We start from the raw sequence: 72,089 nt of genomic DNA, 5'->3' as shown, positions 1-72,089 counted from the left end.
CCTTCTTGTCTTAAAGTAATGATGGATTGTCATTTCTCTTTGCTTATTTGAGCTGTTCTTGCCATAATATGGACTTGGTATTTTACCAAATATGCCTATATTCTGTATACCACCCCTACCTTGTCATAACACAAGTGATTGGCTCAAATTCATTAAGAAGTAAAGAAATTCCACAAATTAACTTTTAAGAAGGCACACCTGTTATTTGAAATGCATTCCAGGTGACAACCTCATGACGCTGGTTGAGAGAATGCCAAGAGTGTGCAAAGCAGTCATCAAGATCAAAGGATGGCTACTTTGAAGCATCTCAAATATAAAATATATTTTGATTTGTTTAACACTTTTTTGGTTGCTACATGATTCCATATGTGTTATTTCATAGTTTTGATGTTTTCACTATTGTCCTACAATAAAATTGTACAAATAAAGAAAAACCCTTCAATGAGTAGGTGTGTCCAAACTTTTGACTGTTACTGTACATGTAGGTATGCAAAATCAGATCAGAAGACAACACCTTTCATACACAAGCAATCTTTCAGATGCCATACAGTGATATGTCTTGTGCACAGAGCATCAGACCATAGCCTCACGTCATTGTCAACTTCTCAGATCATGGATCGTTAAGATACCTGGTCACCATAGTCAGTCAGTGATGAGAAATTGCCAGCGTTCATGACATCAAACATAGCCAAAATGTACACTAACACAACTACAAAGCAAATTAAGTTCAGGGTAACTGTCAGAGTGGAGATTAAAAGCCTGACATTCCATGGCTGCCTTCCAGACAAAAGGATACAAAGTGATATTAGTCTGCTTACGCAAACAAAGGTGAGGAGGTGTATTTGATTGTGCAACGCTTGAAAGTGTGTGTATGTGTGTGTTTGTCATGACAATGGATTGGATTCTTTGAATTGGCAACACTGCAAACCATGCAGGTACACTCTTCCGTGACTGACAGTTGACACAATCGCTACCTTCATGTCTGGCAGAGCTCACAGTTCTTTATGGTGAATAAAATGCAAATGTACAAACAACAAAATCTGCACCCGAGTTGGGGTCAAATATGCCAGCTAATACTACTTTGTCTAATAAAGTGAAGCTATGGATGACTGAAAATGACCTTTATGTTACGTTATGTTTCAAACCTGCCATTTCAATGTATGGCTCATACAGGCATAATAAACCATCTGCAGTCATCTCCCAGGGGAGAAAGGCAAAGAATCCTTACATTCTAATCTGGCATCATTTAGTGCACGGGATCTGCAGGCGTGTGTGTTCCTGTCATGTAGTGAAGGCGCGCTCTGAAGCAAAACAGATTATCTGGTTGCATGCACTTATTTCCGTAAAATTTCGATTAAACGCAGTCTCAAATAGCTGCCTGTCCCAACCTCCTAAGGATTTTACCCTTTTTTTCAATTTCTGCTTAAAATGACATACCCAAATCTAACTGCATGTAGCTCAGGACCTGAAGCAAGGATATGCATACTCTTTATACCATTTGAAAGGAAACACTTTGAACATTGTGGAAATGTCAAATGAATGTAGGAGAATAACACATTAGATCTGGTCGAAGATAATACAAACAAAAAAAACATGTATTTTCAATTCTTTATTTTTTTTTTATCATCTTTGAAATGCAAGAGAAATGCCATACTCTCAGATAGGAGTGTAGGTGTAATTTAGATTTTGGATGATGGTAGCAGTGTGTGTGCAGAGTTTCAGACTGATCCAGTGAAGCATTACATTATGCCAGCAGTTTGCCTAAAAGTGCCAAAAGGGTCAATTGATACATTTTCAAGTACATAACTATAGAGAAGATACAAAAATGCTGTGGTGATAAAAAAAAATGTACGTTTACACACATCCAGGAATGTCATACATGATGGATAATTATCTTCCCTAGAGAAAAAACACTAACCTTCACACATCTAGAGGGCTGGGCAGAGGTGGGTGTGGGGCCAGAGACAGCAGGAGTTCAAACTGTAGAACCCAGTTCCTACATTATAATATAAAAATAGATTTTATTAAACAAAACTATGCTACATTCTATCTCTGGGATGCTCAGGATGACAAATCAGAGCAAGATTACTGAATGTAAGGTACATTATTTACCTTCAGAGGTGAATGTATGAAACCAGTTGCCGTGATAAAAGTGTTTTGTTGTTGTGCACTCTCCTCAAACAATAGCATGGTATTTCTTCACTGTAATAGCTTCTGTAAATTGGACACTACAGTTAGATTAACAATAATTTAAGCCTTCTGCCCATATAAGACATGTCTATGTCCTGGAAAGTTGGCTGTTACCTACAACGTCGTTCTAGTCACATTAGTGCACATTAACAACAATCATCCCGGTTTAGGGACACCAATCCCGTAGTAGGGCAACGGCACACATTTCAGCAAGTAAACACCTGTTTCAAATCAAATCCAGGTCTAAACACATTTCTTAAGAGGTTATCATGAATTACTATGAATTGTTTACGAGATTTAATATTTGATTTGTTACATTAGATAATTCCATAAATAATCAGTTTTTATCCCAGGAAGAAACTGCTAGCCATTGGTTGCTAAACAGCTGAGAACTGCAAGCTAACTGGCATGGTAATGCACAAAAGCTGTGTGCATTAACTTAAGGAAAAAGACGCCTGGCTCAAATAGAAGCCGGTCTCTAATAAGCGCCTGTTGTGTTCAGTGGCTAGGGCAAATAAATGCCCGGGCAAATAATTGAACATTTATGGTAGTTATTTTGAAGAGAGTAAAAATACATTGAATACATTGATCAAATCCATGCATCATCAATTAGAAAATGTCCCGAAATTAGAAGTTAGATTTATTAGACCTTGGTAGTAGTTTCAGTTTTCTCTTTCAATGCATTTCTCTGGAAGTCAAGCAGAACATGATGTGTGCTAAAGATGGCATTGTAGCCAGACAAATACATTAGAAGATAATTGTCAACTTGATCAGAAACTCTGTGCTCACTACAAGAATATCATATATCGTGTCGCTGGTGTATTTTGTTTGAATTTTGGAATATTGCACGATAGGCTATAAGGTTTTTATCAGGAGCGCGTCCATCCATTTATAACTTTCACAAATCATGACAGAACACACATATAACTTGATGCACTCCAGAAATGTATACTGCAAATGTTCAGCCCCCCCATTTTTTCCACTACCACTCCCTCCTCTGATTGGAGTAAAACTTTAAAATGCAATCCACTTCAATCAGCGTAGATGAAGGTGAGAAGACAGGTTAAAAAAGTATTTGTAAGCCTTGAGACAATTGAGACATTGATTGTGTATGTGTGCCATTCAGAGGGTGAATAGGCAAGACAAAATATTTAAGGGCCTTTGAATGGGGTATGGGAGTAGATGCCAGGCACACTGGCTTGTGTTAAGAACTGCAATGCTGATGTGTTTTTCACGCTCAACAGTTTCCGGTGTGTATCAAGAATGGTCCACCACCCAAATCACATCCAGTCACCTGGACACAATTGTGGGATGCATTGGAGTCAACATGGGCCAGCATCTGTGGAAAGCTTTCAACACATTGTAGAGTCCATGCCCCAATGAATTGAGGCTGTTCTGAGGGCAAAAGGGGGTTGCAACTGTTATGGAAATTCTTACTCAGTGGGACATGTAGTCAAACTTAAACTAATCATTGTTAACTGGAGAGGTTCCAACCAACTCAATGCACCAAGTACACATCGATTAGGAGTTCCAATGGGGCAGTCCCGTTAGTTCTCATATACTTACACAGAAAGCAACATTTTCATCATTTAGCCTATTCGTTATTTGTTTGCTAACATTCATTTTTACCAATTGCTTTCAATCATGGGACCGACCAATGCTGGTTAAAAAAATATGGCAGACCAATACCTCACCAGGCTTCTTCTCTTCTCTGAGCCCTTGAAACTGAGATCGTTCTCAAGACATGGGTTTGGGAGTACTGCCAAATTGCAGATACTACAGTGAGGATTTCTCCCAGGTGTTGAATCAGTCACATGCATGAACACAGAAATTGGTTATTAGAAAAGCACAGCATGGAGGTGTGTTGGTTCTTTGTCCGGTGGAAAAACAAATGAAAGCCCCACTAAGTGCAAACCAGTTAGGATGGCATATCGCTGCAGAATGCTGTGGTAGCCATGCTGGTTAAGTGTGCCTTGAACTGTAAATAAATCACTGACAGTGTCACCAGCAAAGCAACCCCGGTGGGAACCACACATGCAGAGATCATCCGTTCACCTACTCTGCATCCCATAAAGACACAGCGGTTGGAACCAAAAATCTCTAATTTGGACTCATCAGACCAAAGGACAGATTTCCACCGGTCTAAATGTATCTTGGCCCAAGCAAGTCTCTTCTTCTTATTCTTATTGGTGCCCAATAGTAGTGGTTTCTTTGCAGTTACAGTATTCAACCATGAAGGTCTGATTCATGCAGTCTCCTCCGGGAAGCATTTATTTGGGCTGCAATCTGAGGTGCAGTTAACTATAATGAAAGTATCCTCTGCAGCAGAGTTAACTCTGGGTCTTCCTTTCCTGTGGTGGTCCTCATGAAAGCAAATTTCATCACAGTGCTTGATGGCTTTTGCGACTGCACTTGAATAAATTTTCAAAGTTCTTAAAATGTTCCGGATTGACTGACCTTCATGTTTTAAAGTAATGATGGACTGTCATTTCTCTTTGCATATTTGAGCGTTCTTGCCATAATATGGACTTGGTATGTTACCAAATAGGGCTATCTTCTGTATTCCACCCATACCTTGTCACAAAACAACTGATTGGCTCAAATGCATTAAAAAGGAAATCAATTCCACAAATTAACGTTTAACAAGGCACCTGTTAATTAAAATGCATTCCAGGTGACTACATCATGAAGCTTGATGAGAAAATGACAAGAGTGTGCAAAGCTGTCATCTGGGCAAAGTTGCTACTTTGAAGAATCTTTGAAGAATCTCAAATATAAAATATATTTTGATTTGTTTAACACTTTTTTGGTAACTACATGATTCCATATGTGTTATTTCATAGCTTTGATATCTTCAATATTATTCTACAATGTAGAAAATAGTAAAAAATAAAGACAAATCCTTGAATGAGTAGCTGTGTCCAAACTTTTGACTGGTGCTGTATGTAGAATTGAAGTCAGAAGTTTACATACACTTAGGTTGGAGTCATTAAAACTTGTTTTTCAACCACTCCACAAATGTCTTGTTAACAAACTATAGTTTTGGCAATTCGGTTAGGACATCTACTTCATGCAAGACCTCAAATGGCAGCTTCGTTAAATAGTACCCGCAAAACACCAGTCTCAACATCAACAGTGAAGAGGCGACTCCGATATGCTGGCCTTCTAGGTAGAGTTCCTCTGTCCAGTGTGTGTTCTTTTGCCCATCTTAATCTTTTATTTTTATTGACAAGTCTGAGATATGGCTTTTTCATTGCAATTCTGCCTATAAGGCCAGCATCCTGGAGTCGCCGCTTCACTGTTGACGTTGAGACTAGTGTTTTGCGGGTACTATTTAATGAAGCTGCCATTTGAGGTCTTGTGAGGCATCTGTTTCTCAAACTAGACACTCTAATGTACTTGTCCTCTTGTTCAGTTGTGCACTGGGGCCTCCCACTCCTCTTTCTATTCTGGTTAGAGACAGTTTGCTCTGTTCTGTGAAGGGAGTAGGACACAGCGTTGTACCAGATTAAGCATTTCACTATACTTGTGCATGTGACAAATAAAACTTTAAACTTGAAGCCAGTGTAGTGTGCAGAGGAGCAGTGTGACATGGGAGAATTTGGGATGGTTGAACACCAGGTGGGCTGCAGCGTTCTGGATTAGTTGCAGGGGATTGATGGCACAAGTAGGGAGCCCGGCCAACAGAGAGTTGCAGGTGTCTAGACTGGAGATGACAAGAGCCCTGATTAGGACCTGCATCGTTTTCTGTGTGAGGTAGGGTCATACTTTATAGATGTTGTAGAGCATGAACCTGCAGCAACGAGTCACTGCTTTGTCGTTTGCAGAGAACAACAGGGTGAAAAGATTTGGCATGGGTCCCCAGATCCTCAAAAGGTTTTACAGCTGCACCATCACTGCCTGGTATGGAAACTGCTCGGCCTCCGACTGCAAGGCACTACAGAGGGTAGTGCGTACAGCCCAGTACATCACCGGGGCCAAGCTTCCTCCCATCCAGGACCTCTATACCAGGCAGTGTCAGAGGAAGGCCCGAAAAATTGTCAAAGACTACAGCCACCCTAGTCATAGACTGATCTCTCTGCTACCGCAGGGCAAGCGGTACCGGAGCACCAAGTCTAGGTCCAAGAGGCTTCTAAACAGCTTCTACCCCCAAGCCATAAGACTCCTGAACATCTAATCAAATGGATACCCAGACTATTTGCATTGCCCCCCACCCTTCTACGCTGCTGCGACTCTCTGTTGTTAGTCACTTTAATAACCCTACCTACATGTACATATTACATCAATTACCTCGACACCGGTGCCCCCACACATTGACTCTGTACCGGTACCCCCTGTATATTGTTTCTCTATTGTTATTTTACTACTGCTCTTATTTATTTGTTACTTTTATCTCTTACTTTTTTTAGGTATTTTTCTTCAAGCTGCATTGTTGGTTAAGGGCTTGTAAGTAAACATTTCACCTGTTGTATTCGGCGCATGTGACAAATAACATTTGATTTGATTAGACATTTTGTTGTCCAGAGTCACACCGAGATTCTTTGCACACTGGGAGGGGGACACTGTGGAGTTGCCAACCTTGATGGAGAGGTCTAGGAGAGCGGGCAGGCTTTCCCCTGGGAGGAAGAGGAGCTCTGTCTTGTGAATGTTAGGCTCGAGGTGGTGGGCCAGTGGCTGAGATATCTGCCAGGTTACACAGAGATGCATGTCACCACCTGGGTGTCAGAAGGGGGAAGGAGAAAAGTAGTTGAGTATGTATAGTAATGATAGGAGAGACCACGTGAGGATATGACGGAGCCGAGTGACTTGGTGTATAAAGAAAAAAAGAGTGAGAGCATGTGGTACCGATCCTCTCCAAATCACCTGGTAGGAGCGTCCTGCCAGAAAGGATGGGCCGGGGCTTTGCCAAGTGCTCCCACTGTCCAGAGCATCCACTGATGGGAGTGGCCATTCGTATTATCTTTGTATTGAATTGTTTTAAAAAAGTTTTAAAAAATTGTTTGCAGAGCCTGAGACGCCTAGCCGTGAAACGATGGTGAGGAGGATCTTATGGTTCACAGTGTTGAAAGCAGTGGATAGATCTAGGAGGATGAGATCAGAGGAAGGAGCGTCAGCTTTGGCAGAGCGGAGCTCCTCCGTGACACAGTGGAGAGCGGTTTATATTGAGTAGTCAGGGATGAGTTTATGAGGGAAGTGAGGTCTCCAGAGACAGGAGGAGGGGATGGGGTCGAGCGGGCCAGTTGTCAGGCGGCTGGACCTCACTAGTCACAGGATTTCATCTGGAGAGAAAGGGTGAAAAGGTTAAGGCGTCATGGCCATGTTTTGGGTTAGAGGGTGCTGCCAAATCCAAGCCCGATGGGGCCTCGGCGTTATACATCGGGTTAGGGCCGTGTAGGGCCTGTTTTTAATCAACAGTAGGGCTCGGGTATCACTAACATTTTGAAGCTGAGCCATTTGTTTGCGCTCTGCTGCGCAGTACAGTCACATCTGACTAAGATCATAACATGGTGATAGAAGTGTTTATACCTCCTCAAATGTGGCAGGAGAGATAAAAAATAAAATAATAATGTTCCTTGAGTTTAGAGTGACCAAAAGTAGTGAACAGATAACTGCTCTCTCATGTCTCTTCGTTCGTTGAGCAGAGCGAGATACTTTTGAGGAGATGGGAGACTCCATTGGAATCGTATTAACACCCACTGTGTATGTTGATCATGCTACATCAATAGGACACACGGTGCATTCTGGGCGATTCTGGGACAAGGAGAGCTCTCCTTCAAGGAGTGAATAGTAGTCAATTGGGCGCTCACTCAAAAACGCAACATTAGCACGAATTTCGCTAACAAGAAGTACAACATTACAAATCATTTCCGAGATGTGAGATAATTAACTTGCTATCTGTAATATCGTATAGCCGGAACAGTGACATACTTTCGAAGAAAATAGGCACGTTTTTCAAAATACCCGGACTTTGATAGGGGGTTGTTTGACGATTAGTTTAGCAACAGCGTGACACAGCATGACAACGTGAATGTGATTGGTTGACAGTCTGCTGGGGGGGGGGGGGGGGGGGGGGGGGGGTCATTATACGTTCCTCCATCCTTGCCCAATGGGAATCCTATCTCCTTCTTCCTCTAATGACTATGTAAGGCGTAGGGTAGTACTGTGAGAGTGGGACCAGTGGACTCAATAGGCTGAGTGAATGATGAGCAGATATCATCAACCTTCTTTTCAGCACTGCATCTGTTCCTATAGATCCTCATATTAAGCAAAATCATCTGTCAGTTCAGACACTAGTGCCATTTTACATTTGCTTCCATTGCCTGTCATTTTGAATGTAACTGGCATTGCATGAGTTATCACCATTTGATAAAGAAATAAGAGTAAATTGCTCAGCATAAATGAAAGGGTCAACTCCAATCTCAACACTGTTCTCTGCAACTGTCGAACATGCAAACAAACAACAACCCACCAACGTTCCTAGAAAAGTTCCCCTCTGTTTAAATATTGACACTGTCCCACCAGAGGTTATAACTCAAGAGGTTGACCAAACTGAAGTAAAAACTAAAAGGCTTTATGGATATAAATTCAATTGTACAAAAGGGCAAGGGAAAATCCAATCAAAACCAATACGTTTTTTTAGTGGCAATCCATCATTCAGGGCAGAGCCCCATCTGTTTTGAGCCCCACACTTTTAGGTAAATAAAGAATACTTTTTTGGGGGGGGGGCTTGTCAGTTTTGCTTGTTATTTTGGCATTAATACGTGTCACATATCAGTTTGTCAAATAAATGTCATTGAGTTAATAAAGCCGAGTACAAAGATGGCGTCTTTTTTGCTTTCTTGGGTAAAGGCAGCTCCAAAATGCAGGTGTTTCAGCCTAGCTTAGTGCTTTCTGTGGTGGTGGGGCTAACCAGAAGAAATTAATAGATTGGCTCAGATTTCTGTCATCCGTGGGATAATACGTCATCCCCAATTCTAAGGTTAGAGCTCATAAATGTTTGCCCCTTGGGTTCTGCCATAGAGTTATATTGGAAGTGCCGTTCCAAGAACACTCGTCATTGGCCACAGATAGAATGACATCAAATCACATTATATTTACAGTAGCTTTCATTGTCAACATCATACTTTCAAAATCTTAACTAGCAAGCTAGCAGTCGTCACCATGAATCAAGTCGACAATCAAATCCTTTTCAAGCCTTGTCATATGAAGAGAAATTAGAGATAAAACATCTCAGTGCTCATCGGCCATTGGACATAAACATTACACAACAAGTTGGAAATCTGTGAGTTCAAGACAACTGGGAACTCGGGGAAAAACATAATCATCGAATATTGTAAGATCTTTCATTGTCCATCTATGTAAGAACGGCCCACGTTCTGAATTCTGTCACTGTACATTTCAAAACTGCTGAACAAAAAGTTATATTGACTACGTCCGTCGTCTCTCGCTCATTAATGTCTTAATCGAAATTACGGATTGCCTCTTATCCGTTTGTCGTGCGCTTATGCCACAGTTTTTACATCTCAATTGTCAGTGCCACATTTGCTTAATCAAGTCAGCCATATCAGCTGTGTTGTTTTTTTGAAGGCAGTAAATGAGGCTGAATGAACTGTAGCAGTGGTAAGGTGTTGGGACTCTGCTGTTGGGACAGCTTTATGTATTCCCTAACAGTTTGTGGGCACCATTTGTCACCGTGATAGTGCAATTAATGTCTTGTTTAGTGTTGTGTTGTTGCTTTGCTGGCATGCATCCTACATTTTTTGTTGTTTGCCCCACAAAGATTTAAAGTTAAAATCGCCACTGGGCCCACTACACTTTGCAGTGATAGACAGATTAACATCAGCCAATTATCATAGAATGCAGATTGCAAAGCTGTCTGCTTCCAACTGTCTGCTAACTGTCTGCAGCTTTTGTACTCTAACCTTTAAACCTTCAACTTCAAAATTTCATAACTGTTCAAATTCACACACAAAAAAAATGTGCAACTCTTGCCACAATTCTATGAGACCGTAAATAGCAGGCAAAGCCAGAGAAGGAGCAGGTCCTTGCCTGTTTACGTCGTTGTGTTGCTTCTATTTTGGTAATGTGGTCTCCTCTCCACCTCACCTTAAGGCTATGGGTACACAGCCTGCCAAACAGATGGCAACAAAAACCTATAAAGACTGTCAATTAAAATAAGGAGGGAGTAAGGTTATCCAGAGGTGACGTTGAACCCAGAGGTGACGTTGAACCCATTTTGCCGTTTTCTATGCTGTGTTCTTACGCTATCTCAGTTGACCAAATATGATAACAATATCAATGTGGGCCCCATTCCATGACACTTTAGCCATTTTTGATTCTGTCTAGTTTTTATTTTAATGGTTTGCAAATATGAGTTTATTTTTATTTATTTTTGTATTGCGTACTTCATATCTGGTTTTAGTCATTAAAGATTACTCTGAAAATGTTTCACCATATCATATTTTTTAAGTAATAACTCAAAAATCTAGTCCTTTTCTGGAGTGGCGAAAAGGATTTAGAAATGAATATAGGGGAAACAATGTTGTGTTTGTACAGTATCTCAAGAAACGGAGGTAATAACAATATCTGACAAATGACTGCCTGTGAGTTTTTAATCAACAACTTGAAAGAATGGTCCCATTTGGTGCCTTCAGAATGTGTTCATACCTCTAGACTTCTTCCACATTTTGTTGTGTTACAGCCTGAATTCAAAATTAATTAAGAATATTTTTTTGTCACGCATCTACACACATTTTTAGAAGTATTTGCAAATGTATTGAAAATGAAATACAGAAATATCTACTTTACATAGGTATTCACACCCCTGAATCAATCATTTGCAGAAGCACGTTTGGCAGCGATTACAGCTGTGAGTATTTCTGGGTAAGTTTCTAAGAGCTTTCCACACCTGGATTGTGCAACATTTGCCCATTATATTCTTCAGAATTCTTCATGCTCTGTCAAATGTTTTGTTGAACATTGCTAGACAACTATTTGCCATAGATTTTCAAGTAGATTTAAATGAAAACTAATACTCAACCACTCAGAAACATTCACTGTTTTCTTGGTAAGCAACTCCACTGTAGATTTGGCCTTGTGTTTGGGGTTATTGTCCTGCTGAAAGGTAAATTAATCTTCCAGTGTCTGGTAGAAAGCGGAGTGAACCAGGATTTCCTATAAGATTTTGCCTGTGCTTAGCTCCATTCCATACATGTTTTATCCTGAAAAACTCCCCAGTCCTTAACAATTACAAGCATACCCATAACATGATTCAGCCACAACTGTGCTTGAAAATATGGAGAGTGGTACTCAGTAATGTGTTGTATTGGATTTGCACCAAACCTGCTTCATTCCATACCTCGAGGACTGCTGACATCTCCAGGAGTTTTGCTTAATCTACTTAAATGCTACCTGTCTTCCCAGTAGCCTACTTGGTGTGTGAACTGCTGACTGCTCATAACTTGCAGAGGATTGTTGACACAGTTGATTGTTGCTGGATCCCAGGAATAAAAATACACTAACCAAGATCAAGGGGCAGGGCAATTTGTATCTTGTTTTGGTAGTCAGTGGCTGTATTGGAGGGGGGGTTCTCCTGTCCTAGACATTAAGCAATTAGTGTTAGTACTTCAGTCTACCCTGGTTTCTCATTGACAGCTGTAAGCGGCAGTTGTGTCAGTGCGGGGTTGTCTGCAAAATTAAGACCAATAGTGAAACAAAGACGGGTCTGCCGAGTTGTTATTCTGAGTTATTTGAGGAAGGAAAGAGAGGAAGGCTCCACACCACTCCCTTACTTGAGTATCATACCTAGTTATTTTCTGATTATCAAATGTAGCTATTTTGCAGCTTTGTCAATTATGTGACCGGCAGCCTTGACTTTTGGGCCCTGACTGAGACATAGCTCACCCCAGAGAATATCGCAACTCAAGCTGCTCTCTCTTCATCTGACTATGTTTTCTCTCATAGTCCAAGAGCATCTGGTCGTCGCTGTGGTGGCACAGGGCTACTCATTTCTCCTAACTGAAGATTTTCTTGTTTTTCCCTCTCACCTGTCCACCTGCTCATTTGAATTCCATGCTGTCACTGTCACTTGTCCACTCAAGCTTAACATTGTTGTCATCTATTGCCCACCATGTGCCCTTGGAGAGTCCCTCAATGAGCTTAACATCTTGATAAGCTAATTTCATAGTAGGTGACTTCAACCTCCTGACCTCTGTCGCCAACCATTTTTTCCCCTCCTTGCCTCTTTTGACCTCATCCTTTCCCAAGCCCCTCCTACTCACAAGGCAGGCAATACAGAGGGTAGTGCGTACGTCCCAGTACATCACTGGGGCCAAGCTTCTTGCCATCCAGGACCTATACCAGGCTGTGTCAGAGGAAGGCCCTAAAAATTGGTGAAGACTCCAGAGCCGAGTCTTGGTCCAAGAGGCTTCTAAACATGTTCTACCCCCGAGCCATAAGACTCCTGAACATCTGATCAAATGGCTACCCAGTCTATTTGCATTGCCCCCACCCTTTGACGCTGCTGCTACTCCCTGTTATTGTCTATGCATAGTCACTTTAATAACTATGCCGACATGTACATATTACCTCAATTACCTCGACTAACAGACTAACTCTGTATGTAGCCTCACTATTGTTTGGTTTTTACTACTGCTCAGATGGTCATGCACCATTGCAATCTTCACTCTCTCTCTCCCTCCACCTACTCTCTCCTCTTCTATCCTATCATCTCTCCCTTCTGCTAAATCCTTCTCCCTCCTATCTCCTGATTCTGCCTCTTCGACCCTCTTCGACCCCTCTCCGCATACACCAAGTCACTCAGCTTCGCCATATCCTCACATGGTCTCTCCTATCATTGCTATGCGGATGACACTCAACTACTTTTCTCCTTCCCCCTTCTGACACCCAGGTGGCGACTCACATCTCTGCGTGCCTGGCAGGTATCTCAGCTTGGATGTCGGCTCTCCACCTCAAGCTCAACCAAGAGAAGACAGAGCTGTTCTCTTCTCGGGAAAGGCTTGTCTGCTCAAAGACCTCTCCATCATGGTTGAAAACTCCCAAAAACCTTGGCGTGACCCTGGACAACACCCTGATGTTCTCTGTAAACATTAAAGCAGTGACTCGCTCCTGCAGGTTCATACTCTACAACATCCATAGAGTATGACCTTACCTCATACATGAAGCGTCACATGTCCTAATCCAGGCACTTGTCCTCTCCCATCTGAACTACTGCAACTCTCTATAGGCTGGTCTCCCAGCTTGTACCATCAAACCCCTGCAACTTACCCAGAACGCTGTAGCAAACCTGGTTTTCTACCTTTCCAAGTTCACCCATGTGACTCCGCTCCTTTGCACACTCCACTGGCTTCCAGTTGAAGCTTGCTTCCACTACAAAACCATGGTGTTTTACCTACGGAACAGCAAGAGGGAGTGTACCTCCCCACCTTTGGGCTATGCTGAAACCCTACAACCCAACCTGAGCACTCCATTCTGCCACCTCCCGCTCAGCCCAGTCCAAGCTCTTCTCTGTCCTGGCACCCGAATGGTGGAACCAGATTCCTCCTAAAGCTAGGACAGCAGTCCCTGCTAATCTTCCGAAAGCACCTGAAACCCTTCTTCTTCTAAGAGTATGTTAAATAATCCCGTTCCTCACCTAGACCCCCCCCCCCCCTCCCCCTTCTATTCAGGACAAAAAGTGAATTGCTTTTCCACATTTAGTGTCTTGTTGCAAACAGGATGCATGTTTTTGAATATTTTTATTCTGTACAAGTTTCCTTCTTTTCACTTTGTCAATTAGGTTAGTATTGTGGAGGAACTACCATGTTGTTGATCCATCCCCAGTTTTCTCCTATCACAGCCATTCAACACTAATTGTTTTAAAGTCACCCTTGGTTTCATGGTGAGAATCCTGAGCAGTTTCCTTCCTCTATGTCAACTGATTTAGGAAGGACCCCTGTATCTTTGTAGTGACTGGGTATATTGATACACCGTCTAAAGTGCAATTAATAACTTCACCATGCTCAAGGGATCTTCAATGTCTGTTTTTCTTTTACCCATCTACCAATAGGTGCCCTTCTTTGTGAGGCATTGGAAAACCTCCCTGGTCTTTGTGGTTTAATCTGTGTTTGTAATTCACTGCTCAACTGAGGGACTGATCACAGATAATTGTATGTGTGGGGTACAGAGATGAGGAAGTCGTTAAAAAATCATGTTAAATACTGTTATTGCACACAGAGTCCATGCAACTTATTATAGAACACATTTTTACTCCTGAACTTATTTAGGCTTGCCATAGAAAAGGGGTTGACTTATTGACTAAAGACATTTCACCTTTTCATTTTTTTTAAATACATTTTTACCCCCTTTTCTCCCCAATTTTGTAGTATCCAATTGTTGTTAGTAATTACTATCTTTTCTCATCGCTACAACTCCCGTACGGGCTCGGGAGAGAACAAGGTTGAAAGACATGCGTCCTCCGAAACACAACCCAACCAAGCCACACTGCTTCTTAACACAGCAGAGGAAGGAAGCACCTGGCTACCTTGCTTAGCGTACACTGCGCCTGGCCCGCCACAGGAGTCGCTGGTGCACAATGAGACAAGGATATCCCTACCAGCCAAGCCCTCCCTAACCCGGACGACTCTAGGCCAATTGTACATCGCCCCACGGACCTCCCGGTCACAGCCAGCTGTGACAGAGCCTCGGCATGAACCCAGAGTCTCTGGTGGCACAGCTAGCACTGCGATGCAGTGCCCTAGACCACTGCGCCACCCGGGAGGCCTCACCTTTCCATTTTTAATTAATTTTTAGAAATTTGGAAAAACATAATTCAATTTTGCGATTATGGGGTATTGTAAGTAGGCCATTGACAAATAAAATCCAAGTTTATAAATTTTAAATTCAGGCTGTAACACAACAAAATGTGGAAAAAGTCCAGGGCTGTGAACACTTTCTCAAGGCCCTGTAAATACCTACTTCTCTTCCATCTGTATAAGTTCAGCTGTGAACTTTGAAAATGTTTCTGAATAACTTAATACATTGTTCTCAGCGACTGCTCTCGATGAGTCTTATTGACTGCAGAGAACACACTGTAACTGTGCTTGTCTCTGGTACACTGTGGCACAGAAAGTTACAGTTTATGGGGTACAATGTAGTACAGATGATCAAGTTCCAACTTTGACGTTTGTCATTGCATTGTACAACTATGTTGGTATCACCCGGAGGGATTTATTAATTCACAAGTCTCGTCCAACTGCACAATGGACGTTCGTCATTGAGAATCTTACGTAAGAAGAGGTAATTGGCAGGTTGTGAGTGGGGAAAGATCTGGAAACTGTGTAGAGATACTAGCAGCCATTGAAATGCAATGCTAATTTATCATGCTGTCTTTTTGTATACAGAAAAATGATGGACATCTATGAATACAGTAGGAATATAGCAGATATAACGACTGAGTTAGTACGAAACATGTATTTATTTAGTTGTGAGGGGTCTATTGTTTCTTGTGGAACCATAAATGGGTCTGGGACTTGATATCAAGGCTATTATCCTTAACATTCTACAAATCCCTAACTGTGCTTCAAATGATGCAGCAATAACGACTGACGAGACAATTATGTAACCACTAAACCTGTGTGGCTGCAATTGATGTATTGTCACTTTTCTCCTTGCAGTAACTGGGTCACTGAGTTGGATGACTCCCAGCTGAGCTATGATTGAGGTGTGAGGGTCTATAAAAAGTAGCATGTGAAGGGCCTGACTGAGAATAAACTATGTACAGTATGATATTTTCTGTAGCAAAACAAGGTAAAAAGAAAAATTATGCATGTGGTGTTCCCATAGGACATGATACTGTACATGTTGCCCTTGCTTATCATGTCAGAGATATATTTGACAATCTAAAGTTTTGCAAGACACGATTCCTCTCAAACTCATGAAACACCACCAGCAGATTTAGGCTTTATCTAGCCTCTGGGCCCACCTAGTTTGACGTTAGTGGTTGGTGTGTGGTGTGGTGTGGATCTGCAATGAGATGTTTATCTGATCCCTCGCTCGACCATGGTGTGGGCTTGTTAGCTCTCCTAGCAACGCTGCTAACGTAGCCAGAGTCTGTCAGTAACAGCTTATACATATCTGTCTCTCTCTGGCCTGGCCCTTCACACGCTAGCCCTCCCTCCACAAGGGCCACACCACCAGAGCCTATAGTAGGATAAAGAGAGGGAAATGATTGATACCCATTCTAAACGCTTTAGCTGTCTGTTATCACTCACCCTGTTATGACGCTGCCCTCATTCAACACTGAGGATTTTTTCTTCTCTCGAGAGGCTAAATCGTATCCCTGATCTCCCCCTCTCTCTGCACTTTACATCAGCCTCACCTACAGTACAGTGCTGCTGCCTTCTTGGCAGCGGTTTCACCCCTTCCCCCCTTTTTATTTTTGTCTAAACACGAAAGAGGAGCCAAACACCGTACTCACGCAGAGGGCTTGCACGAGATGTACCGCTTAACCGCCGTACCACAGTGCCCCTCCAGCATCCCCTGCTACCCTACACCTCTCCACCCCATTCTGGTTTCCTTCAGGTCGGGCAGAGGAGGACCTGTTTCTCCCTATGACTGGATTAAACCAGAAAGCCCTGGAACCCTATGCGCTGAAAGACTAATTGGCTTCTAAGATGCAACTGTAATAAAAAAAAATGGAATGCTGTTGTGTCAGTCAAGTGTATTTTTATACTTGTCACCTTTTCACCTTTGCAAACAGGCGTCTTTCTTTCTTTCTTTCTTTCTTTCTTTCTTTCTTTCTTTCTCTCTTCCTTCCTTCCTTCCTTTCTCTCTCTCTCTCTCTCTCTCTCTCTCTCACGCTCTCTCTCTCTCGCTCTCTCTCTCTCTCTTTCTCTCTCTCTCATCCCAATGGGTTTTCAGTTTTTTCTCTCTCTCTCTTTTAATTTGTTCCAATGGGTTTTCAATTCCTTCTCTCTCAATCTCTCTTTTCATTCGTCCCAATGGGTTTTCAATTCCTTCTCTCTCTCTTTTCATTCTTTCCAATGGCTTTTCAATTCCTTCTCTCTCTCTCTCTTTTAATTTGTCCTATTGGATTTTCAATTCCTTCTCTCTCTCTCTCTTTTAATTTGTCCTATTGGATTTTCAATTCCTTCTCTTTCTCTCTCTCTTTTCATTCATCCCAATGATTTTTCAATTCTCTCTCTCTCCTACTCTAAACCAATGGCTAGGTGCCCTTCGGCTGACTCAGTAACAATCTAGAGAAGATATTAGTCATCTTACCTGGAGAAGTCCGTCATCCTGTATAGCCGACACAAGACCATAACCAAGTCTTTTTAAATTAATCTCTTCATCAAGGACCACACACATGCAGCGACAGAATCCTAACACTTTGCATGGTGCAATGCTATCCCTTCAATCAACACCCTTTGGACACACCTTCTCATTCAATGGTCTTTCTTTATTTTCACTATTTCCTACATTGCATAATAATAGTCAATACATCAAAACTATGAAATAACAAATATGGAATCATGCTGTAACCAAAAAAGTGTTAAACAAATCCAAATATATTTTAGACTTTAGATTATTCAAAGTAGCCACACTTTGTCTTGATGACAGCTTGGCATTCTCTCAAAGGGTAGTCAAATGGAATGCTTCCAACAGTCTTGAAGGATTTCCCACATATGCTGAGCACTTGTTGGCTGCTTTTTCTTCACTCTGCGGTCCAACTCATCCCAAACCATCTCAACAGGGTTCAGGTCAGGAGATTGTAGAGGCCAGGTCATCTGATGCAGCACTCCATCACTCTCCTTATTGGTCAAATAGCCCTTAAACAGCCTGGAGGTGTGTTGGGTCATTGTCCTGTTGAAAAATAAATCATAGTCCCACTCAGCGCAAATCAGATGGGATGGCGTATTGCTGCAGAATGCTGTGGTAGCCATGCTGGTTAAGTGTGCCTTGAATTCTAAATGTATCACTCAGTGTCACCAGCAAAGCACCCCCACCCCATCACACCTCTCAAATTTGTTAAAGGACCATGAAGGCCTGATTCACGCAGTCTCCTCTGAACAGTTCATGTTGAGATGTGTGAGGTGCAAACTGAGGTGCAGTTAGCTACCGATTTCTGAGGCCGGTAACTCTAATGAACTCATCCTCTGCAGCAGAGATAACTCTGGGTCTTCCTTTCCTGTGGCGGTCCTCATGAGAGCCAGTTGTATTATAGTGCTTGATGGTTTTTGCGACTCGAATGGAAGAAACTTTCAAAGTTCTTGAAATGTTCTTGATTGACTGACCTTCACGTTTTCAACTAATGATGGACTGTTGTTTCTCTTTGCTTATTTGAGCTGTTCTTGCCATAATATGGATTTGGTCTTTTACCAAATAGGGTTATCTTCTGTATTCCACCCCTGCCTTGTCACAAACACAGCTGATTAGCTCAAATGCATTAAGAAGGAAGGCAATTCTACAAATTAACTTTTAACAAGGCACACCTGTTAATTGAAATGCGCTACAGATGACTACCTCATGAAGCTGGTTGAGAAAATGACAGAAGTGTGCAAAGCTGTCATCAAGGCAAAGGGTGGCAACTTTGAAGAATCTCAATTAAATGTTACATTTTCATTTGTTTCACATTTGTTTCACTTTTCTGGTTAATACATGATTCCATATGTGTTATTTCATAGTTTGGATGTCTTTACTATTATTCTACAATGTAGAAATAGTCCAAATAAAGAAAAACGCTTGAATGAGTAGGTGTGTTAAAACCTTTGACTGGCACTGTACATCTACTACATACTCCTTATGCAGTGGCTCTGTTCGTGTCCATAAATAATCTTTACAACATGCCATCTCCCCCATCCATCACACAGTGGCAGGCTGACGCCTCAAATCACTGATTTCTAATTGCAGACTGACAGCACAGTCAATCGTCAGCGAGTGTTCATTCCTCTGATGTTTATTGAAACCGTTAAAACAAGGGAGGTTGTGCTAGTCGTTTAGCATTTGACTCCTTGACCCTGTGCGGTGGAGTTCTCATGCACGTCGTTGCAGTCTTTCTGCGAGGTGAAGCGTTGATTGCTTCATTTAGACCAGACTACCTTTGAGAGATGTACAGGCACCATGTTCCTCTTCACCGGCAATTAACCTTCTCCCTTTGTTATTTGAAATTGTGGGTTTTGACACATTTCTGTTGCCACCTAGTTGTCACGTGAGGAGACCACATTACCAAAATAGAAACTTCTTCTAGCCAACAACAGGCAAGGGCATGCTCCCTCTAAAACAGTTTGGTACTTTTTCACACGGGAGGGCATGAAAAAACTTGAACTTTGTTCACCTCTATCTTCACATCATTACACGATATGAAAGCGTTGTAAAAAAAGCCTTTGTAAGCTGACCTTGCTAGTATTTATATCATAACGTAAGAAAATACAAAGTTGAACACTTGGCTCAAAGACCTCCAGAAGAGACCGTGTGAAGATAAAGGGCCTTGCTTTGCCTTAAAAAGTGTTTCTTATAAACCAATGCTTTTGGTTTTGGAACGCAACGTTCTAAAAGAACAGCGACACCTGTTTCTATATACTGCGAAGATTGTTACAAAATATGGTTTCTAAATCTGCACAACAAAGTAGGACCGTGACCAATATGAAGAAACAGCCTTTATTCTAAGTAGTTGTTATTACCAAGAGCATACAGACACACGTTTGTGCAAAACCATAAAGCTCCAGTTGAACACGAGGTACTGGAAAGGTGGTTTGGTAACAGTGCTGTCAAAACACTAATTATTGGCTGATGGAATATGCTGGGCTGGAATGCATTGTACAACGAGGATAAAACGCAGTAGCTGTCATTAAGAACACGAAGGAGTGTCTGGAATCACCCTGGAATTCCCAGTTCTATTTTGAGCCTTGCTTTTAGTCGATCTGCGCTCGGTGAAGTGATTCAGTGGTCTTAATACTTTCATCCACGTAATCTGCGGGAAAAACATTGGAACATCTACCCAAGTTAGCATCAGCGTGGCACACGTAAGAAACATTTTGGTTGCTCAGAGGGACACAACCTTTTGAGCTGAAGCTATGCAGACTTACCGCTTGGCAGGTATACGATCCACAGACGAGGATATTTTTAGACCGGGCTGGGCAATTAGCTGAGACAGTTTACATTACTGAAATACTTATTAAGGTCAACATTTATAACTTTAACAGATGTTTCTAGATGGCCTGTGATAAACAAAATATAATTTTTTTGAAAAAAAACCCAAGTATTTTACTCCACTGTAACTGTGTGACCTGTACAGTTCAATTACAAGATTCATTGACATGAAAATACATTACGTGCTTATGTCTAATACATTTAGACCTAAGCATGTATTGACATCACACAAATGTATTAGGCCTTACCACACAATTCTAGACCATTTTCTAACATTGTATAATGGAAACGGACCAATCTCAACGGCCAATGGCCCAGAAATACAGTAGCTGGCCCAAAAAAATATTTGTGGGCCCATTTAAAGCTCATGTTTTATTTGACCATATCCCATATCAAGGCCTGTGTATTCTCAACAAACACATAAATCCATTACTGTATTGTATTAACACTCAAATACAATTCAACAGTCCAAAACATTTCCTGTATGTTCGTTTGAAGAGCAATCACCATGTCTCCAAGTTTGAAAGCAATGCACCTGTCTGACTGTGATGACCACACTATCTGTAAATATGATAAAACAATTTGTAAAATGGCCACCCTTATGCTAGTTTCAAGCAAACAATACTTTACTCATTCTTTCATTCCCATTGCACTGGTTGGCACCTAGGTCAACTGATCAAGAAAATTCAGGGGTTGATCATATTGACAGAACAAAATACAACACAACTCTACCTTTGAAGGATCAGGTTAAGAGAAATCAATCTTTCACCGATCATAAATCTTGTCCTCTATACTTTCATCCCCTCCTAATTTATGTGTAAAACCTTCAATCTGCTGAGAGTGCAGTTGTTTATGTTTGGGCCTGTCGGTTGGGCACTCCAATCCATACCCCAAATGACTAAGGCCCACTTTGTCTTTGGAAACAAACACAGAGACAGAGGGAAGGAATTAGAGGGAAAATATCTGTGACTACTCCTCTTTATATGATTTACTGCTGAACCCAGTCAGAGTGGAGTTCTGCTGTAAACCAAACTAGGTTGTTTATTTGACTGTGGAACTGAATGGTGAGGGGTTTTAGTTGGGTACTGTATGGGGAACGGATACAGGTATTTAATCATGTCTTAACACATCAGATTTTTCTATTACAGAATTCAAACCTCCTGACCCAGATATATAAAAGAACATCTGAAACTTTTTACCTGGACATACTGTACGATGATGAAACAACTTGCAGCTAGCTATATGGCTAATCATAACACTGACATTATCAACAGCGTGATGAATGTTGGAGTGTCTGGCTGAACTGCACATAAAGTACTGCACATGAACGTGACGTGAACCAGTGTGCGTGCGTGTGTTTGCGTATGCGTGTGTGTGTTCATACCTGACTGTGGTCTTTAACTGGAGGTTTCTTATCTGATCTAGGGCCTGTGGCAAGGCTCCTGAATGTAATCTAACTTCCTCATGAATCTCACAGCACTGATCTTGACACATGTGAGAGTGAGGAGATTTCTTTGATCTTAGGCCACCACATAGAAAACATAAAATGTTCTTTCTCAAGTTCTTTGGGAGTTCAACAACACCATTCACACATACACAAACACACAGAAAACGCAGTCCCGGGGGTTAATGTTTGTGCTACTGGAGGATTGTCTAAGATGGCCACCGCCACAACCCATCAGTTGCTCATCTACCATTGGTTTGTTTGTTGGTTGGTAGTCATTCCTCGTCGTCTGTGGCACCCAGCCCGTGGTCCGTTCCAATGCAGTCGACAGAGGGGGGAGAGGAAGCAGCAGTTCGACATGCTCGTCCTCCTCCAAAGTGAACTGCAAGCTCCATTTTAAGGAGCTAAGGAGTTAGTCAATGAGGCCCAGGTGTGGCAGATCTGGGCCAATTCTCATCGCCAAGGAAATCATCCAAGGGGGAGGAGTCTACCATCGATCAATTAGAAAACACGAGGAAGCAACACAGCAAACCTTAATCATGTGAAATTAGAATAAGGCACACCAAATATACTGTATATATAATAATGGTCACTGCTTTGGGAAAAATACAAAGGAGGGCAACATGTACCCCCTAAAATGGTGGTTGTCCCATCCACCTGAAATGCTACAGGTAATTCTACAAACCCTAAACCAGTCTGTTTGGGGGGCTGGGATCCTGTCGACTATGCCTAGTGTCAAAAACTGTTAAAAAAAAAATCACATGCCAGCACACAGACAAGGTTTATACAGGTTTGAAAATGTTCTTTATCTCAAGTTCTTGTGTAGTACAAGTTCAACAACACCATTCACACACACACACACACACACACACACACACACACCAAACTCGGTTCTGGAGATAATGTCCGTGCTGCTGGAGGATTGTTAGTCGGTAGTCATTTGGCAGTCATTCCTCATCGTCTGTTGTCCTCAATCGTCTGTGGCACCCAGCCCATGATCCTGTCCAATTTAGTCTACAGAGGGGGGACAGGAAAACATGAGCAAAGAGCCATTCTGAACAGAAGTATTCAACCAAACTCACACATAAATGGTCCCCCTCTGGTTGCAAGGTAAGTGGCAGAGCGGTGTGACGTGGTCCCGTTGATGGTAGCGATGGTATCGTCGGTAGTGGCAACAGCAGTTCAACATGGTCTTCCTCCTCCGGCAGAGTAAACTACAAGTGTAGCAGATGAAGATCTGTGAAACTTACTCCTCAGCCTGAAGTGTCCCGCTTGCGTCGCCTCATTGGCTAGCTTTTGAGATGGCGCAATCGGCTAAGACACTTGAGGGAGGACGGTCACGTGTGCTAGCGAGGCAGAGGTCCGAGTATCGGCTGAATTGGGGGGAAGTGGTACTCGCTAAGCAAGCAGCGTGACAACCTTTACACAAGCTCCATTTTAAGGGGCTCATGGAGCTCGTTGGTCAATTACGCTCAGGTGTGGCAGACCTGAGCCTATTCTTGTCTCCAAGAAGACCAGCCAAGGGGGTAGAGTCTACAATTAGAAACACAAGGAGGGAGAAAAATAGCAAACCTTAATCAAGCAAAGTTACAAAAAGGCACAACAAATACATATAATAAAGGTCACAGCAAACTAAAAATAATTAAATACACACAAAAAGTCCTGGTCTCTAATTTGGGGAAAATATTAAGGAGGGCAACATGTGACAATAGCAGGTAGAAGAAGCACTGGTTAATCACAGGTTTATTTAATAAATCAAAGAGTCAGACACCATGTGACTGGGGAGAGTGAACTGGGACCACCATGACAAATTGTTGGTGATCTCCTTTTGTTGTCAGCTTAAACTACAATTCAATCCCACACACCCATACAGAGGCTAACAATTTCATGAACATGGCTATATTCATATTGACAACTAGGCTATCATACCAAGTCATCCGGGTTTTCCATAGTTGCACAGTTCTACTTTATTCCATCACTGTGACTTTCACCTGCACTCTGACGTAGGTCCCAATGTGATATCTCATCATTACAGATCTACGATGGGCTTACCCCTCTGCCATGCTCTCTCCCTCTCTCCAGTCCCACCTGCTGCAGCATGTCAGCCAAGCTATTATTAAGAGGATCAAGACATAGAGTGCCTTCAGAAATGATTAATGCCCCTTGACTTATTCCACATTTTGTTGCTGCAGCCTGAATTGAAAAATAGTTAATTGCATTTTTTTTCTAATTTTGTTTGCTAATTTATTGAAAATGAAATACAGAAATATCTCATTTACATAGGCATGCACACCCCTGAGTCAATACTTTGTAGAAGCACCTTTGGCAGTGAGTCTTTCTGGGTAAGTCCTCTAAGAGCTTTCCACACATGGATTGTGCAACATTTGCCCGTTATTCTTCACAAACTTCTTCAAGCTCTGTCAAATTGGTTGTTGATCATTGCTAGACAACCATTTTGAGGTTGTCATAGGTTTACTAAACGAAAGTATTAAAGCAACATGTAAAGTGTTGGTCCCATGTTTCATGAGCTGAAACAAAAGATCCCAGAAATGTTCAATACACACAAGAAGCTTATTTATTTTTTATATATGGTAGTATGTTCCAGGCACACCAGCCACAATAATGTGCAGTTTTGTCACACAACACAACGCCACAAATGTCTCAAGTTTTTGAAGGAGCGTGCAATTGGCAGGCTGACTGCAGGAATGTCCATCAGATCTGTTACCAGAAAACTGAATGTGAATTTCTCTACCATAAGCCACCTCCAACCGGCCTTACAAACGCAATGCACGTGTCACCATGTGAGCCCAGGACCTCCACATCCGGTTTCTTCACCTGCGGGATTTTCTGAGACCAGCAACTTCACACAGCCGTTGAAGAGGAGAATGACAACATTCCACAGGCCACAATCAACAGCCTGATCAACTCTATGTGAAGGAGATGTGTCACTCTACGTGAGGCAAATGGTGGTCACACCAGATACTAAATAGTTTTCTGATTCATGCCCTTACCTTTTTTTAAGGTATCTGTGACCAACAGTTGCATATCTGTATTCCGAGTAATGCAAAATCCATAGATTAGGGCTTAATGAATTTATTTAAATTAACTGATTTCCATATGTGAATTGTAACTCAGAAAAATCTTTGAAATTGTTGCATGTTGCTTTTATATTTTTGTTCAGTAGATTTAAGTCAAAACTGTAACTCTGCCGCTCAGGAACATTTACTGTCTTCTTGGTAAACAACTCCAGTGTAGATTTGGCCTTGTCTTATAGGTTATTGTAATGTTGAAATGTGAATTCATCTCTCAGTGTTACGGATCCCTCTGGAACTTTCATCACGCACACCTGCCCCCTATTCCCACTGATTTGTACTTGTATAAGTGTGCCCTTTGGTTTCCCTTATTTGTCGATTATTGTTCCAATGTCCGTTGGTGCGTGTGAGTACCTGTGCTGTGTGTTTTGGCTTTCGTGCCATTGTGGAATGCGCAGATGATTACGGGTCTCCTCCAATGTGTTAATCATCGTGCGCATGTGTAATTTATTCAAGGTACTCCTCTCTCTTTTGTTTGGGTTTCAACCCTGTGTTTTTGGTATGTGTTTGTTTGGTCTTTGTCCCTGTGTCTTTACATGGCAAGCCGTAATTTGGGCTTAATAAAAAAACTATTACGCATTCCTGCTCCTGTCTCCCGAATCATTATTACCAACATGAGAGAATAATCGATCATTAAGGGAGACAGTGGGAATGGCCCATCCGACGACGCTGCGACTGGTCCGTCCTGCACCGCCACAACTTCCGCAGCTGCAACTGGGCCGTCCGACGTCGCCACACGGATCCGTCCGACAACGCAACTTCAGCAGCCACAAATGGCCTGTCCAACGCCACTGCTACTGGTCAGTCCGACGACGACGCAACTTCGGCAGCTGCATAGGATCCTGATCGACCTGCACTGTGTTCCTGTGATAGTCCTCAAGGCCAGTGTCGTTGAGCTGCCGGTGTGTTTTGGCTTTCGTGCCATTGTGAATTGCGCAGATGATTACGGGTTTTGCCCATGTGTTAATCATTGTGTGTGTATTTATTCGAGGTACTGCTTACTCCTCAGTTTGGGTTTCAACCCTGTGTTTTGTGTACGTGTTTGTTTGGTCTTCGTCCCCGTGCTCTTACACAGCACGCCGTAATTTGGGGCGTAATAAAAAAAACTATTACGCATTCCTGCACCTGTCTCCCGAATCATTGTTACCAACGTGACACTCAGTGTCTGGTGGAAAGCAGACTGAACCAGGTTTTCCTCTAAGATTTTGCCTGTGCTTAGCTCCATTCTGTTTATTTTTTTATCCTGATAAACTCCCCAGTCCTTAAAGATTACAAGCATACCCATAACATGATGCAGCCACGTCTATGCTTGAAAATATGGAGAGTGGCACTCAGTAATATGTTGCTTTCGATTTGCCCCAAACATAACACTCTGTATTCAGGACCAAAAGTGAATTGCTTTGCTACACTGTTGGCAGTATGACTTTAGTGTCTTGTTGCAAACATGATGCATGTTTTGGAATATTTGTATTCAGTACAGGCTTCCTTCTTTTCACTCTGTCAATTAGGTTAGTATTGTGGAGTAACTACAATGTTGTTGATCCATCCTCAGTTTTCTCCTATCACAACCATTAAACTCTGTAACTGTTTTAAAGTCACCTTTTGCGTCATGGTGAAATCCCGGAGTGGTTCCTTCATCTCCGGCAATTGAGTTAGGAAGGATGCCTGCATCTTTGTGTAACTTGTGCGTTGGGAGTCGAGAAGCATGTTCAGTGAGGGAAAACCTCCCTGGTCTTTGTGGTTGAATCTGTGTTTAAAATGCACTGCTCGATTGAGAGACCTTACAGATAATTATATGTGTGTGGTAGAGAGATGAGGTAGTCGTTCAAAAAGGATGTTAAACACTATTATTGCACACAAAGTGAGTCCATGCAACTTATTAAGTGACTTGTTAAGCACATTTTTGCTCCTGACCTGATTTAGGGTTGCCATAACAAAGGGTCTGAATACTTATTGACTTTCAGATTTTCATTTTTTATTACATTTGTAAACATTTCTAAAAACACAATTCCACTCTGACATTATGGGGCATTGTGTGTAGACCAGTGACACAACTTCTTAATTTAATCCATTTTAAATTCAGGCTGTATGTTACACAACAAAATGTAGAAAAGGTCAAGGGGAGTGTGAAAACACACATAAACACACACTAACACAAGCCATTACATGAGAGGAGGAGAAATCATACATAACACCTGAGCCTTACTCATTGTGTGGTTGGATTACAGAAACCTATAGTCAACACAGCCTCTCTAAAAACAGTGACTTCACCCAGAATTGGGTGTCACAGACAGCACAAACAGATTATCACACTCAATATGCTCTGAAAACACACGGACACAGACTATGACACACACACACACATTGACATTTGAAGTGCTTTTTCCGTAAACAGAGGGTGGAGGGCCTCGTGTCTGGAAGAAAACATTCGGGCATGTGTTGGTCCTTGTGAAGTCAACAAGAAATGGGAGAATTTAATTAATTTGCATAACTCTGTATTCAAATTTGTCTTACTTAAATGCACTGTTGTCTATGTGTCTACTTTAAGAGATGGTGGCCAACCAATAAAACTATTGGCACAGGAGGTGTCTGGTGTACTCTTGTTATAGCGTGCCACCGATACAGGGTGCAACAAAGGGCGACCGATGAGTTATCCAATTTAGTATGACTGCCACTTGACTCCGGCAGCGGCCCATGACGTGTGGTACAGGGGAGGAGAATATTTTATACATTTGGAGTAAATATATCAGGGATTCTGAGCTGGGGTGGGATGGTGCTAAAGGTGAATCAAAGCATTGGCATTAGCCATAGGGGGAAATCACATCATAAGTCAGGTTAACTCTGCTCTGCTAAAGCATGCCCTCAGTCTGCGATGTCCCTGTGGTAGAGGTTGGAGAAGGTTGACAGGGCATTGAGAGGTGATCAACTGCTATGCCCTTTGATATGCCATTGCATTATCTCCAACCTCAAACCAACAACACTTTCTTTCTTGAAGCATTGCCAATAGAATTCAGCATCCTCAAGACGTCCATGACAGTTCAGCTACATTCAGTAATTACAGTAACATTCACTGCCACTGTAATAGTGTGCATTACAGAGAAGTCTATGGTGTACTATTTTTCCCTGTTTATCAAAAGTGTTGGAAAAACTTGTCAATAATCAACTGACTGGCTTTCTTGATGCCTATAGTATTCTCTCTGGTTTGCAATCTGGTTTCCACTCAGGTTATGGATGTGTCACTGCAACCTTAAAGGTCCTCAATGATGTCACCATTGCCCTTGATTCTAAGCAATGTTGTGCTGCTATTTTTATTGACTTGGCCAAAGCTTTTGATACGGTAGACCATTCCATTCTTGTGGGCCGGCTAAGGATTATTGGTGTCTCTGAGGGGTCTTTGGCCTGGATTGCTAACCACCTCGCTCAAAGAGTGCAGTGTATAAAGTCAGAAAATGTGCTGTCTCAGCCACTGCCTGTCGCCAAGGGAGTACCCCAAGGCTCGATCCAAGGCCCCATGCTCTTCTCAATTTGCATCAACAACATAGCTCAAGCAGTTGGAAGTCTTATACTCAACTCCCTGTATTTTGTGTTAAATGCTCTACAACAAAGCTTTCTTAGTGTCCAACAAGCTTTCTCTACCCTTAACCTTGTTTTGAACAACTCCAAAACAAAGGTCATGTGGTTTGGTAAGAAGAATGCCCCTCTCCCCACAGGTGTGATTACTACCTCTGAGGGTTTAGAGCTTGAGGTAGTCACCTCATACGATTACTGGTGAGTATGGCTAGACGGTACACTGTCCTTCTCTCAGCACATATCAAATCTGCTGCAGGCTAAAGTTAAATCTAGACCTCGTTTCCACTATCGTAATTACTCCTCTTCCACCCCAGTTGCCAAACTAACCCTGATTCAGATGACCATCCTACCTACGCTAGATTACAGAGACATAATTTATAGATCGGTAGGTAAGAGTGCTCTCGAGCAGCTATATGTTCTTTACCATTCGGATTTACAACCAATGCTACTTATAAGACATATCAGATTTGCCACCAATGCTCCTTACAGGACACATCACTTCACTCCATACTCCTCTGTAAACTGGTCATCTCTGTATACCTGTCGCAAGACCCACTGGTTGATGCTTATTTATGAAACCCTCTTAGGCCTCACTCCCCCCTATCTGAGATATCTACTGCAGCCCTCATCCTTCACATACAACACCCATTCTGCCAGTCACATTCTGTTAAAGGTCTCCAAAGCACACACATCCCTGGGTCGCTCCTCTTTTCAGTTTGCTGCAGCTAGCGACTGGAACGAGCTGCAACAAACACTCGAACTGGACAGTTTTATTTCAGTCTCTTCATTCAAAGACTCAATCATGGACACTCTTACTGACAGTTGTGGCTGCTTTGTGTGATGTATTGTTGTCTCTACCTTCTTGACCTTTGTGCTGTTGTCTGTGCCCAATAATGTGTGTACCATGTTTTGTGCTGCTACGATGTTTTGTTGCTACCATGTTGTTGCCATGTTGTGTTGCTACCATGCTGGGTTGTCATGTGTTGCTGCCTTGCTATGTTGTCTTAGGTCTCTCTTTGTGTTGTGTTGTGTTGTCTCTCTTGTCCTGATGTGTGTTTTGTCCTATATTCATATTTAATTTATTTAATTTAAATAAACAATACAAAATCTCCATGATGTGAGTCAGTTTTACATCCAGTGTTTTGCTAACCTTTTGGCGGTCATCCCCTGGATTAAGTGGCCTAACCAAACCCAAAAACAACACCAGAGACAGAGAGACAAATGCTTTGTCACGGTGACAAAACCAACAGTGTGATCTTCCTTCTCTTTTGCTAAACTGTGCATGATCCTGAGATGAATGCTTGCCCAGTGAGCATTGGGCTTGCCTAGCTCCCCCTTTGCATATCTTCCAGAAACCTGTTCTGTCATGGCTTCTAGCCAGACACTCTGTTTTCATAGTTGTAGTGTCATCTTGGTATTAAATCTGCATAACTTCCCTGTTCCTTAAAGTCATCAGAACCCTCAAGGCTATTTATTTCAAATGAATTAATAAATAGAAAGTAGTGATTAATCAAAACAGCCTGCCATTCAGTCCCTCAGCAACAAGGGTGAACAGGAATACACAGGTAAATAGTCTAGCGTAGGGATGGCCAATTAACGGCCCTTTTGACGGCCCTCGGATATTTAATAGTTTTTTGTTTAGGAACTCAGTCTGGGTCTCAACGGGGGGTTATGGATGTGGGTATGCAGACCCGCAAGCAACTGCTGCCCCTCAAGATGAGTTCAAACTTTTTGGTGGCCCCCACACCGATCAAAGTTGCCCATCCCTGGTCTAGCTGATGCTGTTTGGGAAAGAAAAACTTAACAACACAACAACATTGCTCTTCTATGGGGGTGCTCAAGTTGGTATGAACATGCTTTCAGCTACACCAAAACAAAGTGCATTAATGTGAGGTCATGAGAACACTTGAAAGTGTCCCTTTGCACTATGAGTCTATTTGTTTTTACTTTTTCTTTGTCACCCTGACATCCACTAGTGTGAATGTTCTTCTTCAAGACATAACAACTGAACAAGACTCACCACTAAGAATTCACAATCAGTCCCCCCCTGACCATAATACCTGCCTTGTGATTTCTTCTCTACACTAACCATAGTATGGAAATCCCACACACCTGCATAGGAAAACGGAATGTTCACTATTCATAATGGCATTCGTTATCAGTGGAGCCTTTCACAGTAACATACTGCTGACTCTACAGACAATTCCATGACTATAGTGTTTTTCTGAGACGTTGCCCATGGTTGACACCTGAGATAGCGTTCATGTGTTTGATGGAATGCTCTTATCATTCACAGACGTATAGAGAATGCAAAGACTAAAGAAACTGTGGAAAAATAATAATCATATTTCATTTGTAGAGCGCATTTCTCACGCTCAATGTACATAATGTAGAAAACTAAAACGTTTTTAAAAAATGCATCAATACTATAAAAAGTAGAATACGTTATCACAATACATCAAAACATTACCTTCTAATGAAAAATATAGACTTTAGGCAAATTAGGCAATCAAACATTTAGTTGTGTTTTATATGAGGAAATTAAGGCTTCTTCCTTTACATGCGCAGGTAGAGTGTTCCAGAGCTAAGTGACCATATGTGAGAAGGCCATGTCACCCATGCTGTGCAAGGTTGTGACTGGTATGACCAGATGGTTTGAGTCTGATTATTGTAAGGAGCGTGATTTGGTGCTTTAACAGCCTCCACTCTTCTGGGAAGGATTTCCACTAGATGTGGGAACATTGCAGCAGGTACTTCTATTCAGCTACAAGAGCATTAGTGAGGTCGGGCACTGATGTTAGGTGACTAGGCCTGGCTCGCAGTCATTGTTCCAATTCATACCAAGATTGTTCGATGGGGTTGAGGTCAGGGCTCTGTGCAGGCCAGTCAAGTTCTTCCACAACAATGTCAACAAACCATTTCTGTATGGACCTCACTTTGTACACGGGGGCATTGTCATGCTGAAACAGGAAAGGGCATTCCCCAAACTGTTGCCACAAAGTTGGAAGCATAGAATTGTCTAGAATGTCATTGTATGCTGTAGCATGAAGATTTCCCTTCACTGGAACTAAGGGGCCTAGCCCGAACCATGAAAAACATTCCCAGACCATTATTCTTCCTCCACCAAACTTTACAGTTGGCACTATGCATTCGTGCAGGTAGTGTTCTCCTGGCGTCTGCCAAACACCGATTCATCCATCGGACTGCATGATGGTGAAGCGTGATTCAGCTCTCCAGAGAATACGTTTCCACTGCTCCTGAGTCCAATGGCGGCAAACTTTACACCACTCCAGCCGACGCTTGGCAGTGTGCATGGTGATCTTACGCTTGTGTGTGGCTGCTCGGCCATGGTAATCAATTTCATGAAGCTCCCGACGAACAGTTATTGTGCTGACCTTGCTTCCAGGGGCAGTTTGGAACTCGGTAGCGAGTGTTGCAACCGAGGACAGATGATTTTTACGCACTACACGCTTCAGCACTCAGCGGTCCCGTTCGGTGAGCTTGTGTGGCCTACCACTTTGCGGCTGAGTCTTTGTTGCTCCTAGACATTTCCACTTCACAATAACAGCACTTACAGTTGACCGGGGCTGCTCTAGCAGGGCAGAGTTTTTACGAACTGACTTGTTGGAAAGGTGGCATCCTATGACAGTGCCACGTTGAAAGTCACTGAGCTCTTTAGTACGGGCCATTCTATTGCCAATCGTTGTCTATGGAGATTGCATGGCCGTGTGCTCGATGTTATACACCTGTTGATGTGTGGCTGAAATAGCTGAATCCTCTAATTTGAAAGGTTTCCAGATACTTTTGGCTATGTAATGTAATACATTCACTGCATAGTATCTTTATTAAAAAATATATATATAATTTGTATCCGTGGTGGCTGCTTGTAGCAAATTCATATAATAGGGTAGTATTCCAGGTATCTGCAGACATATGATCGGCCAAACTGAAACATTTGAAGAATTCATATGCTATTAAAAGAGGATAAGTCAGGTATAACTCTCCATAAGGATTGCATGCGAGGCAGAACAGATGGAAATGAAACGCACGCCACCTGTTGTCTCAGGTGAAGTACTCCAGCGGTGTCTACCTCCACAGCGAGATCGAGTTACACAGGTAAGAAATGTAGCCTATTCCTACTTGTCTTGTTATACTGGGAAAGCGAGGGTGAAAGGGCTACTCAACGCAATTCCATTGTCAAACAAATATTTAAATAAAAATAGATCAAAATGACTGTTATGATTTATGATGTGTCATAAACACTGAGAGTGCATGATATTCATTTGTTCCAAAATATCCATGTAATTATCAAGCCCCGCCTCGTTGGGTTGGTCCTGAGGTGAGCCTGTTGCTATAAACAGCCCACCAGACAGACGGAAGGTGAGACGAGCTCTAGTGCTGCCAAAGGTATAAACTTCATCGGGTACTTATAGGATATTTTGACTGAAAGCGTTCTGCGCTTTGACACCTTTACAAACAAGACGAGATTTCCTCTGAGGCCTGAGCTCTTCTGGCGACGTGCCTGTTTTTACTTGGGCATCGGATAAACTTTGGATAGAAACTCGCAGTAAAGCAGAAATTTAAACAGACAACATGAAACTTGAAGTCTTCTGTGGAAACCACCACTATGAGGTGAAATCTGTGGAGCTGTGCAGCGATGCTAAGAACAGCGTCCGCTCGCCTGTCTCTGGTGAGGAGGAGTTGGGTTCGGATGGGGACTGTCTAGCGCACAGCCCGCCACCTGTCACACCAGGTGCAGATGGCAAAGGCAAACCGTACACGCGGAGACCAAAACCTCCATACTCTTACATCGCACTGATTGCCATGGCTATCCGTGACTCAACGTCGGGGCGTCTGACTCTGGCGGAGATAAATGACTATCTGATGACAAAGTTTCCCTTTTTCCGGGGCAGTTACACCGGTTGGAGGAATTCCGTGCGCCACAACTTGTCGCTGAACGACTGTTTTCTGAAGGTCCTCCGGGACCCGTCTAGACCATGGGGAAAGGACAACTACTGGATGCTGAATCCTCACAGCGAGTACACCTTCGCTGACGGAGTGTTCCGACGCAGGAGAAAGCGAATCAACAAAAAGACAGGCAAAGAGCAGGACGTGTCTGACCATCGTACAGACGAGGACACGCAACTCACCACAACACCCGCACCACCAGCCAGCAGTGCCAAGTTCTCCAGCTCCTTCGCTATAGACAGTATCCTCAGCAAACCGTTCAAGAGACAGGAGTGGGCAGATGTTTCTCCCACCGTTGGTGCGTTACCGTGGCCCGGTTACACTCAGATGATGCCCCACATTGTGAGAGGACCATCAGTCGCCTTACCGCATCACGCCCATTCGATGTTTCATATTGACTCATACGCTGCGCACGTCTTGGGGGCATATGGTGGTGGATTGTACTGAGATAGATCATCGAAAAGATAGTTTCGCGGCTCTGAAATTGACATAAAAGGGCTCATACATTTACCAGATAATCCCAGCAGCTGGCTACTCCAGGATCTGACGTTTACCACCCATTCAAAATAGACAGTATTCTTTCGTAATGGACTCGAGTGGTGTGGCAAATAGAATGAAAACACTGTGTTGGCATTGGTGTACTTTGACAGTAATTGTGTATGAACAAAATGCATTTTATTTCATTGCCTTATATTTGGACAAGGTCACAGAGTATAGTATTTTTTTTATATCTGGACATTTTTGTATGGATCGACGCACCCTGTGGGGAGGAGTAGGCTTTATTTCGTTGCTTTGATGTTCTATGGTAATTTCCCTTTAAAACAAGAGCATTTTTTTTTGCTATACAGTGTACATACAGTTCATGGTGTATAGATTATAGGCTATTTATGTTGTTGGTTTGTTAAAAATATTGTTACTGAATTGTCGAATCACTTGACCTTCAAATCATGCTGTTTAGGGTAACTTGGGGTTAAACGCCCCTTCCTGTAATTCTCAAAGAAACCACTTCATGTCACTCATTTTTTAACACTTCCCCTGGATGCCAGTAGTCTTGCTCAACAAAAAATGTCATGTCTCACCTCAACTTTTAAGTCAGGAGTGACTCCAGTGGGGCAAAACGCCCCCAGGATAATTCAATGCAAGTCAGTGGTATCTATATTAGAATTTTCCAAATCATATCCATGTCCTCCATAAGTAACTTCATTGAGAGTTAGGAAGTGCGAAAATAAAAATAGTACATTCAAACCGCATCATATTGAGGATATTAATAGTGAGAAATGCAGTTTAAAAAAATGTATTTTCGATGTATTTGAATAAAAAAATAAGATACCTAAACTTTAGCTTTTAAAGAGTCAATTACAAAAAAAATCTAAAATAAAACGTATATAATGAGTTTTAACACACTAATCATCAGGGTTGCATTTTGCAGGGATAGTGAGTTCAAAATGCCCACTTTATGGCGTTTTAATTAATTCTGCCCACTTATTTCCCTTCAAAATGTGTTTACCTAAGTATAGCCAATATGCACATATCTAAATATTACCAAAACATTGCTTTTTTTTCTGTCAGAACATGGACATTTCCCTTAAGGGGGCGTTTTCCCAAAGCAATTAGGCCCAAGGGGGTGTGGTATATGGCCAATATACCACGGTTAAGGGCTTTTTGCTATTATAAACTGGTTCCCAATGTGATTAGATTAATACAAATATTGTTTTTGTCATACCCATGATATACGGTTTGATATGCCATGGCTGTCAGCCACATTCAGGGCTCTAATCACCCAGTTTATAATCTACAATATAACATTTAGCATTTTGTGATCAAGTCGAGCAGTTTGTATACATGTTTTAATTTTGTTTAAACAGAATACATATTTTGAATAAAGAGTAACTTTTACATTGACATTGTGATGTGTTTTTATGTTGATATATATTTTGTTGCATTGAATTCATATCGCATAGAATAGATTGTGAACAAACAAGATATCTGCCCCTCAAGTTGTTTTCAAGACAAACGGCAAAATGCAAATCTATCCACACAAACACTGACAGGTGTATGGTTTAGGCCTGCAGGTGCCTGATCCCTCATTACATTCCCCAATGTTTACCCGCCTTTTGTAGCCTACTACTTATGCTACTAAATAAAAAATTGCCTTATCAACTTGGTGTAATATCCACCTAATTTCAATACACTGCATTGTCATTACTACTGAAGTGACATATTGGTCAGGCCTATTAGGCGCTTCTTATTCACGCGCTGTCACATTGAAATTGATTGGGACATGAGTAAAGCTTCGTTGGCTGAGACCTGTCAGTCAAAACGTATATGCCTATCATTGTGAGCTCTCAAACAGTGGATGTGCTGTATGAAGCACATTGATAATGTTGTAAATATCCTTACTATTCCATTTACAGTTTAGGCTAGTATCGTCTCGCCTAGACTATGTATGTATTGAATAGTCTAACCAAAACCAAAGGGGAAGAAAAAGGAAGGGAGGAAGAGGCCAGAGAATGGAAATAAAGATAGAAGGATAAAAGGTAAAGAAGGGACTGAGGTGACGAATAAGGTTGCGAAAAGGGAATGTGCCTAACACTAAATATAGTCCAATAACATTAGTTTTACGCATTCAAATGTTTCACATACGTAATTCTAGATTTAAGATAACATTGTTACCTAAAGGTCCCTTAGTAGCATACTCTCTGCAACTCTACAAATAGGCTATCAGAGGTAGGCCAATTCATATTTAGGCTTACTACTGCGTTACAATAATTGTTAATAACTATCGTTATTGGCAAAATAGCTTGGGATAATAATAATACAGCCATAATGTTGTTAATTAAAGAAATTATGTGTATCATTATTAGTGTGGCACATATCTAATTATAAATTGGTCCCTCTATTGGGGCAGAAATACGGCATTTATTTTTTCTGTGTCTGAGAAGCTCCCTGTGAGCGGATACAGACATTCAGTATTTATATTTTCTGTCTGGAGCTACAAATAACCGTCGCCTCAAGTCCAGACACATGAGCAGGGGAGAGATAATCGCAAAATAGCCTATCCAAGTGGATTTCAGTCCACATTAACAGCTGAAAAACAACTCTTTTCGATTTTACCAAGACGTTATGACAGGATCTCTCGTTCTGTGTGCAAAATGTTCAAAGCCTTCTAAGTATTCTTCTGTGGCTGAGAAAATAAAAGTCCTTTAAACCAGCTGTGCGTCCTGAACGCAGCGGGTTTATTAGTTTTTATGTTGCCGGAAATTATGAGGAGATTATGTTCTTTACCTTTGATTTTATAAGAGGAAATGATTTTATCTCGACATACTTGTTTGGTTAAGAGTTTGAGCTTGTCGCTTAATTGTTGCATTAAAGTCGTTGGGTTAAAGTACTATACTGTTATTAGACATTTAACATTTAACGGGTACGTAAAGTTCGTAAAACCACGTCTGTAAATATTTTCAATTTCGTCATTAAATCTTTGACGTTATTGTTTTTGTAATTTTACCTGTATTGCCTTATAGCAAGTAATACATTAAATGCAGTTGGGTGAAAATTGTATTTAAGTTAAACTCAAAATCTCTATATTTGTCTTCTATACATGTCTCAGTTTTCCTCGATGATTTGTATATAGTTTATCTCCTGAAGTGATTTATATTGAAATTAAACTTATCCTGATCAAGAATTGGGAGAGGATACACATGCAACCAGCTTTCGTTTGACCTTCTTTTGTTTTGCCAAACATTTTCTCCTTACAAGCATTATGCATGCTTACGCACAGCACAATGTCCCCTAGCATATGGGCACCAAAGGCATGCATGGTTTCTTTTTCGACAATAACAACAGAATAACATCAGAATCATCATCATAAGCTACTATACAAATTATCCATTGGACCTATTTTTCTAAGACCTCATTTGGATCTGTGTAATTAATTAATCTCTCGAGGGATATGATCCATGGTTCGAGGAGGTAAACTGACACTCGCGCGCCGTGTGTGGTATGCTGGCAGCGCCTGATGGAAAAATCATGTTTCCACTCATGTCAAAGTACTATCCTGAACAGCCCCGAACAAATGAACACGACAACTATGGACTGTTATTTCTCCATGACCTCTGCTAGACAAAACTACAAGCTCTAAGAAGCTCTGACTGTGCAGCATAATACTGTGATCTGTAGTTCTCCGCTCTCCATGACTTTTTTTCTATCCTCAAGTACATCATAGGCTTTATACATAATAGGTTGTATATATGAATATATACAATACCAGTCAAACGTTTGGACACGCCTACTCATTCAAGGGTTCTTTGTTATTCGTACTATTTTCTACATTGTAGAAAATAGTGAAGATATCAAAACTATGTAATAAGATATGAAATCATGTAGTAACCAAAAAAAGTGTTAGATTCTTCAAAGTAGCCACCCTTTGCATTGATGACAGCTTTTTTACACTCTTGGCATTCTCTTAACCAGCTTCACATGGAATGCTTTTCCAATAATCTTAAAGAAGTTCCCACATATGCTGAGCACTTCTTGGCTGCTTTTCCTTCACTCTGCAGTCCAACTTCTCAAACCATCTCAATTGGGTTCAGGTCGGGTGATTGTGGCGATGCAGCACTTCATCACTCTCCTTCTTGGTCAAATAGCCTGGAGGTGTGTTGGATCATTGTCTGGTTAAAAAACAAATGACAGTCCCACTAAGCGCAAACCAGGTGGGATGGCGTATCACTGCAGAATGCTGTGGTAGCCATGCTGGTTAAGTGTGTCTTGAATTCTAAATTCATCACTGACAGAGTCACCTGCAAAGCACCCCCACACCATCACACCTCTCAAATTTGACGGTAGGAACCACATATCCGGAGATCATCCATTCACCTACTCTGTGTCTCACAAAGACATGGCGGTTGGAACCAAAAATCTCAAATTTGGACTCATCAGACCAAAGGACAAATTTCCACTGGTCTAATGTCCATTGCTCGTTTCTTGGCCCAAGCAAGTCTCTTCTTCTTATTGGTGTCCTTTAGTGGTTTCTTTGCAGCAATTTGACCATGAAGGCCTGATTCACGCAGTCTCCTTCGAACAGTTGATGCTGTGATGTGTCTGTTTATTGAACTCTGTAAAGCACCCCCACACCATCACACCTCTCAAATTTATCAAAGGTCCACGAAGGCCTGATTCACGCAGTCTCCTCTGAACAGTTCATGTTGAGATGTGTGAGGTGCAATCTGAAGTGCAGTTAATTGTTGATTTCTGAAGCTGGTAACTCTAATGAACTTATCCTCTGCAGCAGAGGTAACTCTGGGTCTTAATTTCCTGTGGCGGTCCTCATGAGAGCCAGTTTCATAGCGCTTGCTTGTTTTTGCGACTGCACTTGAAGAAACTTAAAGTTTTTTATATTTTCTTGATTGACTGAACTTCATGTTTTAAATTAATGATGAACTGTAATTTCTCTTTGCTTATTTTAGCTGTGTGTTACTTCATCATTTTGATGTATTCACTATTATTCTACAATATATAAAATAGTACAAATAAAGAAAAACCTTTGAATGAGTAGGTGTGACTGGTACTGTATATACCTAAAACTAGAATGCTAGTAAATAGGATATGCCTACGTTATGTTTATGTCTCATTCATGGTTAACTTGGAACCATTGCCTTCATCCTCTGGCGTGTTGCACTGTTGACTGGAATGTCTAAATGAGTTTGATAAATGGTTTAATTGCGTGTATGAGAGTTGTGAGGAGTGGGTGGGAAGAGGTCTCTGTTAGTCTTCTGAGCTTGTGCTGTGATGTGTGTGGCTCTTGCTAGAATTATGTCTGGACTGCTGGACCGGGGCCAGATCTGGGAGAGGGTGGGTCTCGAGTTCCTGGCGATTTCTTGGAGGGATTTAGCCGGGATCTAGGGGGCAGTGAGAGATTTAAGAATTGATAGGTGGTCGAGTTTTGTTTGGCCGAGTGGATATGCGCAAGAAAGTCGAGGAGCTTTATGTTTCCCCTCTTAAAGGATTATTGCCAGCGATGGCCACAGTGAGACGGAGGAGGAGCAGCCGCCACACCGATACTCAGCTGATTAGAACTGCAATAAACGCGCAGTGAATCGCCACTGGACACTAACCTCTCCAATTATCACATTTGGAAACATATTTTAGATCGTCTGAAGGAGTTATGCTTAGCAATTGACTGAAGTATTGGGTGTAGGATACTGCTCTCATTAGATTTTTCAGGTCAGTGCAAAAATAAAAAGAGCATTGGTCATCCTCTTGGTTATAGGCTACTCATACTCCTCTGTGTCCCAATTTGGGCGCAAACATGACGACTGAGAGCTCACAGCAACATCTGGACTCGTCTCATCCTCTGAGATCCAGCCCAGCAGCCGGAGTGATGCACGCCACTCAGATGAGCGCACAGCCAGTGGCGGAGAGCTCACCAAATGCGTCGAACAAAAGGAAAAAGGGCAACTCTGGCTTGAGGCGTCCTGAGAAGCCGCCCTATTCATACATCGCTCTTATTGTGATGGCTATCCAAAGCTCCCCGACAAAGAGGCTTACTCTGGCTGAAATCTATCAGTTTCTTCAGGCCCGTTTCCCTTTCTTTAGAGGGTCTTACCAGGGATGGAAAAACTCTGTGAGGCACAACCTGTCTCTAAACGAGTGCTTCATAAAACTGCCCAAGGGCCTCGGCAGACCAGGCAAGGGACACTACTGGACCATAGACCCGGGAAGCGAGTTTATGTTCGAAGAGGGGTCCTTCCGTCGCAGACCTCGCGGATTCCGTAGGAAATGCCAAGCTCTGAAACCCATGTATCGAATGATGAATGGCATCGGCTTTGGCGCGTCGATACTGCCCCAAAACTTCGATTTCCAGAACCCCTCTGCGTCCTTGGCATGTCATAATGGTTACAACTTGGACGTGATGGGGACCACGGTGCCAGGGAGCTACGACGGGCTGGCTGGAGGGCATCATGTTCCTCACATGTCGCCAAGCCCCGGGTCCACCTACATGGCTGCCTGTCAGGTGTCGTCTAATGGAGAATACTGCCCAGACAACAGTAGTAGCCCTCTGCACTCATCGCCGGCGGCGATGGCAGCAGGCACCTTGGACTGTCACTCTCCCTATACCAGTGTCCCGTCACACTGGACATCACCAGGTGTGTCTCCATACATCAAGCAGCAATCCCTGGCTTCAAACAGTCCCACATCCTCTGCCTTGCATTCGAGCATATCCCCTTACTCTCTGGAGCAAAGCTATCGCCATCACAACGGAAGAGACTCATCTGATATTTCAAGTAAGCCTGTTTACTTTACTAATAGGCAAACACAATATTTAATTGCATGGGCACACTATATGGCCAATTATAACATATGCAACCAAGTAATGAATATTATACTCTTATGTACAGTTTGCATTAAATCGTGCGTATTTATATCTACTGTTTTATTTGGAAGTAGACCTAGTCGAGATGGGCAGTTGCTGATTGCGAATCATAGGGAAGGGGGCATTGGGCCTAGTTAGGCAACACTGGCATTGTTCTGCTTGTCCATTTATGAATAAAATACAATTGTAGAACTATGACAATTTAACTAAAAACACAAATAATTAAGTAATATTCATGCAAATTCTACTTCCAAGATTAACATAATCACTCTCAAGGAAGTAAAAACAACTGTAGCCTATATTTTTATTTTCAAGGCTATTGGCCAGCTCAGCCACAGACGGACCTACAAACACCAATATATGACATGACAATAATATGTCGACACCTAATTATGTATATAATAATACACAAAAATGTACAAGCTTCCTTTAGATTTTTTTTTTGGGGGGGGACTATATGTTGTTCCATGTAGTGAAGCTGTTATTCAATGCGTTTGTATGGGCTAATAGCAGTAAGGCCAAAAACTGTAGCCTAGATTTCATTTTCAAGGCTATAGGCCTAAGTGAAAATGCGCCAAACACCAATATGTGCCATGGCAATAATATGTCAACATCTAATTATGTGTATAATACATACTAATTATGTGTATAATACACAAAAATACACAAATAATATAATACATAAAACTACATCAGTAATGTCAACAACCAAGTATGTTTTCCCTATCCGTACATATGGTTGATTCTGGGCAGTATAGATATAACTGCCTGTGACCTTTGTGCGCAATGGTCTCCATAAGAAACCACATATAAATATGAACAATAATATCACTGAATTAAATCGTTTCATTACAAATACAAATGATGTTTGTAAAATAATTCAACACTAAATAGAAAGCAAAGTATTCATGGCAAATATCAAGGACACTTTTCCAGGAAAATATTCAAAACCTTATGTTTACAAATGATCTATTATTTTAAAAGTGATGTAGCCTATATATATATATATATATATAAATAAATATGTGTGTTTCATGAAATCGTTTGTATTTTGCATGTATGCTCTAAATGATCTGCATGCAGTTGTTTTAGGAAAAATGTAGCCTACCATTTAAGAAAAATAATTGGCATGAATACAACGTCCAAATATTGGCGCCATGGAGTTCTTTCATTTTTTTGCATTAGAACAAGTTGGTTTTGTATTTGAAAAAGCTTTGTGTTTGACTGTCACGTCTCTTCCATCTGTTTGCAGCGGGATTGTCTCGATACTCGAACCATTCATCGCCAGTATGTGACAGGAAAGATTTTGTTTTGAACTTTAACGGAATCTCTTCATTTCACCCACCAACTGCCAGTGGATCGTACTACCACCAGCTACATCACCATCACCAGAATGTCTATCAGGACGTCAAGCCATGCGTTTTGTGAAATCAACGCGTTAAGACCACCGCCATCTTGGATGAGGATCACAACAACTACACAGCTACTATATACAAGCCATAAGCTTCCTTGTCATTTGTCCCAGATGCCAAGACCTGTAAAAATGGGAGGGGGCGGAGGGGGGGGGGGGGGGGGGGGGGGGGGGGGGTGTAGGCAGTATACAATATGTCAGTCACTCTGTCTGTGAGTACTTCCATGCCATAGCACCTTTCAGGAGAAATGAAAAAGTGCATGGAGTAAAAATTGGAGAAAAAAAATACTTACATGTAGCTTATTGCCATTGTCAAGGACGGCTCAGACAGCTATTGGATATAGTTGATCAATGACATCTCAAGTCAGCCTTCCTTCAAACTCTGTCACCATGCCATGATGCATTCAGAAGTACACTAATTGTGTCGTTTCATTCATATTGTAGACTAGTGTTTGAGTATAAGTTATCAACACGGATAAAATGCAATACAACTACTTTAAATGTGTTTAATTAAAAATACATGCACATTCACTCCGATTTATCTTTACCTATTTGCACTTAAATCTAAACCCTTGAGTTTTCGAAAGATTTCGCTGCAGCAAGTCAATAAAGAGATCTATTTTCAAACTGTTTGGGTTAATTCTTATTCAAGGGTAGGCTAAATGTTTATGCAATGCAGCATATCGCAAATCCTATAGGGATTGTATACAGCGTGGGAGATCTTTTGGGACTACAATTGCCCAAAATTGTCTTTGAGTTCTTTATGACAAATTAGGTGTTTTATTTTTTGTTTGTTATTTTTTGTTATTATAAACCTTAATATAACTGTTATTAATACACAGATAGATTGTTATTGTTACAGCCTACTATTTGAATTCAACGAATTCACTGTTGACAAATAAATGACAAACACATGAATACATCTAATGTATTATATTCAGCATTTACAAATGCAAATCATTATCAATTTTGGGTCAGAAATTACCCCGTTGGAGGTTTTAAGATTTAAATATGTTGGTGCTTTTAGGATTAATTTCCATTGGGATCGAATATATAATATGATCATACTAATATCAACATATTGTTACATATTTGTTACAGAATACATTTGACAAATAATCATAACGGAATTACATTTGAGATAACCTATTGGTTAAAATTTTGAAATGTGGATTTTCAAAATGCTAGCTACCATCCACTACAACCTTATGAACATACGTAGGCCTACTATTCAACCAATGCCTTTTCTTCTCTAAATCCTGATTTAAAAAAAAATCTGATTCTGAGGAATGACTCGTGTGTGGACATGTATGTTTAGTGTAATTATTTGTGAGATATCACTTGGCTTGACCTGGTCATACAATAATAAACGTGTACACATTTGGATGGAATTGAACATTGACATGAGGTGAGGCTGGCTAGGAACTGCCTGTCTAAAAAAAATCAGATTTGCTCACAAATAAACTTTGATGAAGCAAAAATTCACCGTACAACAGATAACTTCAACAATCAGGGTGACATAAGCTATTAACCAAAATTGACAACGTCAAGAAAAATCCTCAAATGTAAATACCAAATGTAGCCATCATACACAGGCCATAGCCTCAGATGGTGGCATATTTCATATCACACTACAAAATGACACACTGATCAACATAGCTCAGCCATAGACCGAGTTACAACTGATAGCTGGCACTAAAATACCAACATATGGACACATTTCATCCAAATAATTCACAACACAAACTCCATAGCCTTTCACAATGGATTTACAATACTTCCAACAAAGTCTTCATATCAACACTCGAAATGAATGAAAATGCAGTTTAAAATGTAAAAAAAAGTGTCTCAAAATAAAATTCTACCTTAATAAATAAAATGCATCAAAATGATATTGTCTATTCTCATATTCATTCAACCGAGCCTTACCCGTAAAATGCAAAGGAAAATGCATTTAGAAAATGCATCGTTGTAGGGCCAAGAATGACAAAATGATCAAACCTGGCTTTCATTTGAACACTGACATTGTCAAAAAATGTTGTAAAACATTCCTCTAGTCTCATCTGTAATCGTCTTGTCTGCTTCGGGTTTCTGTGTCTGTCAGGCTGAGTGTGGCTCATTTGACCGGATAATTTTCTATCCCTTCCTCTGATGAAGGTCAGGTAACTCTGGTGTTGGTATCCATCTCTCAATTATACCAAGTTTTCCTTCAAAATGCAACTTGGAAAATTGTTTTAGGTACAGTATAGTATCAATTGGTCAGGTTGCTATTGCTTGCCAGCTAAATTATGTAGACACACACACATGTGCAGAGTTTACCACACAACATGATGAGGTAATACTTATGCACAAAATAGGAAATTGTCTCAATAAACAAATTAAACTATAGGCAAAGCAGTGAGGCCTATGCTGTCCCTATCCAGACAGTGACTGTATGGGAATGGCCTTGCACGCTTTGATGCCATTTTAGCCAATTTTGAAATGTTGAGTATAAAAACCACCAGAATCAGCTTTTTTATTAGACTATCACAGGGTAAGCACTACCTGCACTGCCTACCCTGCACTGCCTACCCTGCATGTCACTGGAATTGATGCATAGCTGACTAGAGAGGAGAAAGAAAGACAAATAGATACAAGGTGGAGAAACATACATAATTTGCCATTGTGAAATGAATAGTAGCTAAAAGGCATACATGTAGCCTGAAATCTGAATACCTGAAAACAATAGTGAAATAGAACTATACTCAAGTTTGGGTTTCAGGTCATTAGTTATGCCTACCAGTTGCTCACTAATCCATCTAAAGCAATGATTGTAACAAGGCCACCACCTAGTGGTACTGCCTTACCTGTACACCTACCACAGACAGAGAAATGTGAAATGTGAAATTCACAAAGATGGAAAACAACTACTGTACATTATTGAGACGATGCAATCATGAAGTCAATATTGGCATTTAACTACCCAAAATAGTAGTTGAGGTAACCTACAGCTTGACCACATTAACGGAGGCTCCCTGATGTCTGGAATGGGAAATGGTTCAAGTTCAATATAGCATCTCCACTGGTGACTCTCGTGATCCTTTCCTGTTTCATGGACATGATGCATACCAGACCATATAGACAAGACTCTGGAGCCTCACACATTACCAGGCTTACAGCTTTTCTCTATGACTGGGAACAACTGACTTCCAAGCTTCGATTGGACAGACCGATATTCAATTCATTCCAAGTCAATCTGACCCTTCTATAAGGTCTATCACAAACGTTTCATAAATTGGAGATGTGGTTCCTGAGTTCAATATTGATTTGAATGTAAATTGACCTATTGAGAAAGTAAATTGGATTGGATTATTCTATGTAGTGGATAATTTTTAAAAATTTGAATCAAAACAGCCAGAGGTTTGTAAATTACAGAATACTATATGGGGTGTATGGGGGCCTCGGACCGGGGTCTATGGGGGCCTAGGGATGGGGTCTATGTGGTCCTCGGACCGGGGTCTATGGGGGCCTAGGGATGGGGTCTATGTGGTCCTCGGGCCGGGGTCTATTTATTGTGAAAAATGAAGAGTGGTAAAAGCACTATTTTTTAATCTGGAGTCATTTTTAATAATCTAAACATCATATTTTCACTAACAACATCAGCAGATGTGCATGATACATTCCGTGAGAGTGTTACATTTGGAAAAGACTGACACTTCAGAAATGTAAAAAACGGATCACTTTTTAAACATTTTATTGAACCTTTATTTAATCAGGAAAAGACTCTGGGGGTTAGAAACATGTACATGTAAATGCATAATAAAGTACCCCTTAACATTGTAGTGCTCTTATCCATGTCATCATTGCACCAGGTTATGTTATATTATTTATCATCTGGAAAGGCCCTGAAAGCCATCTGAATCCATCTCTGCAACTATGAAATGTTTAGTCCAGATTTATATTAGCTATTCAGCAATTAAATTGAATATGTTTTTCTTCCAACTGACTTGATTGATTTGTGGTTGATCGATTTGTCTGTACTCAAAGACCGGTCTTGATAGATACATTACATGCATCTCTCTCACAATCTATAGGCTACTTCCAATTGGTGGGTCCCTTAGACATGATGGATGTATTCAGAGTAGCACAGGCCTACCTCAATCCATAGGACTCCTGTGGAACTCCTCATTTCATGGCACGGCCTCCTTGCCACATATAAACAGCTTATCTGTTGAATGAATAAAAGGTCAAGTAAGTGAGACATTTTTCAGATAATGTAACGTGTATAAACTGTGTAGTTCAACCTGGCTATCAATGTTACCGTCAATGCTGTTGAGTATTCAACAACAATCACAACCACCAGAAATGACTAGCACCACCACGACACATCATAACGATTCACCATCCATCATAAATCTACTTCCCTAAACAGCCGAGCGTTTCAGTTGGGCAGAGATCAAATCAAATCAAATTTTATTTGTCACATACACATGGTTAGCAGATGTTAGTGCGAGTGTAGCGAAATGCTTGTGCTTCTAGTTCCGACAATGCAGTAATAACCAACAAGTAATCTAGCTAACAATTCCAAAACTACTACCTTATAGACACAAGTGTAAGGGGATAAAGAATATGTACATAAAGATATATGAATGAGTGATGGTACAGAGCGGCATAGGCAAGATACAGTAGATGGTATTGAGTGCAGTATATACATATGAGATGAGTATGTAAACAAAGTGGCATAGTTAAAGTGGCTAGTGATACATGTATTACATGAGGATGCAGTAGATGATATAGAGTACAGTATATACATATACAGTTCCTTGCGAAAGTATTCGGCCCCCTTGAACTTTGCGACCTTTTGCCACATTTTAGGCTTCAAACATAAAGATATAAAACTGTATTTTTTTGTGAAGAATCAACAACAAGTGGGACACAATCATGAAGTGGAATGACATTTATTGGATATTTCAAACTTTTTTAACAAATCAAAAACTGAAAAATTGGGCGTGCAAAATTATTCAGCCCCTTTACTTTCAGTGCATCAACGTCTCTCCAGAAGTTCAGTGAGGATCTCTGAATGATCCAATGTTGACCTAAATGACTAATGATGATAAATTCAATCCACCTGTGTGTAATCAAGTCTCCGTATAAATGCACCTGCACTGTGATAGTCTCAGAGGTCCGTTAAAAGCGCAGAGAGCATCATGAAGAACAAGGAACACACCAGGCAGGTCCGAGATACTGTTGTGAAGACGTTTAAAGCCGGATTTGGATACAAAAGATTTCCCAAGCTTTAAACATCCCAAGGAGCACTGTGCAAGCGATAATATTGAAATGGAAGGAGTATCAGACCACTGCAAATCTACCAAGACCTGGCCGTCCCTCTAAACTTTCAGCTCATACTGTCATGTACTGTCATGTTGTCTTGTCTCTGTCCTTTCCCTTCACCCTGTCTCCCTCTGCTGGTCGTGTTAGGTTACCTTTTCTCCCCCGCTTTCCCCCAGCTGTCCCTTGTCTCCTCTAACTACCCATTCACCCCGTTCCCCACCTGTTCCCTTTTTTCCCTCTGATTAGGTCCCAATATCTCTCTCTGTTTCTGCTCCTGTCCTTGTCGGATTCTTGTTTGTTTGTGTCATTCATGCCTGAACCAGACTGTCGTCATGTTTGCTGTAACCTTGTCCTGTCCTGTCGGAATCTGCCGGTCCATCTGAGCCTACCTATGTTTGGTAATTAAAGAAGCTCTGTTTAAGTTGATTCGCTTTTGGGTCCTCATTCACGCACCGTAACAGAAGAATCCGACCAAGAATGGACCCAGCGACTTCGGATCCTCTCCACTCAGCCGTCGAGATCCAGGGAGCCTCACAGAACCAACCTCACAGAACAGGTTCACCATCTCCGCCTCGATCCACCGGCCACTTCCAGGGCTTTCGAATCTCCGGAGCCCAGAATCAATAACCCGCCGTGTTACTCTGGGGAGCCCACTGAATGCCGCTCGTTCCTCACCCAGTGTGATATTGTGTTTTCTCTCCAGCCCAACACTTACTCCAGGAGCACTGCTCGTGTCGCCTACGTCATATCTCTCCTTATTGGACGGGCTCGTGAGTGGGGCACGGCAATCTGGGAGGCAAGGGCTGAGTGTACTAACCAGTATCAAGACTTTAAGGAGGAGATGATACGGGTTTTTGATCGATCTGTTTTTGGGGAGGAGGCTTCCAGGGCCCTGTCTTCCCTATGTCAAGGCAATCGATCCATAACAGACTACTCTATTGAGTTTCGCACTCTTGCTGTCTCCAGTGGCTGGAACGAGCCGGCCTTGCTCGCCCGTCTTCTGGAGGGTTTCCGCGCAGAGGTAAAGGATGAGATTCTCTCCCGGGAGGTTCCTTCCAGCGTGGATTCCTTGATTGAACTCGCTATTCGCATTGAGCGACGGGTTGATCTTCGTCACCGAGCTCGTGGAAAGGAGCTCGCGCTCTCCGTCGCCTCCCTCTCCGCATCACTACCATCTTCCTCTGCCGGCTCGGGTGCTGAGCCCATGCAGCTGGGAGGTATCCGCATCTCGACTGAGGAGAGGGAACGGAGAATCACCAACCGCCTCTGTCTCTATTGCGGTTCCGCTGGTCATTTTGTCACTTCATGTCCAGTAAAAGGCCAGAGCTCGTCAGTAAGCGGAGGGCTACTGGTGAGCGCTACTACTCCTGTCTCTCCTTCAAGATCCTGCACTACCTTGTCGGTCCATCTACGCTGGACCGGTTCGTCAGCTTCCTGCAGTGCCTTAATAGACTCTGGGGCGGAGGGCTGTTTTATGGACGAGACCTGGGCTCGGGAACATGACATTCCTCTCAGACAGTTAAAGGAGCCCACGGCCTTGTTCGCCCTGGATGGTAGTCCTCTCCCCAGGATTCAGCGTGAGACGCTACCTTTAACCCTCACTGTTTCTGGTAATCATAGTGAAACCATTTCTTTTTTAATTTTTCGTTCACCTTTTACACCTGTTGTTTTGGGCCATCCCTGGCTAGTTTGTCATAATCCTTCCATTAATTGGTCTAGTAATTCTATCCTCTCCTGGAACGTCTCTTGTCATGTGAAATGTTTAATGTCTGCTATCCCTCCTGTTTCCTCTGTCTCTTCTTCACAGGAGGAGCCTGGTGATTTGACAGGGGTGCCGGAGGAATATCACGATCTGCGCACGGTGTTCAGTCGGTCCAGGGCCACCTCTCTTCCTCCACACCGGTCGTATGATTGTAGTATTGATCTCCTTCCGGGAACCACCCCCCCCCCGGGGTAGACTATACTCTCTGTCGGCTCCCGAACGTAAGGCTCTCGAAGATTATTTGTCTGTAGCTCTTGACGCCGGTACCATAGTCCCCTCCTCCTCTCCCGCCGGAGCGGGGGTTTTTTTTGTCAAGAAGAAGGACGGGTCTCTGCGCCCCTGCATAGATTATCGAGGGCTGAATGACATAACAGTGAAGAATCGTTATCCGCTTCCTCTTATGTCTTCAGCCTTCGAGATCCTGCAGGGAGCCAGGTTTTTCACTAAGTTGGACCTTCGTAACGCTTACCATCTCGTGCGCATCAGGGAGGGGGACGAGTGGAAGACGGCGTTTAACACTCCGTTAGGGCACTTTGAATACCGGGTTCTTCCTTTCGGCCTCGCTAACGCTCCAGCTGTCTTTCAGGCATTAGTCAATGATGTCCTGAGAGACATGCTGAACATCTTTGTTTTCGTTTACCTTGACGATATCCTGATTTTTTCACCGTCACTCCAGATTCATGTTCAGCACGTTCGACGTGTCCTCCAGCGCCTTTTAGAGAATTGTCTTTTTGTGAAGGCTGAGAAGTGCACTTTTCATGCCTCCTCCGTCACATTTCTCGGTTCTGTTATTTCCGCTGAAGGCATTAAGATGGATCCCGCTAAGGTCCAAGCTGTCATTGATTGGCCCGTCCCTAAGTCACGCGTCGAGCTGCAGCGCTTTCTCGGCTTCGCGAACTTCTATCGTCGTTTCATCCGTAATTTCGGTCAGGTGGCAGCTCCTCTCACAGCCCTTACTTCTGTCAAGACGTGCTTTAAGTGGTCCGTTTCCGCCCAGGGAGCTTTTGATCTCCTCAAGAATCGTTTTACATCCGCTCCTATCCTTGTTACACCTGACGTCTCTAGACAGTTCGTTGTCGAGGTTGACGCGTCAGAGGTGGGAGTGGGAGCCATCCTTTCTCAGCGCTCCCTCTCTGACGACAAGGTCCACCCATGCGCGTATTTTTCTCATCGCCTGTCGCCGTCGGAACGTAACTATGATGTGGGTAACCGCGAACTGCTCGCCATCCGGTTAGCCCTAGGCGAATGGCGACAGTGGTTGGAGGGGGCGACCGTTCCTTTTGTCGTTTGGACTGACCATAGGAACCTTGAGTACATCCGTTCTGCCAAACGACTTAATGCGCGTCAGGCGCGTTGGGCGCTGTTTTTCGCTCGTTTCGAGTTCGTGATTTCTTATCGTCCGGGCTCTAAGAACACCAAGCCTGATGCTTTGTCTCGTCTCTTCAGTTCTTCAGTAGCCTCCACTGACCCCGAGGGGATTCTCCCTGAGGGGCGTGTTGTCGGGTTGACTGTCTGGGGAATTGAGAGGCAGGTAAAGCAAGCACTCACTCAAACTCCGTCGCCGCGCGCTTGTCCTAGGAACCTTCTTTTCGTTCCCGTTCCTACTCGTCTGGCCGTTCTTCAGTGGGCTCACTCTGCCAAGTTAGCCGGCCACCCTGGCGTTCGGGGTACGCTTGCTTCCATTCGCCAGCGTTTCTGGTGGCTCACCCGGGAGCATGACACGCGTCGTTTCGTGGCTGCTTGTTCGGTCTGCGCGCAGACTAAGTCCGGTAACTCTCCTCCTGCCGGCCGTCTCAGGCCGCTTCCTATTCCCTCTCGACCGTGGTCTCACATCGCCTTAGATTTTGTCACCGGACTGCCTTCGTCAGCGGGGAAGACTGTTATTCTTACGGTTGTCGATAGGTTCTCTAAGGCGGCTCATTTCATTCCCCTTGCTAAGCTTCCTTCTGCTAAAGAGACGGCACAAATCATCATCGAGAATGTTTTCAGAATTCATGGCCTTCCGTCAGACGTCGTTTCGGACAGAGGTCCGCAATTCACGTCTCAATTTTGGAGGGAGTTTTGCCGTTTGATTGGGGCTTCCGTCAGTCTCTCTTCCGGCTTTCACCCCCAGTCTAACGGTCAAGCAGAACGGGCCAATCAGACTATTGGTCGCATCTTACGCAGTCTTTCTTTTCGCAACCCTGCGTCTTGGTCAGAACAGCTCCCCTGGGCAGAATACGCCCACAACTCGCTTCCTTCGTCTGCGACCGGGATATCTCCTTTTCAGAGTAGCCTCGGGTACCAGCCTCCGTTGTTCTCATCTCAGTTCGCCGAGTCCAGCGTCCCCTCCGCTCAGGCTTTTGTCCAACGTTGCGAGCGCACCTGGAAGAGGGTCAGGTCTGCACTTTGCCGTTATAGGGCGCAGACTGTGAGAGCTGCTAATAAGCGTAGAACTAAGAGCCCTAGATATTGTCGCGGTCAGAGAGTTTGGCTCTCCACTCAGAACCTTCCCCTTAAGACGGCTTCTCGCAAGTTGACCCCGCGGTTCATTGGTCCATTCCGTATCTCTCAGGTCATTAATCCTGTCGCAGTGCGACTTCTTCTTCCGCGATATCTTCGTCGCGTCCACCCGGTCTTCCATGTCTCCTGTGTTAAGCCCGTTCTTCGCGCCCCCGCTCGTCTTCCCCCCCCCCCCCCCATCCTTGTCGAGGGCGCACCTATCTACAGGGTCCGTAAAATCTTGGACATGCGTCCTCGGGGCCGTGGTCATCAGTACCTAGTTGACTGGGAGGGGTACGGTCCTGAGGAGAGGAGTTGGGTTCCCTCTCGGGACGTGCTGGACCGTGCGCTGATTGATGATTTCCTCCGTTGCCGCCAGGTTTCCTCCTCGAGTGCGCCAGGAGGCGCTCGGTGAGTGGGGGGGTACTGTCATGTACTGTCATGTTGTCTTGTCTCTGTCCTTTCCCTTCACCCTGTCTCCCTCTGCTGGTCGTGTTAGGTTACCTTTTCTCCCCCGCTTTCCCCCAGCTGTCCCTTGTCTCCTCTAACTACCCATTCACCCCGTTCCCCACCTGTTCCCTTTTTTCCCTCTGATTAGGTCCCAATATCTCTCTCTGTTTCTGCTCCTGTCCTTGTCGGATTCTTGTTTGTTTGTGTCATTCATGCCTGAACCAGACTGTCGTCATGTTTGCTGTAACCTTGTCCTGTCCTGTCGGAATCTGCCGGTCCATCTGAGCCTACCTATGTTTGGTAATTAAAGAAGCTCTGTTTAAGTTGATTCGCTTTTGGGTCCTCATTCACGCACCGTAACACATACAAGGAGAAGACTGATCAGAGATGCAGCCAAGAGGCCCATGATCACTCTGGATGAACTGCAGAGATCTACAGCTGAGGTGGGAGACTCTGTCCATAGGACAACAATCAGTCGTATATTGCACACATCTGGCCTTTATGGAAGAGTGGCAAGAAGAAAGCCATTTCTTAAAGATATCCATAAAAAGTGTTGTTTAAAGTTTGCCACAAGCCACCTGGGAGACACACCAAACATGTGGAAGAAGGTGCTCTGGTCAGATGAAACCAAAATTGAACTTTTTGGCAACAATGCAAAACGTTATGTTTGGCGTAAAAGCAACACAGCTAAACACACCATCCCCACTGTCAAACATGGTGGTGGCAGCATCATGGTTTGGGCCTGCTTTTCTTCAGCAGGGACAGGGAAGCTGGTTAAAATTGATGGGAAGATGGATGGAGCCAAATACAGGACCATTCTGGAAGAAAACCTGATGGAGTCTGCAAAAGACCTGAGACTGGGATGGAGATTTGTCTTCCAACAAGACAATGATCCAAAACATAAAGCAAAATATACAATGGAATGGTTCAAAAATAAACATATCCAGGTGTTAGAATGGCCAAGTCAAAGTCCAGACCTGAATCCAATCGAGAATCTGTGGAAAGAACTGAAAACTGCTGTTCACAAATGCTCTCCATCCAACCTCACTGACCTTGAGCTGTTTTGCAAGGAGGAATGGGAAAACATGTCAGTCTCTCGATGTGCAAAACTGATAGAGACATACCCCAAGCGACTTACAGCTGTAATCGCAGCAAAAGGTGGCGCTACAAAGTATTAACTTAAGGGGGCTGAATAATTTTGCACGCCCAATTTTTCAGTTTTTGATTTGTTAAAAAAGTTTGAAATATCCAATAAATGTCGTTCCACTTCATGATTGTGTCCCACTTGTTGTTGATTCTTCACAAAAAAATACAGTTTTATATATTTATGTTTGAAGCCTGAAATGTGGCTAAAGGTCGCAAAGTTCAAGGGGGACGAATACTTTCGCAAGGCACTGTACATATGAGATGAGTAATGTAGGGAACATTATATTAGGTAGCATTGTTTAAAGTGGCTAGTGATATATTTTACATAATTTCCCATCAATTCCCATTATTAAAGTGGCTGGAGTTGAGTCAGTGTGTTGGCAGCAGCCACTCAATGTTAGTGGTGGCTGTTTAACAGTCTGATGGCCTTGAGATAGAAGCTGTTTTTCAGTCTCTCGGTCCCAGCTTTGATGCACCTGTACTGACCTCGCCTTCTGGATGATAGCGGGGTGAACAGGCAGTGGCTCGGGTGGTTGCTGTCCTTGATGATCTTTATGGCCTTCCTGTGACATCGGGTGGTGTAGGTGTCCTGGAGGGCAGGTAGTTTGCCCCCGGTGATGCGTTGTGCAGACCTCACTACCCTCTGGAGAGCCTTACGGTTGTGGGCGGAGCAGTTGCCGTACCAGGCGGTGATACAGCCCGACAGGATGCTCTCGATTGTGCATCTGTAGAAGTTTGTGAGTGCTTTTGGTGATAAGCCGAATTTCTTCAGCCTCCTGAGGTTGAAGAGGCGCTGCTGCGCCTTCTTCACGATGCTGTCTGTGTGGGTGGACCAATTCAGTTTGTCTGTGATGTGTACGCCGAGGAACTTAAAACTTACTACCCTCTCCACTACTGTTCCATCGATGTGGATAGGGGGGTGTTCCCTCTGCTGTTTCCTGAAGTCCACAATCATCTCCTTAGTTTTGTTGACGTTGAGTGTGAGGTTATTTTCCTGACACCACACTCCGAGGGCCCTCACCTCCTCCCTTTAGGCCGTCTCGTCGTTGTTGGTAATCAAACCTACCACTGTTGTGTCGTCCGCAAACTTGATGATTGAGTTGGAGGCGTGCGCGGGGTAGCGGTGGCGTGCGTGGCCACGCAGTCGTGGGTAAACAGGGAGTACAGGAGAGGGCTCAGTCCTACCGCATTAATCATTCATCATGTCTTATCAATGAAGCCCTGACATTATGATTAGATGCATGTTATGCATGGTTGATGATGGATAGAGTTAGATATCAGCCTGCCCATTCGATCACTTTGGACAAGACATGTCTCTTGGGACTCGAGGGTAAGCTTGCTTGGCTCTTCTGAAAGGTTACTTTAGAAAATAAGTACATCTTGGACTGGGATGTCTACTGGTACAGCTGCGGCTGGGCTAATCCACGTTGCTGTAATAGTCAGCCATTACCTGGCAATGATCCCCTGACTCCATTTTAAACGCTGGGTGTGTTCGAGCTGTAAGCCCAACGAAGACGACTGTAGACGATAGTCGGTGAGTGAAGTTGTGGAAGGCACATCTGCAATAGCAGAAAGTCGGACGCTGTAGTGGTTTTCCAACTGCAAGGCTCAGATCAACATTGCAGTGTCACCATAGCTGCTATTGGTTCTAAAAGTTATTCTGTATAAATGTCTAAATCAACTTTTCTATACCCCCATATCACACACTCACAAACTGGAAACATAATGTGCGTGCAATGAATTGGTTACAGAGATATCTAAAATCTCACCTCCATTCTTCTTATTCGATGAGGTTTGACAGCGGTTGGCATCCGATAAATGTTGCATTTGAAAAATGAATTGAATTGAAAAAAATCAACAAATACCCTACCATCTAACCCTACACTCACTAAAAAACCCAACACCCTTCTCGGCTGGTTAAGTCTATCTAGTCCTACCTCAGTCCAACAGCCTGAAAAGACGGGACACCCCCACTTAACACGCCCTCTAACTCCTCTGACGTCAGGTCTCGTACACCCAAATACCTCTCTGCAGCTTACACCACAACCTACCTTTTCTGCAACTTACATTCCATCCCTGCAGTACAGTTGAAAACCATTGCTATAAACGCTAAAAACCGAATCTCACTGAAGCATATACAGTATCTTAACATTACTTGTCGGGCAAAGACTCAACATCAAAACTCAAAAGAACAGACGACTCTTCTGTTTCACGCCACCCTGTCTGTGTTGCACCAAACGACGAGCATCACAAACACCAAGAATCTTCCCCTTCGGTTGGTCATCTTTCACATTTACCGCTACCCCAGTAATCACTCCTTTCAATGGTGCCCTTTTCTTGAGAGCAAATCAATTCACATTCGTATAACGAGGAGCGCCTGCTCCCTCTGACCAGCAGAAACACAAACAATTATCACAAGACCACTTCTGGTTACCTTCCCCGATTCCACAGCACCCAACTCTGTTTTTACCCACCCTGAAATCACAAATGGGTCAGCCAAAAAGCAAGGGTCCACTTTTCACAAAATTGTCACTCCTACAGTCACAGACTCATCTTTATCCTGACCCTCGGTACAAGCCACGGGCTCCGAGAACTTCATCATACCTACCACCTCCGATACTTCACCCTCTCTCACTTCCATTTCTCATCCTGTCTTCGATCCGGCATACAGCTCACCCTGCATACACTTTCTAACATTCTTTGTTAACAAACCATCTCCCCTTTTCCGCCATTTTAACCGATTCAAGCTCACCCTCCTCCTCCCCCTCCCTCTTTGACCTCCTCTGCCTCTCTTTTCCCCTCCATTCCTCCTCCCTAATCCAAGTAAAACGTCTCCTGATGATAATACTGTACTTCTCCAGTCATATATCTTGTTCTTGCCATTTTGCCATTTTCCATTTTGCCACTTGCCATTTTCCACCCTCGAACCAGTATCCTTGGCCAAGTCAGCTTCCTAAGGAAAAGAGCAATCTCATTTCAATAACGTGTACTTTGATAACAAATGGAGATGAGCCTTCATTCATTCTCACCACTTTCATCTGTATCCCTTGTAGATTTTGAATTGTGGCAAAGTTGGTTCCTTGTTTCAGTCACATCTTTGGCCATCTTTGGCCACATCAGCCACATCCCAATTGTGATTGATCCCTGAACCCATGTGACGCCGTTTTGAAGTGTATAAAAATCTCCTTCATTACCCTACCTGTAAAAAATCCTGATAAAGGCCAAAATGTGTTGGGTGAAGTATCAATAGAAAATACTGTCCTCCAAATGTTGCTGTTGCTGTACCACTTGAGGAATCTCACCGTAGCCTTGAGCCACACGCAGCCACAACCCCTAACGTGTAAGTAATTTATCTACAAAAATAATGCTATGACACTCAAATAGAGGGTCACTGATGACCAGAGTGGTAACGTCCTGGGTGCATCTGTGACAGACTAAAGTCGAACACTGATGTGATTTTCCAACAGCAAGGCTCAGTGTTGCCGTTGTATATACATCCTTTTGAAATTAACATGTCTCCAACCCCTTAAGCCAGTGTTTCCCAACCCTGGTCCTCGAATACCCCCAACAGTACACATTTTTATTGTAACCCTGGAAAAGCACACCTGATTCAACTTTTCAACTAATCATCAAGCCCTCAATGAGTTGAATGAGATGTGTTTGTCAAGGGATACAACGAAACGGTTTACTGTTGGGGTACTGGAGGACCCACTGACATGGGCCTTGGGAAACACTGACATAGGCCTACTCACAAAATTGAAAATATACTGTGTGTGTGTGTACATTGCACAATCAATTGGTGAGAGAGAGAGCATCAAATATCACATTTATTTGTACATAACCACTGTATACATTCATTGTGGCCAAGTTGCTTCCTGTTTCAGTCACATCTTTGGACATGTTTGGGTCAAACAAATACAACCTAATGACTGGTTGACAATAGAGCCTCCCACACCGTAGGCGATGGCTGCACGATGACGTTGGTGAAGAGCAACTGTCCAAACGTGCAGTCGCCTGCAGTCAAAACCTCATGACCTCTCATCACAATTTTTGTCAAGTTCATGCAGTCGACGTGTATGCGCAAATCTGACAATTATTAACCCCATAATGCAAAACACTTTGAAAGGCAGGTTGCTTAGAGGTTAAACACATCGGGCCAGTAACCAAAAGATTGCTGGTTTGACTCCCAAAGCTGACTAGGTGAAAAATCTGTTGATATGTTGAGACACTTAACCCTAATTGCTCCTGTAAGTTGTTCTGGATAAGAACGTCTGCTAAATGACTAAAATGTACAGAAAATAGTCACCGACTAGACTGTTTGCATGGGCCCTATGAGTCTGAGTGCTTTGAACCTCATATTACCATTTGCCACAGTTAAAATCAATGGGCGCGTTTGAGTGGTAAGGCTAAAGCAACCAACTGTAGACGAAAGTCGAGCAGTGAAGTCTGGGAGGTTCATCTGCGACAGCCGAAAGTCGGACACTAATGTGGTTTTCAGTACTGCCATAGATAAAAGTTTATCTTTATAATGTTGAAATAAACATGGCTCCAACCCCCATATTACACACTCACATACTGAAATCATATGTAGGTACATTGTACTATCAATCAGTGAGAGAGAACATAAAATATCACATTCATTTGTATATATCCACTGTATACATGAATTGCGTCAAGGGTGGTGCCTGTGTCAATAATGTGCTTGGTCACATTCACATGGGTCAAACAAAAACACCCTAATGATTGGTTGGCAATAGAGCTTCCCACAATGCAGGTGATGGCTGCAGGAGGAAGTTGGTGAAGAGTGACTGCAGTTAAGACTTCATGACCTTTGATCGCATGCTTTTTGTGAAGTTCATGCAGTTGACATCTAGGGGGCAAGTAGGACAATTTTTAACCCCATAATGCAACACACTTTGAAAGGCGGTGACCAAAGATGGTAACCGACTTGACAAAAATGATCTGCTCGAACACGCCAAATGTTATATATATTATATTTTAGCTAAGATAGCTAGTAAGCTAGCGTCATAAGTTTGTCTCAAAAAAGTGCAGCGTGTTGATTCAATTTGACATTTTGCGGCCACAAGAGTGACACGTGACTACAGTTTTCATTGAATTGTGGGTCGTATCAACCCTACAAGTGACCATACTGGGCTTGTTTGAGTGGTAGGACTTAAGCAACTGACTGCAGACGAAAGTCGAGGACTGAAGTTGGGGGAGGTGCATCTGCTACAGCCGAAAGTCGGACACTGATGTGGTTTTCCAACAGCAAGGCTCAGTGCAACATGGCAGTGTTGCTATTATTTATAAATGTTTTTGTTGTTGTAACCCCCATATCACACACACATACTGTAAATATATGTGTGTACATTGTACTATCAATTGGGGAGAGAGAGTCTCAAATATCCCATTTATTTGTACATATCTACATCCACTGTATACATATAAATCCTGGCAAAGTTGCATCCTGTTTAGTCAGGTCTTTGGTCCTGTTCGCATGAGTCAAACAAAAACACTCTAATGATTGGTTGACAAATAGTGCCTCCCACAATGCAGGCAATGGCAGCAAGTTGCAGCTGGTGAAGAGCAACTGCAGACAATTGAAGTCAACTGCAGTCGAAACTTCATGACCTTTGATCACATGGTCAAAGTTCACGCAAGGTGGACAATTTGTATCCCCATAATGCAGCACACTTTGAAAGGCGGGGACCAACGATGGACACCAATTTAACAAAAGTGATCCGCTCGAACGCTCCCACTGTGAATCCCAAACCACCTTCTCGCCCCTAACTACCTACTCGCCCGTAGGGCCCTCCATTGTCACGTGTTGCTGACGAAACTCTGAGGGTGACTTCCAGAGAGTAGTGATGGGATCAATAAACCCATCAACTTCAAGACACACTCCTGAAGTAATGAAGTGAACATGAAATTCAAATGAACAAATCCCCCCTGTTTTACAAGGTATAAACCTCAGTAAGAGTTAAACATTTAATTTGGAAGGTATTTCATCTGTGACGTGTCAAGTCTCGAAATCTGACATAACCAAATGCAGCCTGCAGCCTTGCTGGCTCGGTCGAAGTGGCTATCTGAGGGTCTAATTAGCCCTTACACCCTCAATAATAATCACTCTCTCAGCTTTGGGCCAAAGGTGTTCACTCTCTCCCTAGAGCTAAATCGAGGGCTGGGGAGACATATTTTTTGGAATTGGACAGCACCTTAAGATGGCAATCAAACTGCATCCGGCTTCGATGGGGATTCAGGGATAATGGCTAGCGCAAGTGACGTAAAGTAGTTTGATATTTTCCAGTATTTTTCCAGTCTGCCATCAAATGACTGTTATTATTAATGAGGTAACCACTTCTGCTGCTCTAAGGGGATCTATTATTAGGCTGTTGAGAAAGTGTTTGTTTATCATTTGTTCTTCTTCATTTTCAGGACCTCCATTGCTTTATTCCCCGCTTGCCAAAACGCCAAAACTTGAAACTTTACTTGAAAACTTGAAACAAAAGCAGCCAAGTTAAATGTAATACGGACATGAAACACATGGGGGCAGCAGCATAATATCTATGAAACATCCCAACCATCAACAAAGCCAAAATCCAAGCATATAAGCATATAATGGGCATATAAGCAGAGAATGAAAGCTCTTACAATATTCAATGATTACATTTCTCTAAAACAGGTTATAGGCTACATGTGCACCACCAAGTCAGAACAGTAGGCAAAATTAAGAGGGGAAAATAGCCCAAATTATTAGGGTTAGACACATGGGGTACTAACAGTTTACTACATAACATACACTTAGTATTGCTTTCTTAGCTACAGTATGCAGATCTCCCTGGCTTATGACATAATTTATGCAGCAGCATACAAGACATTTTTGGACTCACCTTGTTGTGCTGTGCTCACTTGAACAGGAAGGTGGCACTGTGGTCCATCACGGGCAAATTTTGTCATCAAACTTTGTCATCAAAGTCTGACATTCTCTGGATTTAACTTCTTATGGCTGGGGGCAATATTGAGTAGCTTGGATGAATAAGGTGCCCAGAGTAAACTGCCTGCTACTCAGGCCCAGTTGCTAATATATGCATAGTATTACTATATTTGGATAGAAAACACTCTGAAGTTTCTAAAACTGTTTGAATGATGTCTGTGAGTATAACAGGACTCATATGGCAGGCAAAAAGCTGAGAAAAAAATCCAATCAGGAAGTGGGAAATCTGAGGTTTGTAGTTTTTCAAGTTATTGCCTATCGAATATACAGTGTCTATGGGGTCATATTGCACTTCCTAAGGCTTCCACAAGATGTCAACAGTCTGTAGAACCTTGTTTGAGGCTTCTACTGTGAAGGAGGGGGGAATGAGAGCTGAATGAGTCAGGGCTCTGCCAGAGTGCTATGAGCTGATCAAGCACGCTCACGTGAGAGTTAGCATTAGCAGAGTTAGCTGTGATAGTAAGGGACAAGGGTTAATAGAAAACCTTTTTGGAAAGCAGGGCATGATCGGGTCTGAAATAGTAAACAGGATCAGAACAATCCGCTTTTAACAATAAACTAAAATGGGCAAATACTTAGACCTATCTGATTGATAGGTGCCATACTGATCGCCAGGGGGCGCTAAGTCCACATGTGGTCGCTGAAACTCATTTCATCAAGCACAATTAGTCCCATCCTTCCCCATACTGCAGTTGGTGCGTGGGGCCAATAAATCTCTCTCGCTCTTTCTGCATTGTTCATTAACAGTTTATTAACATATGTTTTTATTTTGAGATAGTAACTTTTATCGTGGCGTTATTTACCATATTCTCCTTTCTTTGTGCTGTAATCTCCAGGGATTCAAATATGTCTATGGTCTATTCGATTTTATCTGGAAATGACCGACGTGGGTCCTTTGTGTATGAATTCTATTTACATGGGGGACTTTTCCCCAATTACTTTTCGGGTAGTCGATATAAAACAAAACAAAAATACACCACAAAAGACCATGACACAACGAAACTATATTGATGACGCGCAAGGTTGTAGGGATTTACTGTACAGTCCCAGTAATGCTTCAAACATGTCGAGCTTCTTTATAATATGTTTTATTTAGTTAAAACATATTTACGTCTATTTAGTCGATAACTGTTCTTCTACATGATTTCAGGCTAATGCATTCATACCTTCAGTGATCGGCATATAAAAAATAAATAACATATAGCCTTGGCCTACTAGTTGCTGTCATTTACAGAAGTCACTGTACATAATAATAATAATAATAATAATAATAATAATGTATAATAATAATAAATCATACCTATTACTTATTGACTTTATTGCACTTACATTTATGTTCCCTGATAATGGTCGTCGTTTACCGTTAATACAGAGAGGAATCGGGGATTGGGTGGGCAGAGGCACGTTGTGAATTGTGTAAACAGCTCGGGGCAGTGGAAAAGTTCATGCCCGGGTCCCAGTAAGGAGAAACCGGCGGAGCACCAGGCCAGTGGACGGCCATTTAATCAATACGACCGGTAAGAGATTAGTGCGTTATTGTGCCTCACAAGGCCATTTAGCAGACGCTTTTATCCAAAGCGACATACGTGTATACAATTTAGGTATGAGTGGTCCCGGGAATCAAACCACTACTCTGGCGTTTCAAGCGCCATGTTCTACCAACTGAGCGACAAAGGATCAATTAACAAGTTCATATTTTTGCCTCTTCTGTATATTCTCTAAAAGTTTGGCAAAAGAGAATATGTTGGGGAGCATCGCATTCATACAAAATATTTTTTTTTATCGCCTGTGTAATAGCCAAAGGCATTTCATATCAGTTACGCTCCCATACAAGTTTGTGTTGCTTGCATTTGTATTTAGGCACATTTTAAGAACAATGGATTCCCTTAATTGCATGAAATATTTTTATATATATTTTTTTTTTTACTATTCTTGCTGAGGGGCTAACACCTCTTGTAAACAGGCCTACTTTATTTATTCCAAATTGCTAGGTATGCCTGAAGAAATACTAGGCTAAATAAATATCAAAACGATAATATAACTTAGAATGACTGTAATTGTTTCGATATAATGCAAACCTGGTCGTCCATAAACATTGATGGTGTGTTTTTAAAATGTTTGAATAGTGTCTCCCTGAGACCATTTTGGTTGAAAATGTTTTGTTTTAGTAATACAATTGGTCCTCTTAAAAAAAAAACATTTTAAAACGGAATATCGTGGTGAGGCTGGGCTGCGTGTTGTCCATGTTTATCCGCCTATAATATAGAGATGGTAAGAAGTATGAAGGTTATATAGGGAATAGATCAATACGATCCAAGGGATCTGAAGCTTGTTAGACACCTTCAACTTGATACAATCTGTCGGAATTTAATAAATTATGTATTCACAAGTATATAGGAGCTTTCCCGTGCAACAAAAACGAATGGTATGCCCTATATAGTTTATCTTGTCTAGCCTAGGTGACAATGCCCTTATTCCGTTTAATATTCACACATTTTGACCACAAGAATGACACAATTAGCTGTCTGATCACACCATTTGCTTCTTCTGTTCAATCTGCTTCTCACTTAGAGCAAACCTTCGCAACTTGACCCTTTCTCCGGACAAACTAGCTTTAATTCTGCCGTAATGAGATCTCACATACCGCCCACTGAACGGAAGGAGGAGCGCTTTGATCCGACCACGCGTGTTGATTGAGACTTTTAACTAACATACCGCCTTAATAAAGCATCGCATTAAGATGCTAAACAGCAGGAGGCAAACACTGGGGATTATTTCCGCCTCGTAACTCGTATTTATTGCATATTTGAAAACAGATGTGCGGCTGGATATTTTAATGGAGTGATTCAGCCAAACGGAGATGATGGAGTGTTTGTTCTCCATTGATTTCGTAATGAATATCAAAATGTCACATTCTAAGTGAAAACTCTTTCGAAACATTATTGCAATAGCCTAGTAATTCATGTGTTAATTAAGGTCACACCATAGAATAAGGAATTGAATAGGATCTCTATGGTTCACACAATCGCCAACTGTCCTAATCATTAATAGCACATTAGCATGCTTAAATAAAAATCTAGGCCTATAATCTCATACAGTAGTTAATACATTTACAAAATACATTGATATTTATTATGTATCATTCCACCTGGTGGTCTCAACAATGTGTTTGCTCGTGTATGGAAATATTCTGCAATAACTAAATCTAGTCCATAATGTGATTTTGTACGTGAGCTGCTGAAGTCCAGTCTTTTGTCGGAGTGGGCTGGGAGTTACCCCTCCTCACGTTTTTCTAAAGACGTGTGTGTGTGGCCAGGAGCTCAATCCATTTGCTGCTCACTCTGCACTGCCTGACCTACAATTGGACAGCTCGGATTCTCTTTGGGAGGAGCATACTGGCAGCAAAAAGGGGGAAAGAAGTTAACAGCGCAAAAGTATTCTGTAGTGACGGATGCCCAAAGTTCATACGTTTTTCAATGCGCGCCTCAGCACACTGAGATGGAAACCGCTTAAACCCTATTAAGACCTGGTACAGTGCATTCCTGATAGTATTATTTGTCAAGTGACAAGACAGGAACTCCTGCTTTGAGCGCCTCAACTTTTCAGAAAGAAAAAGTGGAGCTCTCCGTCTGCATACTTTGGGAAGTTCGTTTTAGGCAGGAGCATAGTTGAGCTGTGGGGAGAAGACATGCAGGCGCGCTACTCCGTCTCGAGCCCCAACTCTCTGGGCGTCGTGCCTTACATTAGTAGCGACCAAAGCTACTACCGGGCCGCCGCCGGTGGAGGATACACCGGGATGCCGGCCCCTATGAGTATGTACTCTCACGCGGCCCACGACCAGTACCCGGCCAGCATGGCGCGAGCCTATGGACCGTATACCCCGCAGCCCCAGCCGAAGGATATGGTGAAACCCCCGTACAGTTACATTGCGCTCATTACTATGGCTATCCAGAATTCGCCTGACAAGAAGGTGACCCTGAACGGGATTTATCAGTTTATCATGGAGAGGTTCCCGTTCTACCGAGACAACAAACAGGGCTGGCAGAACAGCATCAGGCACAATCTCTCTCTCAATGAGTGTTTTGTCAAAGTTCCCCGTGATGACAAAAAGCCTGGCAAGGGGAGCTACTGGACCCTGGACCCGGACTCATACAACATGTTCGAGAACGGCAGCTTCTTGAGGAGGAGGCGACGGTTCAAGAAGAAAGACGCAATGAAAGACAAGGATGACCGGGGTGCTAAGGAGACGCCGTCTAGACAGGGCCGGGACACGGAACAGCCAGTGCAGGGCTCCCAGCCAGTCCGGATCCAGGATATTAAGACCGAGAACGGTAACGCGACACCCCCACAGGCCGCCTCGCCCTCCCTGAGCACTGTGCCCAAAGTCGAGAGTCCCGACAGCAGCAGCAGCAGCATGTCCAGCAACGGCAGCCCCCACAGCATCCCGTCCAACAGGTCCATCGGCATGGAGAGCTCCGAGCAGCAGCAGCACCACCACCAGCACAGCCAGGCCCAGGGCTTCAGTGTGGACAACATCATGACTTCCCTCCGGGGGTCCCCACAGGATGCCACAGAGCTTGCCCCGTCCCTCATCGCCTCGTCCAGGACAGGTATAACACCGTCTTTGTCCCTAAACTATTCACCGAACCAGACGTCAGTCTATAGCTCACCCTGTAACCAAAACTCTATCTCCACTACCTCGAATGCTAGCTACCATTGTAATATGCAAGCCATGAGTTTATACGCCGGGGATAGATCTAGCCACCTAGCTCCGACTACCACCGTGGATGAAACGTTGCCAGATTACTCCATCACGACCACCTCCTCCCCTCTGGCCCACGGCAATCTAAACACTGGGCAGGAGGGCCACCATCCCCACCAAGGGCGGCTTCCCTCATGGTACCTCAACCAGGCCGGGGACCTGGGCCACATCGGGGCGACCTACCCCGCCCAGCAGCAGAACTTCCACTCCGTGCGCGAGATGTTCGAATCTCAAAGAATTGGCTTGAATAATTCTCCTGTGAACGGGAATAACAGCTGTCAAATGTCATTTCCCCCTAGCCAATCCATCTACCGCACTTCAGGAGCTTTCGTGTATGACTGCAGCAAGTTCTGACCAAATTAGGTTTTCATTGTATTCTTCATAAAAATATCGTGAGTCGTTTTACCTACCACCTGCCACGACGATGGACTAAAACGAAACAGAACACAAATAATGGACAGATAAAAAAAGACATGATCTTGGTTTGTAAAGAACAGTGTTACGGCTAATAACACGTAAGTCTCTTCTCGCTTTTGTGACATGTTTTAAAGATAAGAATATGCCAGTCTTTCATGGACATATTATTACGTGTAAATTGCATATAGTAATTTATTTCTAAACTGCCGGAAATTATGGACCAAACACCAAAAAGGGTTTCTAAATTGAAATGCCTTAATTGTCCAAATATGTTCCATTATAAAAAGCGGAACTTGTATATCGTCCTACTCTTTCAAAGTTTCTTCTTTTGTTGAAAAGTATTCTGAAGGAATTGCATTGTTTGTTTAATAAATTGCCATTTTATTTGAGTTAAAGCTACGCCTGATTTCTTATAGACTATATGATATTTTTTTTGACAGTTTGTGTAATTTAACCAGACCTTATTTCTCACAGACAGCTGTAAACTATTTTGCACCCTGTTTGAAACCTATCGACGTGGGATCGATCACTGGCAGCGATTGATAAATCAGATTTGAAATCACAGCCATTTTTTTTGACAGGTTAGGTTACCATTCTCACTATACATTTTCACAGAAAATGTATGATTGTAATCACGGAATTTGGTCAGTTCGTTTAGGCTTGTCAACAAAATCGAGGTCGAATGAAATAATTAATAATTACCCAAATGAACATGGAATCTTTCTAGAATAGGAAAACATTTATTTCCAAAACTTTGAATTTCAATGCAACTCGATCTAGTCCGTTTTTGTTAAGATGACCAAAAAACAATTGAATGCTATATGCGTAAAAATGATCCAAGATGTCAACCTTATAAACAAACAGAAATATTTATCGTATGTGTTGATGATGACTTGAAGTGGCAGTGTATTTAGATGATTGTTTTGCTTCATATTTAAAGTGACACAGCTCTTCTCTTGTCAGACACGGACGATATGTCAACATCTTGACCTGGGGCCCTCTGGCCTCATAACAGTTCATCGATGCAGGCTAGTAGTCCACACAGCAAAACTGACTTGTTTTGAATAGCCACGTGTGTTTACAGTCACATTCCAACGCTTAATTAAAATCATACCACACATGCCAAAGATAGTCCTGTAGGCACACGATGGTTTGGGGACTGCGATCTATAAAGATGACTCCAACTTTAACATGTATCAAATCTATATTAGGGAGATGAGAGCCAAACGCATCCTACAGCGCGTGCGCAAAGTATAGTTTCCTATGTGGCTTTTGTTTTGTATTTATAGTTAAACATATCACAAGGGTCTCACCTAATTGAAATCTTCTTTAAAAATTGAGAAATTCGTAAATAGGCCTATTTTAATTGGCAGGTCTACGTAAATTATTATTATAATATTTTTTTTCAGACAGCTGGCTTGCCTCGACTGGTTAATGAAGGGACATGTTTTCCTCGTTGTCACATTTTCAAATTACAGAAACATGTTCCACTGCCTAAATTTAAACCCTTGGGAACAGCATGATATGATGTATGGTTGAAGTAAATTCGATTCATTTGTTAAATTTGCAATGAGGAGAAACATGGGCGCGCGCTTAAAGCCATGTTGTGCATAAATCCATGTATTTCTCTTATACTTTTATCCCTCCATTTGAATACTGTTAAAAATGACATCTTCAGTTTATTACGGTTTTACAAATTACATATGCCAGAGCAAAATTGACATACATAAGCCTACTTTATTGTTTTCTGGTGTGACGCTAGGCCTGTGCGTAAAGTAGGCCTATGCGTAAACAAGGCCTACTATGCGTAAAGTGTATGCCTATTCTCAAATTCCAGGAATAAAAAAATCTCCACTAATAATAATAATATTAATAATTATAATTATAATATTACTACTATTTTAGTAATCCTTTTGCACACTATTTCCAATTGCCAAAACAACTATTGCTAAAGGCTACCAGAGCGCAACGGATGTTTTCAATGTTCAAGCATGTATTAGATATTTTCGGTTAATGTGGTTGATTTAGCTGCTAATTGCCTAGATAGGGTCAACAAAGCGCTTTAAATTTGCTTAGAATTTCCACGGCTATAGGTTATGTTAAGCGCAAAATTAACAGCCAATAATTTGACTGTTAACTTTGTGTTAGTCTAATGTCAATGTAATGGCATTGGTTGACTTGATGTTATGCTCAAGCGGATGAGGGGTAACTATTATCAAGGAGGCCCTTGGGGCTAGAGGGTCAAACGGGATATGATCATATGAGCATGGCAGCGTGTCGTGTATCCTCTGGGCACAACCATAGGCCTGGAGGTTGTAATAAATGGAACAATGTACGGCGTATGACTAGTCGAACTGATCGTGTGGACTGATAACAACATTATCTTGACAAGAAAGGTATAGGCTAGCTATAGATATTTATTTTTACAAGATAAACAACTTCAACAAAAGTATCAAAACAAAACTCATAATAATAGCGGGACCTATACCCAGTAAACACGCACTCTATTGGCCGACGTATCAAGTTGCGCATGGGAATGCAGTTTGGATAGCGTTTGCACATTTGGAAGACGTCGACGAAACATCAGAATATAATCTTGATGTCTGGCCAACGTGTAAACGATGTAGAACTGCATAATTTAGAATGTAGGCATCTGCAAGAAGTCTTGCCAATGAGCAAACGGTATGTAAACTGCAAACGGTATGTAAACTGTATACATCGTGCCTACATAGAATAGATTATGAATCACACAGCAGCCACAATAACGTTGACAACAGAATCACAATGGAGCACAAAAATCAACTGTTTAGCAAAAATAATAGTGTTTAATTGAGCAACACTTTGGCCTAGAAAGACGGAATGAAATGCAGCTATGTAGGCCCCATTATCTCCCACCGTCGAATAGCTGTAATCAGCCTCATAAAACTAAAAGTCATTACATCCTTTCCCAAGTTATAAACAAACGTCGTGTTAGTCCCAAGATTGATGGCACCCTCACAGAACGGGCCAGGTCAGGAAGGAATAAAATTCAATCAGAGCGCTGGAATCATTTTTCATGGGACGGAAAAGGCAGAGAGGGAGACGGGGGTCAATGGGGAGGATGTCGGCCGCCGGAGCACCATCAACAATACCGCAGGAGAAAGCAAGGCATGGCAGGAGAAAGACAGTGCGCTGTGTGTGTACTCAGGAACACGCCTGACTCTACAATTTATGATTTCTTTCCACTCTTGGACCCCACTGCGCAGTTGGAACGTGAACTGCGACGAATACTACCACAAATATCCTAGAGCTGGAGAAATTAAATTACAAAATGTGCCATAATAATATGTGTGCACAGTTCCTAAAAGTGCAACAGAATAGCATGCACATCGGTTGCACTCAAATCGTCATGCCAAACATGATCTGAGTTGGTGCCCAGTTGGGCACACGTTATTTTATTCATTATGTATAGGACAACGTTTAAAATAAGTCAGTTTTTAAAATGCATAATGATGATACCATTTATCAATGTCATTATGAATACTATGATCCATATTTATATGAATATTATTTGTGTTATTATTATTATTATTCAATCGCTATTGTTCATAGATTATTATCTGTCGTTTTTTTCCTTCATGTTACAACTTACTAAAACCTACTAGGCTACTAATTTAGCCCATAGGTATACCGCACTACTACAACAGATTTACCTCCTACTACTACTGCTACTACTGCTACTACTACTACCAGTACTACTATAGGTCTACTTCTACTCTTAGGCTAATATATTAGGTAGGACTATTTATATCGATGGTATTACTTGTGTGTGTGTGTGTGACTAAGAGTTGTACATTAAGTACGCCTATGTTCATTTCTTTACAGATAACAATCCCCTGTTTAATTCCTTATAAGGTCTCTAAGAAAACGTACCGATTTTGACATGGCCTAAAGCTATTGATTTGAAAGCCTACACGTGTAATGCTATATAGGGGATTCCACATTGTACATTTGGCAAAACTTTGTTTATGTGGACACTTTTTCCCCACTGACTTCACTATCCCCTCAATATTTTCCCCTTTTCCTGAAACGTTCCGCTACATTCCTGAAATGCACAGCTTCACATGCGCGTCAGCACGCATCCTTCCCTTCTCACACTCTCTCCCACATTTCTTTGGGTCAAATACCAAAAACAAAAGTGACTGTGTTCTACATTACTTTTATATTTAGCTCGTTAAAACAACACGATTTCAATATCCGTTTTAATTGAACAGAAGTTGACTACAAATAGAGAATATATTTCTGGTGAGCGTTTTTAAAATACATGTTTAGATACATATATTAAAATGCATTAGTCCTATGTGAACTTTGTTGATCTCCTGATGATTGAGTGATAAATGACCAATGCGTACTTTCTTATCAGCTATATTTATATTTTCCTCACACACAAGCATCACTCAGTGGAAAATACCTACACTTTTATATCACCATCTTAATAATGCCACCCGTGTCATATGTTGCCTAGACTGTAAAGGTAAAATCACATCCAGCGACGTAATTTATTTGGAATTGTAACTACTTAGTAGAGATTTGATTAACTTCGATGCCATTTTCAGTGAAATATCAGAAAGAGACCCACTGACACCAGGAAGTTTTAACGAGGATTTAAAGACATGGGGGTCAAAGTTCAACGACAAATAATTCGTCAATCACCAACTGATAAACAGATTTTAAGATGTCCATATGTGCAGCAGTCTAACAAGAATGTGTAAGGCCATTTAACTAAATTAATGACAAAGGATAAGGACTAATTTCGTTTTTCTAAAGATGTTTTTTCAAACCAAGTTAACTGAGGAGTCAATAATAAACAATAAAAAAAACACACAGTAAAGTTATAGAAAGGTATTTGTGTACCGGAAAAGTATAGGAACAACATTCGGATCACCTTCAGTCTTCTGCTGTATGCACTGTCTTCTGCTGTCTCATGCCAAAGCCTGGGGTCCAGACATCTCAACTCCACTGACCCGCACGCCATGGAGAGAGAGATAAAAGATCAGCTCGCTCCCAGTGTTAACCATAGTTCGATTCTCTAAAACGAATTTACAATTCCTCAAATAGCTTAATCTACACACCATGCTAAATACAATATGTAAAGATGGCACTAAAATAAAAAATGAACGACATGTTTTTTTTTAAATATAGAAAGTATAGCCTATCCGTGAATTGAAATACTGTAGCCCTAACGCATAGTGATCAAATAAAAATACATCTTAATCAACATTATATTAGTTGATAACAACCACCCAAAATAAACAGATGGTCTAATTAATTCTGAATACCACATCATATAGCCTGTATGCTGCAATAACCACAACGTAACGGTTAATAATGATAGCTATTATGACAGATTTTTTTAACATTGACAAATGTCTGAGATTAAAACATATTAAACTGTATTGGATTTCACTAATAAACGAGAAGGTGCAATACGCCTACCAGTTGGCCTATTAGTTTTGTTTTTTGCTTATTCTGTGTGAAGTAGCCAAGCAGATTTGATTGAATCAAACCGAGAGCATTTCCAAACAGCGTCGTGGTTCCACTGTAAATGGAACACATAGGTGAGAGGAGACTCGTTGAACAGCAGTCCTTCACTTTTACCATGCCCCTGAAACAGTGGTGTCACGCACGCGCCACCCTGGACTGTGCGCACTTTTTCAGAATAAGTCAACTCATGTTCGTTTCCATTTTACCCCGAGAGGGGGGCAGGGGTGAGGGGAGAGAGGGCACTCAGTTGAGAGGGACACACCGTGGCGGCCCACTACGGCCCCGGGGACTGTGCACCTGCATGGCTGGATGACCAGCTCAGTCAGCTCAATGGAAAACTTCTGTGTTTCAGCTCACAGTTGGTTACAAGGCTCGACCTCAAAGCGCCATCTGTTTATAATTAAGAGTCCACATAGACGCAGGCTCTGTTTGACAGTCAAACTAGTGAAAGGCTCGAGGTCCAACACTTGTCTTTTAGAAGAAAAAATAAAACCCCATAGACGCCATTGCCTCTTCTCTGAAACCCACAATGTCAAAGGAAAATCCTTAAATAGGCCACCAGCTTTTCTCAGGTGAACTATTTACGTAAAAACACAAAATGGCCTATACCACAATATTTCTATAGGTCATTTTATAATACAAACATATATTTTATACCGTATATTAAAACCGCGTGCTTTCAAGGACCAAATCAAGAAATATGGTACATTCAAGATTTTACTCTCCAACACGGTTATGGCAAAAGTCTTGAAATCGCGTGGTTATTAATACAGACGTCTTGCACAGAAAAACATTTAATATTAAACACATCCAAGCGCGCGCTCCAGCAGTTTTGGAACGCGGTGGAAAAGGGTGGAATAAAGGAGTAGTGTGATTTCATACCAAGGGGAAACGTCTGTGCCCGACGACCTACGGATAACCCGAGAAGCCTGGCAAGGAACGCATAAACTACACACTTTAAATTGTACATTAAACCTACCTCTACTCCGCTCGGCCTTTGTGTGGAGACTGGAGACTGAGGCTAATTATAGCCGTTTTTTTTTAACACACGGT

The 72,089-nt window shown here is 42.3% G+C and overlaps 3 protein-coding genes and 1 long non-coding RNA gene across 4 annotated transcripts; 3 read left to right on the top strand and 1 right to left on the bottom strand.

Moving 5' to 3' along the window:
- Nucleotides 1-22,569: 22,569 nt before the first annotated feature.
- On the bottom strand, nucleotides 22,570-23,293 carry LOC118944875 (uncharacterized). Its single transcript, XR_005040278.2, has 2 exons — nucleotides 22,864-23,293; nucleotides 22,570-22,795 (listed from the first exon to the last, which is right to left on the bottom strand). It is a non-coding gene; the product is annotated as an uncharacterized LOC118944875 (long non-coding RNA).
- Nucleotides 23,294-32,808: 9,515 nt separating this feature from the next.
- Nucleotides 32,809-35,317, top strand: LOC110508624 (forkhead box protein Q1). The gene has a single exon (XM_021589276.3). The coding sequence runs from the start codon at nucleotides 33,037-33,039 to the stop codon at nucleotides 33,856-33,858; it is 822 nt and encodes a 273-aa protein (XP_021444951.3). The 5' UTR covers nucleotides 32,809-33,036; the 3' UTR covers nucleotides 33,859-35,317.
- Nucleotides 35,318-39,264: 3,947 nt separating this feature from the next.
- LOC110508623 (forkhead box protein F2-like) lies at nucleotides 39,265-46,171 on the top strand. Its single transcript, XM_021589275.3, has 2 exons — nucleotides 39,265-40,691; nucleotides 42,033-46,171. The coding sequence occupies exons 1-2, from the start codon at nucleotides 39,716-39,718 to the stop codon at nucleotides 42,206-42,208; spliced, it is 1,152 nt and encodes a 383-aa protein (XP_021444950.1). The 5' UTR covers nucleotides 39,265-39,715; the 3' UTR covers nucleotides 42,209-46,171.
- Nucleotides 46,172-63,654: 17,483 nt separating this feature from the next.
- LOC110508622 (forkhead box C1-A) lies at nucleotides 63,655-65,902 on the top strand. Its single transcript, XM_021589274.3, has one exon. It carries the CDS (start codon nucleotides 64,023-64,025, stop codon nucleotides 65,448-65,450), a length of 1,428 nt encoding a protein of 475 aa, XP_021444949.2. The 5' UTR covers nucleotides 63,655-64,022; the 3' UTR covers nucleotides 65,451-65,902.
- The last annotated feature ends 6,187 nt before the right edge of the window (nucleotides 65,903-72,089 follow it).

Source organism: Oncorhynchus mykiss, chromosome 28 (assembly GCF_057628025.1).
Source record: "Oncorhynchus mykiss isolate SJ-2025 chromosome 28, ASM5762802v1, whole genome shotgun sequence".
Lineage (NCBI taxonomy): Eukaryota > Metazoa > Chordata > Actinopteri > Salmoniformes > Salmonidae > Oncorhynchus > Oncorhynchus mykiss.
The sequence above is the reverse complement of the archived record's forward strand: the minus strand, read 5'-3'. Positions and strand labels throughout refer to the sequence as shown.

Excerpts from the sequence above, each read along its gene's own strand:
- LOC110508622 (XM_021589274.3), top strand. The coding sequence starts at position 64,023 with ATGCAGGCGCGCTACTCCGTCTCGAGCCCCAACTCTCTGGGCGTCGTG.
- LOC110508623 (XM_021589275.3), top strand. The coding sequence starts at position 39,716 with ATGACGACTGAGAGCTCACAGCAACATCTGGACTCGTCTCATCCTCTG. Across the intron at positions 40,692-42,032 it reads AGACTCATCTGATATTTCAA|CGGGATTGTCTCGATACTCG; the intron begins GTAAGCCTGTTT and ends ATCTGTTTGCAG.
- LOC110508624 (XM_021589276.3), top strand. The coding sequence starts at position 33,037 with ATGAAACTTGAAGTCTTCTGTGGAAACCACCACTATGAGGTGAAATCT.